At 48.0% G+C, this 57,078-nt stretch overlaps 2 protein-coding genes across 6 annotated transcripts; one reads left to right on the forward strand and one right to left on the reverse strand.

Annotated features, from left to right (window-relative positions):
• Positions 1 to 10,066: 10,066 nt before the first annotated feature.
• On the forward strand, positions 10,067 to 34,919 carry LOC120384551 (plasmolipin). Of its 2 annotated transcripts, none has more exons than XM_039503408.1 (4): positions 10,067 to 10,214; positions 28,565 to 28,738; positions 31,730 to 31,849; positions 34,525 to 34,919. In XM_039503408.1, exons 1-4 carry the CDS (start codon positions 10,071 to 10,073, stop codon positions 34,630 to 34,632), a joined length of 546 nt encoding a protein of 181 aa, XP_039359342.1. In that variant the 5' UTR covers positions 10,067 to 10,070; the 3' UTR covers positions 34,633 to 34,919. The 2 variants fall into 2 exon arrangements, with proteins under 2 accessions (XP_039359342.1, XP_039359344.1); XM_039503410.1 differs by lacking the exon at positions 10,067 to 10,214 and adding an exon at positions 10,814 to 10,903.
• A 1,714-nt stretch (positions 34,920 to 36,633) lies between these two features.
• On the reverse strand, positions 36,634 to 50,850 carry LOC120384809 (ADP ribosylation factor like GTPase 2 binding protein). 4 transcript variants are annotated; one of them, XM_039503870.1, is made up of 7 exons: positions 50,712 to 50,850; positions 48,591 to 48,652; positions 46,049 to 46,110; positions 44,506 to 44,612; positions 42,493 to 42,578; positions 41,138 to 41,234; positions 36,634 to 40,309 (listed from the first exon to the last, which is right to left on the reverse strand). In XM_039503870.1, exons 2-7 carry the CDS (start codon positions 48,629 to 48,631, stop codon positions 40,214 to 40,216), a joined length of 489 nt encoding a protein of 162 aa, XP_039359804.1. In that variant the 5' UTR covers positions 48,632 to 48,652; positions 50,712 to 50,850; the 3' UTR covers positions 36,634 to 40,213. The 4 variants fall into 4 exon arrangements, with proteins under 4 accessions (XP_039359804.1, XP_039359806.1, XP_039359805.1 ...); XM_039503872.1 differs by having other exon boundaries at positions 48,591 to 48,642; positions 50,712 to 50,814; XM_039503871.1 differs by having other exon boundaries at positions 48,591 to 48,659; positions 50,712 to 50,783.
• Between the last annotated feature and the right edge of the window lie 6,228 nt (positions 50,851 to 57,078).

Below are 57,078 nucleotides of genomic sequence, written 5' to 3' on the forward strand. Positions count from 1 at the left end.
GTACCATGTGACTTAGTCACATGTCTCTGCAGCCATAACACAAAGCCTGTTTGCAGAGTCCCCAGGAAGGTTTCCTGGTGGGAGATTAGCATCTTCTAAGACCTATTGTTCTCCTTAATGACCCTTCCCAATGAGCCATCTAGATTAATTGCATTCTTCTAGTGGGTGTTCCCCAGGTGTAAACACATTTGTAATAGATGCATAGACAATATTCCTAACTTCAGATACCAAAATGATACATGCATACAAATAGGATAATCATATTTTGTAAATCATAACCTTTCCAATGACCTCTCACATAAAACACATTGGGACTTCATCAGGCCTGATTCTGCTGTTAGGGCCAGGGAGTTAAACCAGGAGTAACTCCACTGCAATGTGTGCACAGAAGGCTGGGAGGATCAGAGAGTGGAGACTGTAGAAACAAGACAGCCAGCCTGCCCACTTGGGCTCTAGATTATCATACAATAGCAGGGTTGGAAGGGACCTCAGGAGGTCATCTAGTCCAACCCCCTGCTCAAAGCAGGACCAATCCCCAGACAGATTTTTGCCTCAGATCCCTAAATGGCCTCCTCCAGGACTGAACTCACAATGCTAGGTTTAATAGGCCAATGCTATCCCTCCCCCCACATTGCTCATCCCCAAGCAGTCATTTATTTGTTGAGGGGAAGTTAGCAGGGAACATCCCATCCATCCCACTCTCCACCGTCTGATCCCCGACTCTAAACATTCAGCAACACCCCAGCCAAGGGCTATTTTTCCCCCTCCTCCTCTAAGATATGTTCCTGCGCTTTGCAATATCATTGGCTAACTCTAATACCATCTGCTCTTTAGCTGCAGCAGCAAGACCTTTGTGTGGCATCTCTCTTCCTCTAGGGCTTTTACAAGTAAACACCTTTCTCCAAAGGGTGGAAGGAACCTTTTGGGGTGCTCAGTGATTCCGAGACAATTCTAAAGAGGAGGGAAAAGCGTGAACTAAAATGTCCAGAACGTGTCGTCCGTCAGTCTATTAAAGGGCTGCAATTCCACTGTGGGGTCCTGTGGCCAGCATGTCCCCTCTAGAGTGACATGCAAGCCACCAGCACCCCAAGGTGAATTTTAGGGTGCAATCCCATGTGCTGCCTTGGTGAGCTGGAAGGGGAAGAGGGTGAGGGATACTTCTCTCTTCACACAGCAGTAGGACAGCTCCCTGTAGGGCACTAGAGAAAGGGAACAGCTTCTTCCATCTTGGCTGGTGCATCATGGCTACAGTGGATCATGGTCTGCTGGCTAGAGACATGGCCAGCCTGCTCCTCCCAATACAAACACTTCTGCGTGCTGAACCTCCAGTCACCACCTGAACTCCTGCCCCGGGTGACAGGATCCTGGGAACACAAGACACGTGATGCTCCCACAGGACAGAATTTGGCCATTTGCCATAGTTTTGTATAATATTTACTTAAGGCCCAGTCAAGCATCAAACTGACCTGGTGCTTTTTAGGCCTCCTTGTGGCCAAGGATATTAGAAACACGTACAGTGAAGATTTGCTTGTATTTCCACCAGCTTTATCATGTGGGAGAAAATCTAATTAGCCAGAAATATTTTTTTAGGAGTGAACTGAAGAGGGTGAGATTGACTAAGACCATGTCTACACTACCAGTGCTACACCAGCACAGCTACAATGCTGCAGCTATCTATTGACTTCCTACAGTGATGGAAAGGGGGGGGGGTTCCATCACTGTAGATAATCCACCTCCCTGAGCAATGTTAGCTAGGCCGACAGCAGAATTCTGCCACAGACCTCGCCACGTTTACACTGGGGGCGAGGTCGGCATAACTACGACACTCAGCAATGTGAATTTTTCACACCCCGAGTGCCGTAGCTACGTCAATCGAACTTTTAAGCCATAAACCAGTCCTGAGTAAAAGACTGACCCAAAGCCCACTGGTATCTCTGGGGGTCTTTCCATTGACTTCAATATGGTTCAGACCAAGCCCTAAGCGGATGTGTGACGAGCTACTTAGGGGAAGCTATGCTGAAAATGGTCAAGCCTGTGATCGTACTCGTCTCTCACAGGAAGGAATTTCCACAGTCTGGCACACTCATGAGCCTTCGACTCCTGGCTGATACTTTCATTGTTCCAGTAGCAGGGAGCTACTGAGGGAGGTCATGGCTGTGGAGGGGGAGGTGATCTCACAGGCTTCTGGGGTCAGTCCAATGGAAGCTTTTGAATATCAAGACAGAGACCTTGAACTGGGCTCGATACTTAATGGGGAGCCAGCCAGGAGCTGCCGTCACAGATTGATTGGATTTAAGGCCAGAAGCGACCTTTAGACCATCTAGTCTGAGCTCCTGTCTATCACTGACCATTAACTTTCACCCACTTGCCCCTGCATTGAGCTCAGTAACTTGTCTTTAGCTAAAGCAGGTCTTCCAGAAAGGCACCATTCTAGCGCTGAGGTCATCAAGTGCTGGAGAATCCACCACTTCCCAAAGGTAGTGTGTTCCAATGGTTAATCACACTCCCTGTTAAAAATGCATGTCTAATTTCTCATTTTAATTTGGCTGGTTTCGTGGCACAAACAGTCCTACTCATGTGAGTAACATTTGCAAGATAAGATCCTGTATTTACAAGTTGCCAGACTGAAGCAGACTTAGTTGCTCTTTGGACAGTTACACCCTATAGTCTAGGAGTTTTGTGGGTGTGGATATTCATTATCTTCATCGGAAAATGTGTAATCAAAGAAGAAAACAACCATAGCTACAGTTGCCTTGAGGCCTACGGCCCAGTCCTAAGGTCCTTCTTTATATTTTACTCAGTCCTTCTTCAGGCGAACCTCCCCTTGAAGTCATTGGGATGTTTACCTAAGAAAGGACTTCAGGAGTGTGTCTTGCCATTTTATTTCCCATCCAATTTCCCATCGTTGGTGCTTGTCACATGGGTGGTTCTGCAGCTACCCACTGAGCAGCGCTGCCTAGCCTGTTTATATGGTCTCCTACTCACAAACACACACAGTCTCTTTCTTTTTCACCACAGGTACCTTTCACCCTCAGTATCCAAGCAGGGCAGGACACAACACTGATACACAGCAGGAGGAGAAGCCTTCCCCAGCTTTCTCTCCTCCCTTTGCTGCCTGTTCCTAGTCCCAATGACATAACCTCCCAGTTACTGAGCGAATTGCCTCATGAGCCCAGAAGTGGGTTCTAGCCCACGAAAGCTTATGCCCAAATAAATCTGTTAGTCTCTAAGGTGTCTCCTGATGTCCCAGTTGTTTTTACTGATACAGACTAACGTGGCTACCACGCTGAAACCTGTCATCCAGGTGTCAGGAATCCCTCAACAGAAACAGATTAATTAACTTCACTCAAACTTGCAGTCTTCCCGCAGCAACCTCATTGACCTGTGCCCTACAAGGAGCTCACTGTCACAGTGATATTAACAGTGCAGAGCCCCATGGCCGCCCGCCTCGCCCTGCCGTGAGAAAAGAACCGAGTTAGGAATGTAAACACATGAATATCAGGGAGCCAATGTCAATCTCTCAGCTGGGGGATGAGGAGGGAACCTCACCCAGTAAAGCCACGAGAAAGGAAATTGTTTGTTCTGAGCTCGGCTTTATTGGGTGAGGTTCCCTCCCCATCCCCCAGCTTGGCCCCAGGGTGACCTGCCATTGATATCAATTTGGAGGCACTGAAGCTTGGCCCCAGGGTGACCTGCCATTGATATCAATGGAGGCACTGAAGCTTGGCCCCAGGGTGACCTGCCATTGATATCAATGGAGTCGCTGCAGCTTGGCCCCAGGGTGACCTGCCATTGATATCAATGGAGTCACTGCAGCTTGGCCCCAGGGTGACCCACCATTGATATCAATGGAGGCACTGAAGCTTGGCCCCAGGGTGACGTCCCCCTGAGATCAATGGAGTCACTGCAGCTTGGCCCCAGGGTGACGTCCCCCTGAGATCAATGGAGTCACTTCAGCTTGGCCCCAGGGTGACCCACCATTGATATCAATGGAGTCACTGCAGCTTGGCCCCAGGGTGACCTGCCATTGATATCAATGGAGGCACTGAAGCTTGGCCCCAGGGTGACCTCCCCCTGAGATCAATGGAGTCACTGCAGCTTGGCCCCAGGGTGACCCACCATTGATATCAATGGAGTCACTGCAGCTTGGCCCCAGGGTGACCCACCATTGATATCAATGGAGGCACTGCAGCTTGGCCCCAGGGTGACGTCCCCCTGAGATCAATGGAGTCGCTGCAGCTTGGCCCCAGGGTGACCTGCCATTGACATCAATGGAGTCACTGCAGCTTGGCCCCAGGGTGACCCACCATTGATATCAATGGAGTCACTGCAGCTTGGCCCCAGGGTGACGTCCCCCTGAGATCAATGGAGTCACTGCAGCTTGGCCCCAGGGTGACCTGCCATTGATGGAGCCACAGCAGCTTGACCCCAGTGAAAGGGCCCAATCCTGCTCCCTTTGGACTCAAGGGCTAAGTGCCCATTTGTTTCCACAGCAGCAGCATCTAGAGGCTCGAGCCCAGAACCAATATTTCGTTCTGCCTTTTCCTCCCTCCCTTGCTGGGACTGTTCAGCCCTGGTAACAAATGCAAACTGACACTTGACTGAACTCCCTTCTCTAGGAAATGGGGTTTCCGCTATTCCACAGCCCCAGCCTGCTCCCAGTGGGGTAAAGCGCTGGCCCCGGTGCCTGCTTCAGGCCTCATTTACACCGGTTTAACGCTGTGACATCACACTGGCTGCAGTGCAGTAATTCCTGAGTCACACCGGTGTAAATCAGAAGAGATTTGGGCCCACAGGGGCCAATCCTCAGCCATTGTGCCGCCTGCTTTGCACCACGGCAGCAGCACCGGGAGTGGGAAAGCTGCCCTAACCGGGCAGCCAAGGACTCTCCCTCACTCTGAGGAATCCTCAAGTGGTGCAAAACCAGCATAACTGGCTCCACGACACCGGTTTCCCACTCCCTCTGTGCCGGGGAGGCAGGAGGGGTGTGGGCAGAGGGCACCACCACCAGCTTCCTGACCGTTGCAGCCCCTGAAGCTGCTGTAAATTACATCCAGGGTTGAAATGGCTTCCATCCAGCCCAGGATCCCAGGGGCTGGGGGGACTGAGCCCACAGTCCACAGGGCAGTGCGGAGAACAGACGAGTGCTCAGGTCAAACAGCCTTTGGGCTAATGCTTTCTGCCTCTGAACTGGTCACTGGGCTGTGCTAATGGGTATAAATAGTGATAGGTTTGAACAAGAACCCCAGATCAAAATCCCTCCAACTTGGATACAGATCTGAACTTTGCAGCGAGGGTGCAGGTCTCTGTGATTGGAATGCAGGGGTCTGACTCTGAATTCACTTTGCACTTGTCCGTCAGTGACTTCAATGGAGTTATTCCTGATTTACCATCTTGTAAGTGGCAGGGGGGGCCTACCACTGCCTCGTTCGATTTACCCCATCAGATCCCTAGGTGTGGCCACAGAAAGACAATGGACCCAATTGTGCTGTCTCTTGGTGTTAAGGAGTAATGCCACTGCAACCCATGGAATTACACTGGTGTCAAAGCAACGTGAGAGCAGAATCAGACCCAGTGACTTTATTAGGCAGAGAACTGAGAATCATTAATCAGAAAACCCCTTAATGGACAGAAAGGCAGAGAAATCCATTACCTCTCACCTCCTGGGAGCTCACCAGCAAGAGAAACAACAGAGCCATCAGGAAGCTTGATGAAGATAATGCCTGTGCATACAGGCCACACCTTGGCCTACAATGTCGTGAGCATTTGGCTTTAGGGAAGTTTTATCTTTTCTAGATTAGGATCAAATAATCCTCCACATGGAGGGGAAGGGAAGAAAAGCCTTGCGGGGGGAGAAATTGGGGTCAGGCCTGTGAAGAGAAACAACTTAGATAATTGTTTACCTCAAGGTTCCCAAGACACAGACAAGGTTTTCATCTCAAGGCCAAAAGACCAAAAACATCAAGACACTTGATCACGGCCTTGGATAGGCCAAGAGACTACTCACGTTACATCAAAGGGCACCGTGTCTTCCCCATGCAGCAAAGGTTTCCGCTACCCTGGGTTTGTAAGGGCTTGTCTTCACATACAGCGCTAAAGCTTTACCCCCAGTGCAGACACCACCATGTCGGCAGGAGAGTTTCTTGCACTCTTCCATCAGCATCTTCACTAACAATACGGTTACTGTAGGTTTCTCCATGGCTGACTGCAGCGGGAGTTCTGGCTGAGTAAGGCCTTCAGGAGCTGGCTCTCCAGGGTAAGCTCACCGGGGAAATTAAAGACCTTGGGCATCGGGGCTTGAAGCCGGAGTTGGAGATGCAGGTGTGTCCTCCTAAGGAGCCCCTGAGGAATCTAAAGGCATGACGATAACTATAGACCAAACCCCATTGCAAATAATACTCCCATAGGAGTTAGTAGCAGGGCCGGCACAACTGCCGCTAACATTTGGGGGGCGGCGACCGCGGCGGCCGGACCTTCCGCTGCCTCTGTCGGGGGCGGCATTTCAGGGGCGGGACCTTCCGCCGCCTAGAACAGCAAAAAAGCTGGTGGCGCTCCTGGTTAGTAGAAGCGTTGATCACCTCTGGGCTGTGTAAAGAGAGCTGGATTTGGGTCCCAATAATGATAACGAATAGTAGTAATAATAACAATAATATTTTGCACGTCTATAACATATAACACCCTTCTGGCCACAGTAGTTAAAAAAGCTGTAAGGCCTTGTGGACTCCTACCCTGTTGAGATAAGCAACTGGAAGAATAGAAGGATACTGCAAACAGTGCTAACCCCAACCCACTGACCTTTCTGTTGTGAGTTTGTGGCATAGCCTGGCACCAAAGACACTGTCAGCTGCAATTATATCCGCAGAAACGACAGATGGTGATGTGTCTTACGCAGATACCAGGACTGTGTACATTAGAGACGGAGACAGCTAACTAGCTAGCGATAGGTAAGCAATTCAAATAGTCCCATGTAGAAGCAACATGAAGACTTGTAATGATCTTGCCACTCTGAAGTCCCACTGGACCAGATTGTGAGCTGGTGTATATTTGTTGTCATTGATTTACAGGGAGCTACATGGTTTTACAACAACTGAGCATCAGGTATGATGATTTCAATAGGAGACAAACAACTGGCAATTCGTGGATTGTTCCGTACTTTGTAGCACACTTTGGACACCGTATAACTAATTAACTAACTAACAAGGACTGAATTTTTGAACACCACGTGCTCTGTAATTTTGTAGCGATTGCCTGTCGATGTTGCCATTTGTAGCTGGCATCAGCAAACTGCTAATTCGGAGCAAACCTTTTCACAATTTTACAGCAGTCCTGGCGGTAACAAGGGAGGCCAGTGGGAATTTTGCCGTTGACTTTAGTGGAAGTAGTATGGGGCCCTTCAAGAACATCTTGATGACACAGTCCCCGTACACAACTTCCCAGTGCTCCCGGGAAAACGTTTGGAATGAGATGTTTAAATGTACCTGTGCCTCGAGAGCAGAAGGCAAAATGATTTCTTCCTCTCTGATTCGTCTCTGTTGCAGTGCGCAGCTCTATTGCACACTGCTTAGATATGGTGCCAGGGGGCGTTATACAAACACCCTCATTCTGATCTTGCTTAAGTCAGTTGGACACTGGTGTGACTCCACTGATTTACACCAGTGATTCCTGATTTACACCAGCGTGCCTGAAATCAGAAGCAGACCCTCCCCTCCCCCCATATCTGAAAATTGTCATTTCACGTTGACCAGAGAAGGATTTTGATACCCAGGAAAACCTTGTAAATATGGTGTAAACCTCAACTGCCTTGCAGATGCTTTTTTGTTCATAAGTTCTTCACACCACTTGTTAATTACACTATGGGTCTCATCCTGAGCCCATTGAAGTCAGTGGAAAGACTGACAGCCACTTCAGTGTCAGCAGCTCTGGGCTTTAATAAGGATTCCTGCTTTCTCACAGGCCGTTTACTCCTCCTCTGAGTCAGACAGTGGTTCTCAGCCAGGGGTAAGGTGTACCCCTGGGGTACATCGAGATCTTCCAGGGCATACGTCAACTCATCCAGAGAGTGGCCTAGCTTTACAACAGCCTACATGAAAAGCACTAACTACAATTTCATACAATGACTTGTTTATACTGCCCTATAGACTATACACCACAATGTAAGTACAATAGTTATATTCCAATTGATTTATTTTACCATTATATGGTGTCAAGCCTGATTCCCCACTCTGGCACTTTGCATGCAGAAGGTGGGGGCCCGCAAGGATTCTAAAAATTAATACTGGCCACTCCAGGCTTGTGTTAAACTCCCAAGGTTACAGCTTTTCTCTGACCTTCGCTTGGTAAACGCTGCCACCACCCAAATGCAAAAACATCTCTTGGGCCCAGGAAGAAGCACTTGGGAATTTCTCCCTGGGGTGTACCCTCAAGCCCTTTCACCTCCCGCTCTGGGGAAGAGCTGAGAAAGAAAACAAAAGGAAATCAGCTGTTGCCACCAGCTAATTAAACCACATGTGCACAAACCTCCTCAAAAATCCAATCCTGTTCTTAAAAAAGGTAAATTTTATTAAAAACAAAATAAAGAAAATACATCTGGAACTTAGGCTTTTTGCTAGACCTTAAAAGAAACAATGACAAGGATTAAGCATCAAGACTAGCTCTCTTGAGGTTCAGCTTAAAGGTTACCAGCAAAACAAAAGCACCTGGGGTTAGCACAGAGGAGTCCACAAGTCTTACAGAAAATAAAAGAAATAAACCTAATCACGTCTTTCTAGACATTTCCTGGTCTATTTCCATATTTGGGTAGTTCTAGGTATAATCGGATGATTTCCATACCTGGCCAAAAGCTTTTTATGGCACAGTCATAGCCCTGACTTTGCCCTGTCCCCTCTCTCCGGAGAACAACCCCAGAACACATAGGGGAAGCTTTTCTCCCCCATTTTAAAAAGTTCTAGCCTTCCCATTGGCTCTTTTGGTCAGGTGCCCCCTCCCTTTCCTTTACCTGGGGGATTTTTAAACCCTTTACAGGTGAAGCAAGCAGCCACCAAGAGGGACTTTATAGCTAACTGGCTGGGTGTCCATAAAAGGGAGCTACCCCCCCCTTCATTTATCACATAGGGTAACAATGAGAAAGTCAGCAATCTGTCAGTAACGTGTGTTGTGACACTTTCCTATTTTGTCTGATTTTGTAAGTAAGTAGTTTTGAAGCGAGGTGAAACTTGGGGCACACAAGACAAACCAGACTCCTGAAAGGGGCACAGTAGTCGGGAAAGGCTGAGAGCCGCAGCTCCAAGTCAGTCCAGACAGAACAGGAGATGCTGACAAAAACAATCGCCAGGAGCAGGGATTGGAATAAAACGGGATTTGGGTGCAATAGGAGAGAATGGCTGGAAGGAAGGGAGAGAGGGAGGGATAGATAGATAGAGGGGGTGTGGGAATGAATAGATAGATGATGGGGTGTGTGGGGATAGATAGAAAGGGTGTGTGGGGATAGAAAGAAGGGGGGTGTGGGGAGATAGATCGAAGGGGTGTGTGGGGATAGATAGATAGACAGACAGACTAGGGTGACCAGATGTCCTGATTTGATAGGGACAGTCCTGATTTTGGGGTCTTTTTCTTCTATAGGCTCCTATTCCCCCCACACACACACCCCGATTTTTCCCACTTGCTGTCCGGTCACCCCGAGACAGAGGCGCCGCTAGGCTCCCTGCAGCGAGTCCCAGAGGCGGCAGCTCCCGGGGTGGCTGTGGGATACTCTTGGCTCCCCGGCGCTGGCACCCTCCTTCCAGCACAAATTCCCCCCCCCCCCCACCCCCTCGCCGCCCGACAGCCCGGCCCGGCCCGCGAGCTCCGGCTGCGACACCTCCGGGCAGCCCGGCTCCGGCGGCAGCGAAGGGGTTAATCTCCCGGCCGGCCGGCGGGCGGGAGACTGGTTGCCTGGCGCTGCGGGCCCGCGGCTGGCTGGCTCCTGTCACCGGGTCCCCGGGTCCCCGCCCCGCTGGTGCCTGCCCGAGGCCGGCGAGGAGCGCGGCCAGCGCCTGAGCCCGCGGCTGCAGGATCGGGGCCGCCCCAGCGCCATGGCCGAGTTCCCAGCCAAAGTCCGCACCCAGACCAGCACCCCGGCGGGGGCGCACGGCCCGGCCCGCAGCGCGCTCCCCAACCTCGCCCTGGATCGCGGCTTCCTCCGCTCCTTCCTCGGGCTGCTCATGATGGTGGAGCTGGTGAGTACCCGGCACCGGAGGGGCTGGCAAGGGGGCTGCTCCCCCAGGAGGGAGGTGGGGGGGGCTCAGCTTTGACACCCCCCCCCCGCCAGACACAGGTACGAGGCACCTGGTGTGTGGGGCCAACCCCCACCTCATTCCCTCCAGCCCTTTGTGCGAACGCCCTGACCCCCCCCCCTCCTCCAGCCCGACGTGTTGTGCAGGGAGCCGGGGCTGCAAACAGATCCCAGTCCCTGGGGCTGGGAGCCCCCCGCTCTCAGCCCCCTGCCCGCCTGTCTGGTCACTTTCACCGCCTCCCCTCCCCGCCGGCAGCCTTGGTTTCGATGGTGAAATTCACCAGGGAGCTTCTGTGCCTCCCCGGGGTGTAGGAGCTGCAGGAGCGGAGCCGCTGCTGGGGGAGACACGCCTGAGCCTGGGGCTGCTGCAGCCTTTGTGACTCAGGTGCTTCCAGGGGGCACCCAACCACCAGGGTGTCACTTGACCCAGAGTCCCCCTTTTCTGGGGACAACTCTTGACATTCTAAAAATGGGCCATTTCTGCCCTCATTTCAAAACAAAGTTTGAACAAACGCCTAGAGGTGGGGGCACAAATACCCAGCCCTTCCGTGCACTGGAGAGTTTTACAGCTCCATGATTGCATTAGGGAAACGAGCAAACTCAGTGGCCCCAACCTCGACCAGTTACAGCAAGGTAAGTGCACAGGCTGGGCCAGACTGTTGTTTGTTTGTTAAATAGGTAATAGTTAGAGGGCAGCGTACTAGGGGTATTTTTAAAGCTTGACAGAATTAGATGTGTGGTTTGACATGTAATGATGGGAGAAGAGTCTATAAAAGTATGAATGGCTTGATTCCCCGCTCATGGTGTGAATCCGGAGTAAGTCCAGTGAGGTCAGTGGCACTGCACTGTAGTAAAATCGCAGTGAGAACAGCTGAACGCCTTAGAAAAATTGTGGGCCTGATGCTGATCTAATTGGTGCTTGTTTTACACTAATGTAACTCCACCGACTTCAGCAAGTTACTGCTGGTTTACACGAGTTCAAGTGAAAACAGAACCAAGATTTCACTGCTCCAGGCCGGAGTTGCAACAGTGTAACAGAGGAAAACTTGAGCCCAGCATATTATCATGGTGTTACATAATGACCCAGTGTGCTGTGAACTGGTTATTTTCATGCACCACCTCTGGGTTGCATTCTGATTGAGAAGCATGAAAGGTTGTTTAGTCAATCAGGTCAGTTGATTAACTAAAATTAACCACACGTAGCTGGTTGCAAAGCAGTGGAACAGGTACCCTAGTAACACATTCTGCGACCTTTGCCCTTTGGAGCGGAGGAGGGGTTATGGGTAGCAGCAGGGGCGGCTCTAGCAATTTCACCGCCCCAAGCAGGGCGGCACGCCACAGGGGGAGCTCTGGCGGTCGCTGGTCCCGTGGCTCCAGTGGACCTCCTGCAGATGTGCCTGTGGAGGGTCCACTGGTCCCGCGGCTCCGGTGGAGCATCCGCAGGCATGCCTGCGGGAGGTCCACCGGAGCCGCGGGACCAGCGGACCCTCCGCAGGCACGTCCACCGGAGCCGCCTGCCGCCCTCCCAGTGACCAGCAGAGAGCCCCCCGCGGCATGCCGTCCCAAGCACGCACTTGGCGTGCTGGGGCCTGGAGCCGGCCCTGGGTAATAGCACCTCCAACCAGACATTCAGCTGTCTCCTGCTTCAAAGCACGTTTCAGTGTTCAGAGTCTCTACATGAGGAGAGCAGTAGCCGGAATATGGTGGTAGCTGGAGAACCTTGAAACAGAGAATTGCTCCGGTTGGCTTCCCATGGAAAATAGACACTGGAGTCTTTATAAAGTACCAGCCACTGTGACCAAATTAGAGACAAACATGAAGGACCCTTTTTTTTTTAAAGTGTACAGTCTCATAATATGACAAAAGAGCTTGTTTGCTCCCTACATCACCACCAAATCACACGTACATTTTGTACTGAAAGATCAGCAGCCGGAAGAAAAGCATATCATGCGGAATAAGAGATAAAGCTTTAAAGAGATTTCATGCTGATAATATTCACCTCCTATAGTAATGAAGATCACTCTAAATGGCATAAGAAACTCCATTAAACAGGTACTAAATTACACTCGGTTCCTTGACAATCTGACATGGAGTTAGATCAAGAAACACCTTTGGAAGATCTTTGTGAGAGGAAGTATGAGCTTCTCTTAATCTGAAAGAGGGCTGTAGTGTTTAGAGGTCACATCACACCCCCATTCAGTCTAATACCTCTGCCAGTGCCCCTTCCTCCCAGTCTTTCTACCCACTCAGATATGTGAATCAGTTCCCTTTCCTAGGATCTGGGAGCCTAGGACTCTTTAAACGCCAGGGGAAATTGTCAGGATAAAAACCCATCCATTAAAATGATTCCTTGGCCCTGTGACCACCTCAGATGATTTTTTTTATTACTTGCTCACCCACGGAGTCTATTCCACCACGCACCCCCCAGCCCCAAACGGAACTAGATGAGTCACTTTTACTTTCCAATTCCCTGGCACTAGCAGATGCTGCTGGTTTTTATTTTACTAAGCTGGATCCTAGACCATTCAGGGCTTGGAAGATCAAAACTAGCCCCTTTATCGGCACCCAGGAGTGAACAGGTAGCCAGTGTGGAATGCTGAGCAGATTATCAGTGTAACGAAGTATCCATGTGTACCTTCAACAGCAACTTGTGAATGCTCTTCCAAGGTAACACCAAATAGAGGGAGTGGCAATACTCTAGTGAGGAGGGGTAGAGGCCAGGACCGCTGTGACAAGGCCCATCTCCCAGAGGAGGGTCTGCAGATTCCTGGCCAACCTTAGATCATTCCTTGCCCATGCCTGGGAGTGTCTGAGCAATGATGGGCTGAGTAAGTATCTTGGCTGTGGGCTGTATCGGAAACGTGAAGGTAATAGACTTCCAAGAGCGGGTGCAGGCTCAGCCCGCCCACGTTCCCTGCAGTGCTTGCCCCTGCCAATCAGCGTCACTTCCATCCTGAGTGGACTGAGCTGCAGCCACTTTGCTCTCATCCTCACCCCCACCCTGGGGAAAACAGAGCCTGCGGTGCTGGGATTCCGTGAAAAGGGACCCCCCCCACTCCCTGCCCTCCCAGGGGCTGTACATACACATGGAACGGTACTGGGGACTGAGGGGAGGACAGTTCCCACCAGGTCCTCACAGAGAGAACAGTGCAAGCCCTTTGTAAGGCCACTGCTCTCAGACCATGCTGGTGCCAGAGGAGAGGCAAGAAAATGACATGGTCCAGGGCATTGCAGACCTGAGATACCAAGCCTGGACTCCTTACCTGTACCCATAGCTAGGAGAGCCTCTCTCACAGTCAGCCATAGCCACACTGTCTGTGCCATAGCCCCATAAGAACAGCCAGCTTGGGTCAGGCCAAAGGTCCATCTAGCCCAGTATCCTGTCTTCCGACAGTGGCCAAGGCCAGGTGCCCCAGAGGGAATGAACAGAACAGGGAATCCTCAAGTGATCCATCCCCTGTCGCTCATTCCCAGCTTCTGGCAAACAGAGACTAGGGACACCATCCCTGCCCATCCTGGCTAATAGCCATTGACGGACCTGTCCTCCAGGAACTTATCTAGTTCTTTTTTAAACCCTCTTATGGTCTTGGCCTTCACAACATCCTGTGGCAAACAATTCCACAGGTTGACTGTGCGTTGTGTGAAGAAATACTTCCTTTTGTTTGTTTTAAACCGGCTGCCTATCCATTTCATTTGATAACCCCTAGGGTTCTTGTGTTATGAGGAGGAGTAAATAACACTTCCTGATTTACTTTCTCCACACCAGCCAAGATTTTATAGACCTCTATCCTCTTCCCCCATTAGTCATCTCTTTTCTAAGCTGAAAAGTCCCAGTCTTGTTAATCTCTCCTCATACGGAAGCCATTCATAAGAACATAAGAACAGCCATACTGGGTCAGACCAAAGGTCCATCTAGCCCAGTATCCTGTCTACCGACATCCTGTCTGCCATCCATCTCCACTGTTAAAGTCAGACTCAGGACTCACAATTTGTTAGACCACTCTGTTTTATTCAGAGGTGAAAGTAAGCCAGTGCACCGTGCCGGACCGCATCGGCTTCTCTGGCTGGGATTTGAAGGGCTCTGCGGGGAGACCCAAGCCCTTTAAATCCCAGCCCGAAGCTCTGGCAGCCGGGCAGGGGTTGGCATTTAAAGGGCTCCTCCGAGCTTCCCGCTGTGGCAGGGAGCCTGGAGGAGCCCTTTAAATTCTGGCCCCGGCCCTCCACAGCGGCCGGGCAGGGCCGGGAGGCGGGGAACTCGGGCGGGCTGGGGCTGGCATTTAAAGGGCCTGGAGCTCCACGGTGGCTGGAGCCTCGAGCCCTTTAGTTCGCCCCAGGGGCTACCAGCCGCCTCTGCAGCTGGGAGCCCCCTGGGTGATTTAAAGGCCCTGGGACTCCCTGCCTCTTCCGGATGAGGCCACACACCCTCCAGGACTCCAGCCGTACCGGTAAGTCCTGTGAGTTACTTTCACCCCTGGTTTTATTAGCACAGCGCGCTGCTAATACACCCAGATAATGTGACTGCTCTCCAAGACCCACACTACCTTATTTATACAGATAAAAAGGGTGCGAACTTAACAAGAGGACAAAGAAAGCAGAACTGACACGTTTACCTGAGGCTAGACATACATCGTTAATTTCCTTACTAACTTTTACCAATCTCCGCTTAATGTTTCACCATTAGCTTAAGTGGACTCATTGTTTATGCCGTAATGTTTCTTTTCCTGACACCTGTATTTCAACATTTTTTATTTCTGCTTAAAGGTACACACAGCATTTCTTTAATCCATTCTATTTTTACAATATAATTCATTCTACTTTCACACCACCCTCCGACAAACAGAGGCTAGGGACACCATTCCTTACCCATCCTGCTAATAGCCAAACCCCTACTCATTTTTGTTGCCCTTTTCTGAACCTTTTCCAAGTCCAGTATATCTTTTTTGAGTTGGAGTGACCACACCTGCATGCAGTATTCAAGATGTGGGTGTACCATGGATTTATATAGAGGCAATAGGATCTTCTCTGTCCCTTCCCTAATGATTCCCAACATTGTTTGGTTTTTTGAGTGCCGCTGCACATTGAGTGGATGGTTTCAGAGAACTATCCACAATGATGCCGAGATCTCTTTCTTGAGTGGCACCAATGAAACCAGATTGTGAGGGGGTCTGGAATACAGAGCGAACTGGAGCGACCCTGCTTTCTCAGGAACTTGTCAAACAGGAGGATTCCAAAGTGGTTTGCGGGCCCCAGACAAGAACTATTTGCTCACCAACAAAATGCAACCACCTCTGCAGTGGAATGTGGCAGCTGTGCAATAGCGTGCAGTAATTCTACACAGTAGTTGAGGATAGGAAGTAAAGAAGCAGTAGTTATCCAATTGATAGGAGAAGGGCAATTTTAAGCAGGCAAAATGAAATTAGGTAAACTGGAAGTTGGCTAGGACTTCAATCAAATCTAGGTGTTTGTCATTAGCAGGGGCGGCTCCAAGCACCAGCATGCCAAGCACGTGCTTGGGGTGGCAAGCCACTGGGGGCGCTCTGCCGGTCGCAGCGAGGGCGGCAGGCAGGCTGCCTTCGGCGGCATGCCTGCGGAGGGTCCACTGGTCCCACGGCTTCGGCGGACCTCCCGCAACTCGCGGGACCAGCCATTGAAGGCAGCCTGCCAGCCGTGCTTGGGGCAGCAAAATGCCTAGAGCCGCCCCTGGTCATTAGCCCCATTATAGTAACAAAAATGCCATGTGATCTTTAATCCGCACAAGCGGTCAGGGCCTCAGTCTTCTATCTCATTCACAAAACAGCACCTTCAATGGCACACAGCTTTTCACACCAGTTAGGGGCATTGCTCCAGTGCTGCATTAGAAGGGAAAAGATTTGCCTCCCTAGTAACACCTCTCCCTAGTTTCCTTGTCAGCCTCCTATCAAACCACTCACCCGGCCCCATGCTGCTTAGTTTACGATCCCAGCCCAAGGTGGAGGAGTGACCGGTGTAAGACACAAGCTCTTTAGCCAAGGAAAACATTCAAGGGAGGCCCAACCAAAGCCAGAACCGAGATACACAGATTGTACTAAGCACCAACACCCCAAGCAGCACGTGATTAAGAAACAAAGGCCAGATCCTGCCCCAGTGAAGTCAGCGGGAGCATGACTGGGCCATAAGGACCACGAGGCTTAAATCTGGAGTATTTTATTTGTATTGTATCCATGGGGGATTTGTTCTCCTCCCCCCGATCTCAGAGTAAAGTTTGGTCAAAATCAGCAAGAAGGATCACACACAAACCACAGGTTACTCCCGGGTCTAATGTAAACCGTATAACAGCTCCCAGAAAACCTTAAGACCTGGAGGGAGCCTTCAGTAAATTGGAACCAAGTTTTGATTTTGTGATGAAATGCCGATGCAGTTCAAACAATGGGAGTAGCAGGGAGAGAATCTCCCTAGGGCAGCAGTCCAGCACATATGGCGGATGCCCTGAATCTAGGTTTCCAGAAGCATAAAGGGCCTGATTTTCTAACATGTGTCCACAGAATTGTGCATGCAAAAGTGTGCACGCAATGCCGGGCCTGATTTGCGTGTGCAATCACAGAAACTGTGCGTGCCAATGCTCAGTGCGCAAGCCCAGTCCTGGTGCTTCTCTGTTAAATCAGGTGCTTGCTTCGTGCCCAACTTCATCACCATGTTTTAGAACATCAGGTCCCCAAACCATTTTTGGTGCCCACGGAACGTCATCCTGGGCTGACATCACACTGGCACTGTGCCAAGAGGCTGCAACACAAAATGTGCCCATCTGGCATTGCGGTTTGGTCTTAGTGGCCAGCGTTTAAAAGGCAGCAGCCATAGGTAGAGGCCACAGTTCCGAGACGTCGTGAAGAAGGTAGGCTAGAGGTGGAGCTTACACGAAGCTCGACAACTGTTCTGTAGCGTCTCCTGCTTCCTGAACTCTTTGTGAGGGATTTTTTTCTAATGCATATTTTGCAATCACGAGTGTTGGAAATTGATGTGAAAAAAAGAAGGCATTGTCCAGACCGAGGCGAGACCAGGGCCTTTGTACTCCAGAAGGACAATGACTTTTGTGTTCTGGTGTTTCTTTCTGGACAATAAGCAATGAAGACTTACGTAGCATCCGTGGTGATAAATCAAGGCCCCAGCCAGCTGCTTTCAAAGGATCATTCTCCTCTGTGTCAATGGATGTAGAGTCGTCCGTCAGACCCAGTTATCTCAGAACCAGAGACGAGTCTGAATCAGGACCCTGCCGGGCCTAACGCAGGGAAAGTTCCCATCTGGATCCATACTGCACAGCTGCCCCCTATCTCGCATATGGGCTGATCCAATACCCAGGAGCCAAACGTGCCCGAACTTTGGGAATAGTCTGGTCCAAACTTTGCTGCTCAGGCCTGTCTCCGGAATGAATAATGCAGCCCCAGAATGATGTAATAGTCATTGAGTTGAATAATAAACAGTGGATCATGCAATTAAATATTGTTATCACTCAGCAAAGATGGAGCTGTGCAAAGGGATCTGGTGCGGGAAATATCCCCGCTGGGCATTAGGATCCACCCGATTAAATCGGTCAACCTAAGTGAGAAAGTTGAGCCTTCAAATGGTTTGATATTAGGGCCTGGTTTGTGCTGGATGCCATCTCTGAAAGCCAACCTCCTCCCGCCAGCCCAAGATAACACCTGCATGAACCATTTAACTCACAGCCCGGCACCTAGCATTGCTCTCTGGTTTGGCATAGCAGGGATTCTATGTAGGCCTTTAGCATCTTGCCTGGCACTCCCTGCTCCATGGAAATAATCTGCTCCTTCCAGCCATTCTTCGCTAGCTGGATCTGCTGCGCTCATTTAGCCAGTCCTCCAAATGCAACGGACACATGGCCAAGTTCAGATCTCGTGTTCTCACGTGCAGTGGCCGGGAGGCCAGTACTGACCATGCGTTGATACCAAGGTCTGAATTTGGCTCAAAGTACTTTGCCAGATTCTTCTTGGATGCCATGAACAGCTTTATCAATGCGAAGGGATGAAATAGTGAACAGGAAAATTTAGGCTGACTATTAGGCATAATGTCTGAACAAAGAGCCTCCCAAGGAAGAAATGGAAGCCCCTATTCATCTGGGACATTTAAGACCAAGTTGGACAAGGCTCTGGAACCCAAAGTTAGGAACAATCCTGCACTGGCAGGGAGATGGATTGGAGGACCTTTTCCACCTCTAATTTTAGGGCCCAATCCTAAAGACGGAATGCGTGAAAAGTTAAATAAGGATCTCACGATTTGGCATTAGAAAGTTATTATATCGTTCTTCTTGATTGTTCTCCAGCAGCGCCGAACCCTATCAAGATCAGAACCTAATTGTGTTAGGCACTGTACAGTCACACAGCAAGCGAGACTTCCTATCCCAAAGACCTAGACAAGTGGGGGGTGGGGGTGGGAAGGGGTTGCCCAAAAGTGCAAAGTGACTTGCCCAAAGTCACAGAGTAGGTCAGTGGCAGAGTCAGGAACAGAACCCAGGCCTCCCAATTCCAAGGCCAAGTGCCTACCCACTGAACAACCCTGCCTCAATGAGGGCCTCTTCATTCTAGGTGCTAAAAACAAACTGGGTGAGCAAAGGCACTTCCGTTTGCCTCACCTCTGTTAGTTCTGAGATTGCACTGAGTGCCTGGCAGCAGCACAGGCCTGGGTGGAGCATCTGATCACTTTCTGTGCAGTGAATGGCCTAATCAGCTGCTGCTTTATCAGTAGTTTGCTAGGCGCTGCCCCAGGCAAAGCAGGTGTTAAATCATGCTGAACTTTCTGGTGTGACTGGGGTGGGGTAATTATTGTGGGGAACCAGGGCTCTGAATATCAGATAACCGAGAGGCAAGGTGGGTGACGTCATAGGGGGTGGAAAAGATATGGCCTCACCCACCTTGTCTCTCATATCCTGGGACCCACGCTGCAGATAACACAGCGTAAGTAGGTCAAAAGCCTCTTCCGAAGATCAGTTATAAGAACGTGCAGTGGGAAGGAAAGTTAATCCATTACTTTCTGACCGGGGCGGGAGGGAAACAAACTCTGGTATTGGTGAAGGGGTGTGGGGAGGATGGGAAAATGTGCCTTTAAGCACTGAGCCTGGGTGGAGTGTGTGTGTGTGTGCGTGTTATTAAATCAGCCGGAACAAACTCCCCCAGGAGTTTGTCTATAAACACCTCCCAGCTGAGCCTTGGTTGCTGCCGGCCTGCAGCGCCCAGGGCCCTTCCAGACCAGGGAGCTCCCAAGATGCGTTTGTTCTCTGGTACCTGGCTGGCAGACGGGACTCACAGGGCTGCTGAGCGTCCGGGGTACCAAAGGGGAGGAAAACGCGCTGCGGAGGCTGGGGCTACGAGTCCGATAAGGCAGCAGGCCCCGCAGGGAGCCCATCCCCACGTGCAGTGGGGTTTGTTGCTGAGGTCACGTGGGGGGCTAAGGAGCATTGCTCCACGGAGGGGCAGCCTGGGCGTGTGGCACTCCCTGAGGGTTCCCCGAGAGAAGAAAGTTCAGCTGGCGGCACCACCCGTCTCTCAGGCAGAGGAGAAGAATCGGTTGCCCTGACAAATCTGCCAGGGGGATGGGGCAGGTGCTGCACTGAAGGTTGCCAGTTTTGGTTGGACGTATTCCCGGAGGTTTCATCACATGTGATCTTTAAAATTAATCTTTAATTCCGGGAGCCTCCCGGGCACTCCTGGAGGCTCGAGGACAAACCTGGAGGGTTGGCAACCCTAGCTGCCACCAGCGAGGCCTGGAGACAATGGCCAGGCTGGACGCACAACGGCCCAACCACCACCTGGAGCGGAGAGCAGGGGGCGTGCTGGAAATTCCACCGCTTTGCTTTGCGGCACCAGCTGCAGGATTAGCCTCTGGCTAGGAGGGGTCAGAGAAACGGGAAGCTCCACTCCCACCTCTAGCTGCTGGAAGGGAGGAGAAGCGGCTTGTCCCTTCTTCCCCACTCCCACCTCCTGGTCTCAGCTACGCTACATCTCCCTGAGAGCCTCCTGCAAGGAGGAGGGGGAGAAGAAAGCAGGGCCCCCCTACTTTGCTGCTCCCCAGCCTCAGCTTTGTGGGTCCTCCGCCCTCAAAAATAGCTCCAGTGCCTGCCGAGATGGGAGTGGGTGTGGATGCATGTGAACACAGATGTAGGAGTGCCTGCCTGTTGTATGCACGCATGCACATGTATGTAGGAGCTGGGTGTGAGGATAAGCAACGAGCAGACAGCTTCTCCAGTCAGGCAGCGGGGCCTGGGAGCTCTCGCTCTTTAGAGAGCTGAAGGAAGGCACAGTGGAGACCCTGCAGAGACTGAGCCAACTTGGACAAAGGAGCAGGAGGCAGCTGGTGAGCTCCCAGGCCTCGCCAGGTGTGGAGGAGGGGGCAGGGGAAGACAATGGGACCCGGGTCCCCAGAGAGGGCTCCTGTTTCCTGGCGGGGGAGGGGCGGAGCGAGCTGGCGCAGGGATAACAATGGAAACAGGCTGCAGGTCCCCAGGTGGGGTATTGCTCAGGCCGGAGCCCAGCAGGGCAATAAGGACAGAAATCGCTGAGGCTGGGGCTGACGCACGGAGATGCCCCCCAGTGACGAGGCAGATACTGGGGCGTGGCAAACGTCACCATTGTAACAGAGTCGCAGGCCCGATGCAGATGCGGGGGGAGAGGGGGGAGGATTCTTTAGGCAGACGCCTGGGGCTGTAATTAGGGCGAGCGATGGGATGAAATTGTGAAAAGGAACATTTAGCCGGAATATTCGGCATAATGTCTTAACAACGAGCCCCCCCGGGAAGGCCAGAGCCGTCCTAAAGTTTCGGCGAGTTCAGATCTGCGGTTTGGGCTCATCTGTCAGATCTCGCAGCAAAGACCTATAGGGCCTGATTTGGCATTGAAATCAACGGTGCAGAATAGCTCACCCTCACGTTAAGCTAATGACCCAGTAAGTCCTCATCAGTAGCATTTCCTTCAAACATAGTCCTTAGTCCTTCGCTCTCTATCGTGCCCATCCTCCTGAGTGAAGGAATCCCATGTGCTTTACAGATGGTGCAAGTAAGAAATGCAGCTAGTTCTGGGGTGGAAACACAGCAGCTGTTCTAGTCAGTGACAGTGGGTTTTTATAAGTTTAAAGGAAGGAGAAGGGCTAAATAATGTCTCTCTGTGAAACAGCGGGGGTAGGGGAGAGTTGGAATTCAGACAGCGGGCCGGGAACATCATTGATTTACTCACCCTGTGACATAGCTAGGGCACATGATTGGCACCCCCAACTCTTGCAAAAAGAGTGCTGTGGGCCGCTTGTGCTCACTGAAGATCCAGGACCTTGGTTTGGCATTTCCCCTGAAGACTGGTTGGTACAGAACCAATGCCCCAGCACGGTGGGTAGTGCACGCCAGCAGCAGTGCCCTGCCGCCCAGCGCTGGGGCACTGGTTCAGTCCTGGCTCAGAGGGAAGTATGCCATCGCTAGGGCGGTCTCCGCATCCCCCGGGAGGGCTCCTGGCCCAGTACTGGCTGGCACAACCCTGTTTGGTTTTACAAATTTGGAGTTTTAATTAAGAAATTGAGTTTAAAAAAAAAATCAACCAGAATTTCCTCTGTCAACACAAAGCCTGATTCTCCTGCATTGGTGTAAACCGAGAGTAATTCCGCTGAAGCTGAATGGTGTAAACTGGTGTAAGAGAGGAGAATCAGGTCTCTAATTCTCTTACTGCTTCGATGTGGACTGAGCTCTCAGCAAGGCCAGAAAGCAAATGTCCAGAGTGACTCGCTTTCAGCCTTGAGAGCTGGGGTTGCTCACACTACAGAGGGGGCTGAGCAGGGCCAGCTCGAGGTTTTTTGCTGCCTCAAGCTCAGGTGGGGCTGGAAGTGATGTCACCTTCTCCCAGCGCCTGCAGGGGCTTTACCCCCTCCCCTGCCCGGCCGCGCGGAGAGACCCCGCTATAAGGGGTGGCACAAGGCAGCGCAGCAGCCAGTGCACAGATGAGGCGGCGCAGCGCCAGCTCCCCGGCAGGACTCACCCTCTCCTCCCCAGGTAGCACTGGGCGCTGGCAGCTCAGTATCCCGGGGCTGGGGCTCCCCGCTGCAGCCAGGGGCATGGCGCCTTCACCCCGTCTAAGTGGCGCAGCTCCGAGAGCGCAACTGCCCCGAAAAAAAAGCATGGCTGGAATGTGGCCCCTGGAAATGTGCCGCAACAAGCACCGTGCTTGCTTTGCTGGTGCCTAGAGCCAGTCCTGGGGCGGAGAGCAGAGGGAGTGAGTACAAACTCACAGTGCTCAGAGAAAGGCAGTGCTCAGAGAGGCCATGATCAATAAATGAATTAGGAGACTGTCATCACCCTGCCCAACAGGCAGCAGCGCTCAGCTGTGTCGATTACGTGAGGGAGGTCAAGGAGAGCTCGCCAAAGCATGGCAAAGGCGGATAAGTAGAAGCTATTATTTGTGTTACAGTAATGCCTAGAACAAAAAACAGTGGATTCTCTGTTTGTACAGCACCTCGCACAATGGGCTCTTGGGCCATGCTTAGGGCTCTTAGGCACTGTGGTAATACAGAGCATAATAATAGTGCAAGGTGCTGTACATGCCCTGTCCCTGTCCCAAAGAGGTTGACATCTAAATAAAAAAAAAAGTGGAAGGGGAAACTGAGGCACAGAGCGGGGCTGTGACTCACCCAAGGTCCCTCAGCAGGTCGGTGGCAGAGCCAGGAAGAGACCCCAGGAAGTACGGCGACTGCTGACAGAATCATAACTCACCGGCAAGTAGATTCAAAATCCTGCATGAACGATTGGATCAGGCCCGTCAGTGAAACAGCTTGTCAGGCAGGTGTGTCTAGATTAAAAGCTAATGAAGAGCTTTTCATTGTGCATGGAGGGCTCCTCCTCTACAGCGTATGTTTTACTCACCCCTTCTTCAACCCAGGTCTTACGGTCCCCCCTTCTGTTCCTCCTCCTCTATTATTCAGTGAGTGACGAGCGTGACTAATGTTTGACTGGCTATTATAGCGCCTGTGTGTTCCACCGGCCTTTCATTGCTTCATGACTATATTTACTGAGGTCTCAAGAGTGTCATTTAAACAAAAGTGGGGCAAGGTGTTAGTTTAGCGTATAAAGCCCTAAATCAAACTGAGCCAAGCGACCAGGGGGAAACCAGCTTCAGCTGAGCTCAGTGACAGGACACAGGGCAGGAGCAGAGCTGCTGCCTTCCCCCCAGATAGAAGAGCTCAGCTGGTGGGGAGGCAGGGCCTTTGGAATTCTCCCCCTGGGGCTGTACTGAAATCGAAACAATTCTGAGCGCTCGGCACCCATAGATCTCAGCGTGGCCAAGCACTGCTAGCTCCATTTTACGGGGGGAAACTGAGGCACAGAGAAGTGAAGTGACTGACTTGTTAGGGTCCCATTGAGTCAGTGGCAGAGATGGGAGAAGAACTCTAGTCTCCTGAGGCCTAGTCTGATGCCCTCACCACTAGACAACACTATCTCCCTATCCTGGGCACACTCTCCAGCCCCCCGTTACACCTCTGGCTTCCAACAGGCTGTTTGATTGTCAGGGGCTTTGCTATATGTATTGTTCATTCCTGCTCTGGTTACTCATCAAGGCAGGCCTGGGTCGAGTGCAGCCTGTAGTGACTCCTGCATGTAGGGTGACCAAGCGTCTGGTTTTCGACCGGAGCACCGCTGACCAGGCCATTCAAAGTCTGGTCAGCAGTGCTGCGGAGCTAAGGCAGGCTAGTTCCTACCTGCTCTGGCTCTGCGCTGCGCCCTGGAAGTGGTCAGCAGGTCCAGTTCCTAGGTGGAGGGTGGGGAGGGCCCCATGGGGCTCCGTGCGCTGCCCCTGCCCTGAGCACCGGCTCCGCACTCCCATTGGCTGCAGGGGCAGTGGCTGTGGGTGAGAGCAGCGCGCAGAGCTGCCTGCTGCGCCTCCGCCTAGGAGCTGGACCTGCTGCTGGCTGCTTCCGGGGTACAGCGCGGACTCGGGACCTGATTCTGGTACATCTTTCCAAACAAAGAGTGGCAAAGGAACTGTAGGGACCTTGGGGGGGGCGGGGCTGGCAAAGGAAAGCAGCCGCCATGAAGACAGAAGTTCTAGAAGGGAACCGGGCTGCAATAAGCGAAAGCTGCAGGAAGAGACAAAACGACAAATACAATGTTCCCAGTGGTGTGACGGAAACACTGTCATGGGGCTGCAGCATCACTGGGTTTCTCCCGAGACGTAACTACACACAGGGGTGTTTTCTCAGCCAGCGGCACCCTCAGCCCCTCACCCCACCCCCAGCTTTCTGCCAAGGACCCCCATTTCGTCCCTTCTTCTGCATTTCTAACGTGCCTTTCACCGCGGCATCTAGGCAGGAGACATCGCTGAGCTGAGATCTCCCGGCCCCTTCCTCATTTTACGCCAATTCCCAAGCAGAAAAAGTTGTCCCAGTTTTAACTAAATTGACTTGAGAACCAGCTCTAGTTAGAGAGGTGTGGCCCCTGGCCATAGTCACATTTAAGCCAGTTCACCCTTTGCTTATAAACAATGCAGATTCAGTCAGTAAATTACTGCCTGGCATAGGTACGGTCTCAACCCTCTCCGCCCCAGGGGAATGATCCTGGCCTGCTCCCTTGGTGTGGGGAGGCCCATGTGAAGAGTGATTTGTTTGAGGGCCTGTCATGGGGTGCTCCACTCACTGCTGGTCTGGCGCCTCCTCCTGGTCACTCAGGGGATTAGTTCTCAAGGCAGACGCCCCCTTCCCTCTGCCTCGCCCTCTGGTCTGCAGCTCCTCTCTCACTCCAGGACCCTCAGCGTCTCCTCCATGATTTAGCCCTCCAGCCAGGTCGCTCGGTTTGCCCCCTTCGGGGTACAGTCCGTCAGTGGTCCTAGGCAGTCTTCCCATTCGCTGCCTCGCCCTCGGTCGCTGGTAGGGGAAACCGGCTCTGCCCTCGTCTCCGGGTTCCAGTCCAGGGACCCTCTGCTCAGCGGTTCTGGGCTTTCCTCGCTCAGCCCTCACGGCCCCTTCTCTGCGCTGCGTCCTACCCTCTGGTTCCCCTTCTCTCTCTGGGGTGCACCAGCTCCTCCAGACTAGCTCCCTGCAGCCCCCAAACACCATCCCTCTTCCCAAGGACCAGCAGCCCTGCCTGCGGCCTGTTCCTGGCTTTATAGGCCGGGCCTAGTCCTGCACAGGTGAGCCCCTCTCCAGCCAAGCTACCTCTGGTCCAAAGCTCCTGTTTGCTGATTAGCCATGCAAGGGCTGGGTGGGCCCAGTGGGTGGAGCTCACCCCACCACGGGGCCCTTTCCTTATACAGCCCGTGTTTTCATAGTCTTCCCCTCCTGCCGAGCTCCACACCGTTTACTGTGCAAACCTCTCGGACAAGCTCCTGCCTGCCTCCCGGCACTTCAGAGGGGATTCCTGCAGTGCCTTAGGCTCACCCTTCCCCTCCCCAGAGCCGATGCACCTGTGTTTACATGGTACGCTCGGGTAAGATACCCCCACTGCCCCAAGGAGCTTCCAAGCCAAGTCAGACAAGCCACACGCACAAGACAGCAGGTCAAGGAGAGGGAGGAGGTGAGGATTCCTCGTGCTGAGAGAAAAGCAGGATGGGAGATGGAGAAGACGCTGGCGTTAAGGAGGAATTTGGAGGAGGAGAGAGAGGGTTGTTGAGGGGAGAGGGACTGACTGTTCTAAGTCCTATGGGACGGTATGAAGCTGAGACTGGGGAAAAGAACCAGGACGGAGGCTTGAGAAGAATAGAGGGATTGAGAGGGGTGTGACGGGTTGGATCACAGAAACCCCCCTGGGAGCTGCCAACTGATGTGCTAAGACTACCTCTGCTCCTGCCTTCGCTGCCAGCTCAGGACTCCAGCACCCTGTCTTGCTGAGCCAGACACTCCCGTCTGCTCCAGCACAGACCCAGGGTCTGAATTACTTGCCCCAGAGCTGCAGGTTTACCTGAAAACAGCTCACAGAAGCGTGCTTGTCTTTAGCACTCAGATGCCCAACTCCCAATGGGGTCTAAACCCAAATAAATCCGTTTTACCCTGTATAAAGCTTGTGCAGGGTAAACTCATCAATTGTTCGCCCTCTATAACACTGATAGAGAGAGATGCACAGCTGTTTTACCCCCCCTCCTCCCCCCGCCCCAGGTATTAATACAGACTCTGGGTTAATTAATAAGTAAAAAGTGATTTTATTAAATACAGAAACTAGGATTTAAGTGGTTCCAAGTAGTAACAGACAGAACAAAGTAAGTCACCAAGCAAAATAAAATAAGATGTGCAAATCGATATCTAATCAAACTAAATACAGATAGGATCCTCACCAGTTCCAGAATGCTCCCCAGACTAATCTCCTTTTAGCCTGGGTCCAGCAATCACTCACACTTCCTGTAGTTACTGTCCTTTGTTCCAGTTTCCTTCAAGTATCTTGGGGAGGTGGAGAGGCTCCTTCTTTAGCCAGCTGAAGACCAAATGGAGGGGTCTCCCAGGGGTTTAAATAGACTTTCTCTTGTGGGTGGAGACCCCCTCCTCACCCTGTGTAGAATCCAGTCGCAAAATGGAGATTCCGAATCACATGGGCAAGTCACATGCCCATGCATGACTCAGGACTTGCAGGTAGCAGCCATTACCCACATGCTACCTTGAACATCCTCAGGTAGACTTCTTATGTGGATTGGAGTCTTCCAAGCTCTTTTGTCTGTTAAGTGCTTCCTGATTGAGCACTTAACTTGCACATTCCTTTCCCAGGAAGTGACCAAATGTTCTAACTAAGGCTATTTAGAAATCAAGCAATTATACAGCCAATGTTCATACCTTTGAATACGCAAATGGTGTCTGCATACAACTAGCATGAACATAACCAGTAGATCATAACCTTTACACAGATACGTACATGGCATATGTAGCAAAACCCTATTCCAGTTATATCATACATACATTTATGAGCACACCCCCCCATAAAGCCTTAGGGGTACACTGTCAGAAGAGGAAAATGAGAGCAGGTGGGGCATGGGACCAGCTTGGTGAGGGTAGGTTAAGATCACTGGCTATGAAGTGTTATGTCAGGGATAGGCAACCTATGGCACATGTGCCGAAGGCGGCACGCGAGCTGATTTTCAGTGGCACTCACACTGCCTGGGTCCTGGCCACCGGTTCAGGGGGGCTCTGTGTTTTAATTTAATTTTAAATGAAGCTTCTTAAACATTTTAAAAACCTTATTTACTTTACATGCAACAATAGTTCAGTTATATATTATAGAAAGAGCCCTTCTAAGAATGTTAAAATGTATTACCAGCACGCAAAACCTTAAATTAGAGTGAATGAATGAAGACTCGGCACACCACTTCTGAAAGGTTGCTGATCCCTGTGTTATGTCAATATCAGCCGTTATGACTAGTCATTATTCTGATGAGTAACACTGATCAATAACACGAGGGAATCTCAAGGTCATTGACAGAAAAAAAGCAAGGAGGCCAACCGTACAGGGCTGGAGGGAACTCCTTTCATTAAAGCACCCAGCCAACCCCTGCACGTTTAAGTAATCACTGTCACTGTCTATAAATAGTTATGAGAAACCCAAGTGGGGAAGAGACCGTGGGAAAGTGCCATGCCCATTGCAGGGCTTGATTTCACACAGTGATCATGCCACCTACCTTCCCTGGGGTCAGATCAACCCAACACACCTCACTAGAGATTCCAGCCTCTAAAACGAGCCACAGGATTGACAACAGATTCCATCCCCCTGAAAGAAATGTTAACAGTAACCTGGAAAGGAGGAGAAATTGAGAGTTTTGTGCCATTTTAGCTTCATTGTGATATCTGAATAAGGGCTCAAATGGTTTTCTTTCATGCTTGATTTTTACATTAGATATTGAGGTCTTCCTGAAAAACTCTATGGACAACTTGTATGATTATATCACATCACAGTTACCGGGCAATTAAACCTGATTAATTGAGAGGGGAAGGGATTTACATGCAGACTGCTGAAAGCCATTTGTCTAGTTTGTTTTTTGTTAATACATCATTTAACTCAAATGCTTAAACAAACAGTTGGGAGAAAAGATCTCTTTGTTAAGGAGTCAACATCCCCATCCCATTAAATAAACCAGATCTGAGGTCTCAAAAGAATTTTCCAGCTAAAGCCAGGGAAAGTGTAGGCTTGACATTCCAGATATATATCTACAAAGCTTAAGCAGGAAGCACTTGCAAACAATGAATGCTCATTAACTGAGGGCTGGATCCTGCTCCCCTTCATATCAATGGCAAATCTCCCTGAAAGAAGAATTGTAAAGATTTCTTTGTTTCCTTCCTATTAACCACTTTTTCCTTTCTGTTCCACAGGTGCTTGGCTTGCTGGTGTGGGCTCTCATTGCCAGTACATATTACCAACCCATTCCCGCATATGGCTGGGTGATGTTTGTAGCCGTCTTTTTCTGGCTGGTAACAGTCATTCTGTTTGTGATGTATCTACTGCAGCTTCAGATGAAGCTCTACATGATCCCCTGGTCTGTTGTGGTAAGTCCCTGTAGCTGCAGATAAATGGTGTATTTCACAGGGGAAATCATTCCACATTAAATGTTTCATGGGGCTGACAATTAGATGTACCCTGTCAGAATCAAACTTAGAACGTTTTCTGCATCCAACATACCTGTATCTCATAATGTTATTTGATTTTAACTGGACCCATCAATTACTGAGACATTGCTTTTAAAAAGCCATATGAAAAGTGTCCCTCTAGCCCTTCACTAGAGAGATGGGAGGAGTTCTCCCATCTGTGTAATTAATAATCCAGCTCCCCAAGAGGTGGTCGCTAGGTTGATGGGCGACTTCTTCTATCAACCTATGGCTGCCTACACTGAGGGTCAGCTTAACTACCTCACTCACCATGTGGACTTTTCACACCCCTGAGCGACGTGGCTGGGTTGACTTACATTTTGAGTATAAACCTCCATGCACTCTAACTTGCATTGAAATTAACGCTAAATTCAGCTTCCTTCAAAACACAATGGGCCTCACTGTCCTCTCCGGTGCCAGTTTCACACTCGTGTAATGCCATTAATACAAACCAGGTGCAGCTGCACTGAACTCACACCTGCTTTATATCACTGTATACCACTGAGGGGGATCCGGCACAAGGTTACCAAACAGGGGCTTGTGTGTATTAGAAAACGTGCACAAGTTAATCAGTTTAGTCACACCAATCCCACCTCTAATGGTGCTGCACGTACAAAGGTTTAAGCCACATGTGTAGCAGTTTAGCTTAAGCTAAACTCACATAAATGCATCGTTGTTAATGGTCTGTACTGGTGAAACTATAGCAATTGAATGACACCAGTGCAAATGTTCTAGTTTTAAACCAGGCCTAGGAAAGGATAAAGTTTTGCAGGGAATAGGCACATTTCACTAGGCTTCTAAAAAGCCTTTTGCAGTGGAAAGTAAAGGGCACATTGTGATTGGTGAGGCTTCAATAAACATTAAATAACTCAGCTGGTTTTAATGAGATGGCTGTGAGTTTACACCAGCGTTACTGGAGTTCTTTGAATTTTGGCCCGAACAGGCTGTGGGTTAGGCCTCAGAGCAATATTAGGGATTAACCTTCAACCTCTGCATCCAGCTTTCATGTCAGGAATCTGGTAGGTGCTGGAACGATTTGTACAGTGGGGGAGGCTGAGAGTCATTGACCCAAACTGTAAACCCTGCATATGATGGAGACACCTTCAAGCCAGGGGGTGCAGCAGCCCCCCCACAGCAGCACCTGTAGAATCTAGGCAAAAGCAACTCTTTGTGTTGCAACCCTCTTAGTTGTGGGAGTTGATGGACTGTTCACAATCAAGGCAAATATAGCAGTGGAACTAGACCACTGTAGAGACCAGCATGGAGGCACAGACGGTGCCCTGACAAAGGAGAGGCCTGACTCCACTTTTTATATGTCTGGACGGGCTTTTTAAACAAAGGCAGTAACCCACTAACAGCTCACGTCTACATTCTTGGCATCATGAAAACGCCCTGGAATTGGAGTGGGAGTGTTGATGATGCAAGGAATGCAGGATTGGGCCCCAGAATTAACAAAGGCAGAATAACACGTCCTTGCAGTAGTTAAAAAAAAGGGCTGCAGAGCCCAGGAGTGAATTGGACTGGCCCATATCAGGCACGGAGCGAGTGCTCCTCTCTGCAGAACGCCAGGCGGGTTCCCTGGGCAACGCCATAAGCGAAATGGGAAAGATATGCTGTCCGGTTAATTACCTGCAGAGGCGCTGCTTACTCCACAGTGGTTCTGTTAGTACCAGTGATGCAGTGTCTTCGTCATGTTCGCCAACCTCATGCACAAATTCTCTCTTCGCTAGCTGTTTAGTTTTCTTCTGTCCGTGTCACTGAGTCATGGGGCTTTTAAGAACCCCCCCAAAGCTGCAATATGTCTATGGGATTCCACAGATCACACTGCAGAAGTCCAGATGCAATTATAAATATGACTTTAACCCTACAGCCAGATTTTTCAAACACTTCCGGCATGATTTAGTGCAGGGGCTCTCAACCTTTTTCTTTCTGAGGCCCCTCCAACATGCTATAAAAACTCCATGGCCCGCCTGTGCCACAACAACAGTTTCTCTGCATATAAAAGCCAGGGCCTGTACTGGGGGGTAGCAAGCAGGGCAGTTGCCCAGGGCCCACCTCACAGGGAGCCCCATGAAGCTAAGCTGCTCAGGCTTTGGCTTCAGATCCAGGTGGTGGTGCTCGGGGTGTCATGGCTTTGGCTTTCTGTCCTGGGCCCAGTGAGTCTAATGCCGGCCCCGCTTGGTGGACCCCCCAGCCGCCCTGCTTGAGAACTGCTGATGTAGTGCATGCTTTGTTTGCTATTGCAAATCAGCAGGGTGAGCACAAGTGCTGGATGCATTTGCATAACCTGAGTGTGCACACAACCCACCTGACACCTGTTGTTCAAAGAAAACAGCACCCTTCAGCTATTTGTGTCATCAGGAGAACATCTACTGCATATTCTATGGACCTACTCAAAACGTCATGCTTCTTCCTCACCTTTTCAAAGGGAAAGGCAGCATGTTTCTGGTATGGCCATCAGAAGTGAAGCAGTCAGCAGTGCTCACTTTTAAGGGGTGTTAATTAAGTCATAGGCATCCAACTGTGCTATAACACAATGCTCCTTGTGCTGGGCCTGGGCTTTCTGATACCATTTGCAAACTCACAGGAGAGAGGTGGGGAAACCAGGTCTTGCCTGTCTGCATGAGAATGGGTTTGTCCAACCCGAGATCTTTGCTAAACTCCTCTCTGCCAGGGGGTACTGCTAGGGGTGGAGCCCAATGAATTAATATTGTGTGTGTGTGTCACATTTTCAGAAGGGACCAGTCATTTTGGGTGCCCCATTTGAGACATCTGAAAGGGGCCTGGTTTTCAGACACGTCTGAGCAAATCAGAGTGACAGATAAACAAGTAACAGGAAGAAAAGGAAACAGATTGGTCCCTTTGTCATAAAACAGCCCTTTCTTTCCCTAGTTAGTGATATTCAACGCGGCTGCGACTGTCCTGTACGTGACTGCGTTTATTACGTGCTCCGCTGCCGTTCAGTCTCGAATCCGGCTGCCTGGAGACTACAATAAAAGAGCAGCTGCATCAGTAAGTATCGAATGCGGCCCCTGCTTTTCCTGTGTGTCTCTGCCCTGGGACCCTTCTGGATGGGGCTGTGTTCACCTAGGCCTTGTCCATGCTACACAATTAAGTCATCCTACATTAGGGTCGACTTGCAGCCACCGCAGTAATTACTGTGTTTTTTCATGTCCACCCTGCCCTCCTTCGCGGGTGGAGTGCATCACACCGACTGAACAGGGGCATTATGGGGGAGCTCCCACCCGGAACCCCGACTGCCCGGTGCTGGGGACACTGCGTCGCCCTAACTACATTGACCTAAGCGCTAGGTGTCCCTAGCCTCTGTTTGCCAGAAGCTGGGAATGGGCGACAGGGGATGGATCACTCGATGATTCTGTTCTGTTCATTCCCTCTGGGGCACCTGGCCCTGGCCACTGTCGGAAGACAGGACAGTGGGCTAGATGGACCCTTGGTCTGACCCAGCAGGGCCGTTCGTCTGTACCTCTCATGGAGGTGGAGTCATTAGGTCGGTGTAGGGTGCGACTGACATCGGCAGGAACGACGCTGATATGTAGACACAGAGCTAGGTGGACGTGAGCTGCCGTTCGTAACCAAACTCTGGCCGTAGAGACCAAATGACTTTTACCAGTGACCCAGCTCGACAGGACTGTTGGTTCAGAGACGTGTTACCTGGCTGGTGCGTTCCCTCCACAGTCTGTTGCCAGCACGCTCGGCTCTCCAGTGAGAGGCTGTTTTCAAGGTACAGGAGAGCAGTCACTGTAAAATCCCCTCTCCACAAGCCAGGGAAACTGCTAGCACCTTTCTAGCAAGACCTGCTTCCTCAGAGCGATTTTAGTGTCAACACAGGGTCTGTGCAGTGCGGGTGGGGACATAAGGCCCCACCCATGCTGCTGGTGTCACCAATGAGTTAATGAACCCGGTGAAACCTTTAGTTCCATTTTAGTGGCGTCTCAGAATCAGCTCAAAGAACAACGGCTTTCAGTTTCCCCCCGAGCACACAGAGATGACCCTCTACCCCAGCTCTGCAGCATCTCCTCCTGCTGGCCAATCCTCTACTCTGCTGGCAAAACACAGCTCCCCCCTACTGCACTATTCCCCACCCATTCCCCTGCAAAATGCCAGCCTTCTTGCTCTGTCCAATTCTCCCACAGCTGTTTCTGTGCTGTCCTGCATTCTGCTGCCTACCCACAGCCCCCTCTCCCCAGGCTGATACACCAGGTCACTAGCCTCTCCTGAAAATTCCTGCTCAAGCCCAACTTCTGCTGTGATGCCTACAAGAAATCGGTCAGCTAATATTGCTTCACTAGGAGAGCAGCTGAGGAAAAGTTCATGCAAAAACTATAAAAAAATAAATCCAAACAAGACCATCCCACCCCCCCAATCATGCTGCGATGGGTTTTACTTTCCCTCAATGCTTCATCTGTTGTCTTAAAGACTAAGCTCTTCAGGGCAATGAGCAGGTTGTCTCATGGGCTTGGACCATGCCTAGCTCACTAGGCAGGTACTACAGCTACATAACTAACCGTGAGACATGCCTGCCAGGCCCTCGCCTGTTTGGCTGGGTTACCCAGCTGCAGCCATGCAGCGCAGCTGGCCTCTCGCTCCCGAGTCCTCCTGCACCCAGCTCTCCTCTCCCAAGGCTCAGCCTCACGTCCTCCTGCTTCTCCCACAGCTGCCACTTTCTCCTGCCCCATTTTACTCTTGGAAAAAAAATGGGTTGCTCAGCATGCGGGGGCCAAAACATGATCGAAAATCATGCTGCAGCCTAAGAGCCTAGGCAACACTATTGTCTAGCTTACGTCCCCACCTTGGGAAAGACCATCCGCCTCCTAACTCTGATAGGTTTCATTGCCATGGCCAGCCAAACGCTGGTAGAACCCTGCTTGGCCATCGTGCATGAGATTATTAAAGGCTTTAAACCACTCTGTTATAGCTAGTTAGAGGGGCATCCTGATGGACTCTTCAGAAGGGCCTTTCAGCCCCACCCAGCCAGTAATCTCAGCTCCAGGAATGGCCATTTCTCAAGGGGTCTCACTTGTGTTTGAGAACTTTGGCCCAGACCCTCAAAGGTATTTAGGTGCCTAATTCTCATTGATGGGCCCTTTGTGGATCTGGTATCAAAATAAGCAGCTTTCAGTCACGCTCAGTAGCTCCTGTTTCTTACCTGTGCCACGCATGTAGGCAGTACCACTAGATGAAGTCTGGTAGAGGGACACAGGTTCCTGCTCTTTAAAAGGATCTTTGCATTGTAAGATTGACTCTTAAAAATTCTTTGCATGTTTAAATTGGATGGTATCCCTGCATTTTATGGATAGGAATGGATGGAGCCCCACCGACTCCTTTAGGTGAAATATTGAAACACACGATTCCCCTTTCACAGCAGGGGGAAGTTGACACTGTGTTAAGTAACTTGCCTGGGCTCCTACAGTGAGTCAGTGGCAGAGGCAGGAATAGGACCCACTGATAGAGCCCATCCCTGCCTTTTGTGCCGAGGCAAGATGCCTGTCTGGATTTGCCCTAAACCAAGCATCCATCAGACCAGGCATTTATTGGGCAGCTGCTGCTCTGCTAGAATCCATGGCACTCACTTAGCTAAGCCCTGTGCTGGGCAGCGTTAGCATCAAGCGTTAATACTCTGCTGCAGAAAAACTAACCGAGCTTTGTCGTGTTGCTCTCTCTTTCAGTTCTTTGCCTGCGTTGTGATGATAGCCTACGGGGCGAGCACTTTCTTCAGCTTCCAGGCATGGAAAGGATTTGGCAGCAATGCAGCAACCAGTCAAGTGACTGACTAACCACCCCTAAGGCCTGGGTCTCCTGAAGACAGTTTACAGTTGATGGGGTAGGGGTGGGAGGGCTCACTGGATTTGCATTGAGCGAGGAAGCCTCTCATCACTAGGCCTCTCATTCAGATTGACCTAGGTCAGTAGTGGCTGAAAGCCATGACCAGCCAATAGCTGCTTGGTGGCCTACGTGAGGACTGACACGTGGTCTTTTAATGCAGCTTACAGTGGATAAGTGTCCATGGCCCAAAACCCACCACAATTGGCATCCCTGGTGTGGTGAAAGACTGACTTGGGAGACTGGAGTCCCTGGAATTGGTCTCTTCATGTCAAAGTAGCTTAGGGCTGGGGTCCTCAACCTTCTTCTTGCTGAGCCCTCCCCTGCCTTCCCCCCAACATGCTATAAAAACTCCACGGCCCACCAGTGCCCCAACAACTGTTTTTCTGCATATAAAAGCCAGGGCTGGCGTTAGGGGGATAGCAAGCAGGGGCCAGGGCGCCACGCCACAGGGGCCCTGCAAAGCTAAGCTGCTCAGGTTTCGGTTTCAGCCCCGGGTGGCAGGGCTCAGGGCCGCGGGCTTCAGCCCTTCACAGCAGGACTTCGGCTTTCTGTCCTGGACCCCAGAGAATCTAACATTGGCCCTGCTTGGCAAAGCGCCTGAAATCTGCTCACAGCCCCCCGGGGGCTCCGGACCCCTGGTTGAGAACCACTGGCTTACGGGAAGCGTATCCGTGGCCTCCCTAGGGTGCAGCAGTTCTGCCATCCAGAAGACTTCAGTCACCCAGGCCGGCCAATCCAGCACATTTCACTGGCACTAAATTCACTAAAAAACAAACCAAGACTCCTCCCCCAGCCACTTGCAGCTCTACTGTAAATAATGTAAAATTAACTCTTCGGTCGGAGCAAGGGTGGAGTTGTGGGAATGGAAGTTAGGCAATGGTACGAGATTGCAACCGTTATTTTATTGATTTCTAAAATTTGAAGTACAAGTTGTATATTATAAATAAAAATCTTTCTAAACCCAACAGTTGATCAAGGAAGTTTTTAGTAGAAATTTGCTTCCTTCCTGAAAAAACCATTGTAAGGTAAAACTTTGTGCCAAATGGAAAGCAGAGAGATTCACTTGCATAGTATTGTAGTACTCACCACGAGTAAGGGCATCTTAGCGTTGAAGGCCAGAGGAGCCCACTAGATCATCTTGTTGACCTCCTGTATATTGCAGGCCACCAAGACTGCCCCACACCCACAGAATCTGGTCCCAAGTGTATGGCTATCAAATGCATTGGGTTTGCCCAATGCTGCTTTAATATTTAAATTTAGAGTTAAGGCACAGGTTTGTCACGCTTCCTACCTTAGACAGAGAAGGTGAAAGCCTGGCCCCACTGAAGTTTTGCCACGGATGTCAATATTTTGGGTGAAATCTGGTCCCACGGAACTGGGGAGAAGATTCAGATCATTAAGCTGCAGCCCCCCAGCTGGAGGTGATCTCCAAAAAAGGTAACATGGTGGGTGATCTGGCAATGAAGACATGAGACCAGAGCTCCAGATGGGGAAACTGCAGTAGTTCCATTGACTTAAATGGAGCTTTGCCAATTCACACCAGCAGGGGATGTGGCCAGTCTTTAAGGGATTTGTGGAAGTGGGAGAGAAGGAAATCCTGAAAATGGCATTGGTAGCCAATCAGATACCGACATCATCCTGGCTTTCCTTTGATATGCTTTGCTTGTGCAAGGTTTTTTAAAAGCTTAAATATAGTTTGGGCTACTCTCTCACTTACAGGGAAAAGAGCTAAACATTATTTTCCTACCTGTTTAGACCAAGCTCTGTCATTCTTCTATATGCAGTTGACTCCAGCGCTAAACTGATTCCAAGTTTCAGGATAAAAATACCAAAAAAAACCAACCCTCAAAAGAAGTTAAGATAAAATCACTTTAGAAACAAATAACTCTATGCATTTGTTTGAGGAAAGAAATACTAAACTCTGAAAAGTAAATCAGACTTGCACAAAGATATTGCATTTGTATGTAGAAATTTAATTTAATTGTTTTTAAAAAAGCTGCATGAGAGAGAAGATCAGAGACTCTAGTTACATGAATGGTGTAGAGATGGACAGTAATGAAGATACTAGAGTATAGGAAACATGCAGGGCAGAAACGGGCAACAACACTGGGCAGAAACTCTACTCATGGCAACAGGGAGTAAAAATAAAAAATATTAGGTCCCAGTAGTGCCCCACTGAAGTCTGTCGGGTTTTCCCATTGAAACACATGACAATAGGGTTGGGAATTTAACAGCTGAACTATAAAAAAGGCTTGGATTACAAACATGCTAAACTTTAACATAGGTTTAGCTCAGCCTTTATACATGGAGTACCACGTGAAGACTGTTTAAATCAACAGATGTATACCTTGCACACATGTAATATGTACAGACTAATCAACTCTCATAACTACAACCACAGTTCTCTGCATACAACCAAACCAGCAACCCGCCGTTATAAACACAAGTTAGTTTTCTATCGCCCTTTTACACAATACACTAATTACAAAGGCTAGCTGAAAAATGGATTGGTGAGATTACAGCGTAAAGTTCACAGTACAGATATACCAGAAAAGAGGAGGGAAAGAGATCCCACACAAGTCGTGTTACAGACAGTGAATTTAACTATTCTGGCATTCAGTGAACACTTCAAAAATTCCACATCCAGATAAAAACCACCCTAAGCTGTACCTTATAGGCTCTGACATTACAAGTCACCAAGCTATAAAATCACTACATTTGGAAGAGAATTGGATGCTCATTTCCATCATTGCAAATGAGGAATAATCTGAGCAGTGGTAACAATAAAGGAATAAATACTTTGCCCTTCATCCCCAGTTCAACTACAAGAGCATTCACATTTGTAACTTTAATCAATTATTTCAAGTCAACACTGAACAACAAATTGTTAAAAATGTTTCAGTAGGATTTTCTTTTAAAATCTGAAACAATCTATTCCCAATACAAAAACAATTTCAATATAATACACATGTAAAAAGATGATACTGACAAAAGAATTCTAGCCCATACACTGAAATGAAAAGAATAGTCCGATTCAAATCTTCTACAAGCACTGTCTTTAAACCATGAGTATTTTCTTTAGTGACTGTACAGCAGCTCCTCCAATAGATTCTTGTGAAAGCTGGGGGAACTGCATTCAGCCTGGACCAGACATCTAATCTAACAGAATCTCTCTCATCTCCTCGTCCCAAAGTACCTGTGTGGTCTTGACTGGCAGATTACATACCCCTGGGAAATACTGATCTTTATGGCAGAGATGGTAGGCAAAGCCTTGTAGCAAAATGGGAAATGCAGACATCTTCTGGAGGCAGAGCATAGGCTGGTGTAAGCTGTCATTGTTATCAATGGAGCTATCACATTTTACACCAGATGATGCTCTGCCCTCACATCTTTAGACTCTGATCCTGCAATTGGATCTATGTGGGCAGACACCAAGCCTACACGCGGTCCCACTGACTTCCTTATATCGAGCTTCACCACAGGGCTCTGTCTGCAGGATTAGGAACTTACCTTTAAAACTATTATACTGTAACTAATATATTTAACAAATGTCCACGTTACACTAGCACAGTATAAAAAAGTGATTCAGTTTAGCCTTTCATTGCAAAGAGAATTAAGTTTAGCTTGTTTGATGTTCAATAAGGTAGAAAGCCAAGAGAATTACTTTTAATCAAAAAGCATTCAAAAGAAGCATTTGGGATAATGCAGTTCCTTCTCTACAGCACATTCATGAGATTTCTAAGTAAAAACTACTGACTTGTGAAAACAACAAAGGATTCCTCTTGTGATTTTAAGTTGCTTCAGGGTGTGGATTTTCCAAATCAAATCTGAGATCAGTAAATAATTTATTGGAAGAATTACAAAACCCTGAAGGGGAAGGTTTTTAAAAAGTGAACGTGTGGGAGGTTTCTAACAGAAATACTAGGACACTTTCAACAGCTGAGCTGCAGAGTTATAACACTACACTGGAAATTTAAGCTCAATGAAGTTATTTGCTACTGTATTTTTAGGGTTAGGACAGGCTAAGAAACTACAGTTGTTCCATAATACTGAAAGTTTGTGTCTACTCTGCAAAAGTAGAGGAGTTTGAAAAGGTTTGTGGCCAGACTGTATTATAATATAAACATGGTTTCTGCTTGCCTATGTGGATAGGAATTTTTTTGTAACCATGTTAGAAAACTGCATTTTAACTTCAGGGTGAAATCCCAGCCCTTTTGTAATTAATGGCAAAGCTCCCATTCACTTTAATACAGCCAGGATTTCACACGTAAACAGGTGAACAAGTTTTCCATCTGCACAGCCAACACACTAGCACGTTATAACAACATTGATCTGCCATAGCTTTGGTCTGTCTACACTAGGCTCTTGTTAGAAGTCTCCTAGTGGTATGGCTGCACTGGTGCCAACAATGGGATTTTTCCTGCTGCTCACAGAAGATAGATGACACGGTGCTAAGAACACTCAGCTCTGTCTACATTAGCACTCCCCTTGTCACTACTGCCTGGTGCAGCAGCATCCAGAGTGTTGCAGCAGTGGGAGGTTTCATAAAGAAGTCTATTGCAGACAGTTGTTGAGTACATCTCTACTAGCAAATTTCTAATGTGTTTTTCAGTATCAGTGCAGCGGCTAGCAATGCTGATATCTCTAGTATACACTGGGCACAAGCACTTTAATCAACATACCACCTAGGTAGTTAGATGATGTGGTGGTAAAAATTCCTGTGCTTGATCTACACAACACCTTCTACCCTGGTAGCACCCATGCTGCATCGCTGTGGAAAAACGAACTAAGAAAGTTCCTAGTGTAGGCAAAGCTTATGGTTTACAGACATATTTGATCTGGTTAATTCTCTAGTTTAGCTGGTGCCTACATGCAAAGCTGAACATCAGAGCTCTGCAAGTTCATCAGAGTGAGTCTGGGTATCTGCCCATTGGTGGATCCTCTCCTGTCCCCACAACAATTACCACAGAACTGAGAAAGAAATTCTCAAGCTAAGATATGTGCAAAATATATTCTGCATGTGTCACAACATGTTCTTCCCCACAGACGAGCTGCAGCACTTCCAATCATACTGAAAAGATATTTTTCAAAAAATGAAAGGTATTGTGAGCATGGGAAGTCAGCTGTCACCATCCTACCCAGGAAAAGTTAAATGATCATCCAGGTTATTACAGTCTTGTGGTTTTTTTTTTTCTTTGAGTTTACATTTCTGGAGAGTGACATATCTGGGTTGTAATTTTAACCAATAGGAAACACATATACAGTCCCATTTAGTGAACTCCTTAGTGCAGAGTCCAAATTGGTTGGTGCGTATATCTTCTCAGGGTATTGAAATCAGTTATTCTGGAGTTGCTGGAGTTATTTTCTTTTATGATCACTCAATGCTAACAGTAATTCAGAAGAGCAGTTTAGAGGATCAGGCCTAGTGAGATGTAGTGAGGCAATCAGCTTTCATTACCACTGTAATCCTCCACTGCCGGTAGTGTTTGGAATGTCCAAATGAAAGAAGCACCACTCATCTGCAGCTGTGAACTAGTGTCGTAAACTGTTCTGAGAAGATATTGAGGACTTGCTTAAAGATGTCACCACTAACCCGCTGCTTAAATCCAGACCTCGACCTTCTTTTTCCTAAAAAGTTGGAGGGAAAAACAATCCTCAGCTCAGTAAGGTTTCGAAACAAACAGATTTTCAATCTTAACAGATTAAGCAGGCACATTATAATTGGTATTATTAGCATTCTGCTTACTAAACCAAATACAATACCGCACCTTGCAGCATAATTCCACAAGTGCACATAATTGGTTTCTGGGAGCTGTAAAATCTACAGCTGAGCCTCTTCTTTCTCCCACTCTTATTTGTGGATGAATCCAGAAACTAACAAGGGACTGTGGTGGCTGCTGCTGAGTAAGTATCTTGGCTAATGTTCTCCCAGCTGTGGGTAGACTTAGGCACAGCTACAATCAGTGTGCTCTCTGCTGGTCTGGCCTAGGAAAGAAACCCAGTCAGGATGCCTTCTCCCTCCTAGTTACCAATTTGGGGATGGGAAGGTGGGTAAGAATGTAGAAAAGGGTAAGAAACCCCCCAGACCTAGCCAGCCCAGAGAGAAAGGGAAACTGCAGTACAACCACTGCAAGAAGCAATGGATGGGACTTTAAATAAAACCCCAAACAATGAAAGGGTACTGGAAAGATTCTGTATTCAACAATGCAGAAATGTACAACACAGGAATTTCACCAGGTAGCTGTTTTGTGCAGATTTTCTGCAAGAGTTATCAGATCTGCTTTTCAAGCCTATTAAACAGCTACACCATGAAGGCTATTTGCCTTTTGATCCTATATCTCTTGAATGAATGCTGTCACCTCACGAGCTAACACTGCCTTCAGCGCTGTAATGCAGGAGCCATACAAAAGCAGCTACAACTGTGCTAGTTAAAACAGAACAACCCAAAATACTTACAGCTCTGTAATCCAAGAACATTTCTTTGAATGCCAGAAAATCAGTAAATGTGAGAAGCATGTCAAATATATCACCTGCCATCTCGTCTTTGTGTTGTCTGTAAAGTGGGAGATTTATAGGTTTAACATAATTGTAATACATGACATCAGATTTTGAAGGCACTCAGAGGTCAAATTTAGTACACAATATAAGTTGTGCAAAATCAAGATTTAAACAAGACCAATAGGAAGGTATTTAAAATTCTAATGTTAACAGCTTTATTAAACAAATAAATAATCCCTTGTAGTGTCTCCAATCCAAACATGGCAACGTTTTATCTACCTAAGGTTTTTAATATAGTTACGTCTCGCCCCTTGATATCTAAATCCAGAGATCTGAGTATTGTGCCAGTCGACAGAAACCAGACAGTGAAAGATCGGTCACTTAAGAGGAGTAAAACGTGACTAGTCCACATTTTCATTGTCTGAAATAAGAGAAATGCTAAAAGAAAATCAAGTGAAAAATCTTAGGGTTTTAGTGCTTTTGCTTTTAATTATTTCAGACATCACTAGTAACAAAGGAGTTATCCACTTTAATTGAACTTTAAGTAGATTGTCAGTACACATCCACTTTCGTAGAACTTATTCTAAGCAATTCAAATTTTCCTAGTATTATTGAAAAGCCCTGTAGCTTACACTGATGGATGGTCTAACCATTCTATTGTACTTTCATGCAAATTTCTTGACGCTTTATTCAAATATCTCAAGCAGTTTTATTCTTTTCATGAGAGTCCATTTCTAATAGCATTGATTTTCTTATTCAGCAGAAGAAAATATGTTCCTTAACAATGTCATTCTCCACATAATTAATTACGCTAAAGCTGAACAACAGAAATTACTTTGAGAGTAACCCTCCAACAATGTCAAACAGACTCTTCACCAAAACTGAATTACTCATTGCATTCTTTTATAAAATAGGGATTGGGGTAAAGCCATTTACTTAGGCTGTTTCTGGAAGCTTAAGTACAGAAAACCTACTGGGCTTAATGCAAGTGGCCATTTCACCCCAGGCTTCGGGTCCTGAACTGGGGAATAATAGAAAGCAATGGCCTCATTCTGGTCTCCATTTCTGCCTATCACAAACCTTCCATACATTTTGGCACAACATTTCAAGTCAGAGGCCTAGAATAGCAGGGGATGGTGGACGTGAGGATGGAGGTGAATTAGCGGAGTTGTATAGATGAACTCACATTTCCTTTTTTAAACAAGAATCTCTTCCACAAAGGGGAAAAAAAATTAAATCCTAATTTGGTCCCAGGTACAAAATGGTTAATACAGAGAAAAGCACAAGAAAAATACCCCAGACCAAAGACTTACTGTAATGACATGGTGAAGGCAGCCATATTAAAACCAGGAATCCTGTCAAGTAGTTTTTCTTCTATGTATTTCTCCACTAAGCAGATCTAAAAGAAAGGACATAATCATAAATTCCACGTGCTGACTTTATAAAGGAGTGTGATGTTCTCACATTCCTACATCTTATTCTCCACAGGCTTGTCTTCATTAGGCAAAATGCATCAAAAATCCCATTGGATGGAACTTTCTGAACTTTTGATGACAGTCCAATGCTTTGCAATACTACCAAAGAGCCATCCTTAAGCATGTTTGCATGCACAGGTTATAGCAGTAAACACCCTCTACTTGAAACCAGTACCTGAAACTAATTTTAAGGAACTGACAACTGAGCTCCTCCAAACAATTTTTGTGGTCTTACAACCACTTTTTCTGACCCTTTTATAGACGTTTTGTTTCTCCTGTTTGTACAAAACCCATACAAGGAGGAAACTAACTATACAGAGGAAATTGAGAAACCGATTTTACACTGTGCTGTCAAATATATTAAGCAAACAGAAAAAAACCCCAGAAGCATTATTTTCCGTTAAGATCAGTTATAGTAATCTTGTGTGTTATTTACAATAGTAAGTAAAAAATTACAGACAGAAGTGTGATTTTCAATTTGACAGCATCTCTTTAATTATGATTGGTTCGGATTATACTGTACAGTACCAGAAAAAATACTACACAAGTCTATTAATTTTGTATAGAGTTTTGTCCCATTTCCTTTACTGGCCTCTATGCAATAGAACTTCTACCAATTCATCAGAGAAGAATGCAGAATGTATCAAATAATTTCCCCCTTAAATGCTAGCTAATGTATCAGCAGGGCCGTCCCTAGACATTGTGGTACCCTACGAACCTCCCGGCCTCTGCGGGTGCACGTGTGTGTCTGCGTCCAAGGTCTGTGGGGGGCAGGAGCAGGCTTGAGGGATGGGGGGAAAATGGCCCCCAGCACTCACCAGCAGAGCGGAGCGGGTTGGGGCTGGGTCGCGCCACTTCCTGACACCCAGTGATTGCAGAGTGGGCCTGAGCCTGCACTCACAGGGCAGTGGGAAGTGGAGTGACCCGGCCCCATCCCACTCCACTCTGCTCCCCTGGCTCCCAGCCTTGGGACTTTGGGGGCAGGAGGGAACTGCCCCCCAGCACTCACCGGCGGCGTGGCTGAGAGCCAGCAGAGCGGGCTGGGGCCAGGTCGCTTCACTTCCCGCCGCCCAGTGAGTGCAGGACGTGCCTGACCCCTGCTGCAGTCCCCCAGGACGTAGCTCAGGGGAAGGGGTGGAGTGGGGACGGGGCTGGGGCGGAGCAGGGCTGGAGGCTTTGGGGAAGAGGTGGGGCGGGGGCGGAGCGGGGCAGTTTTCCTGGCTGGCTCAGCCGGCCGTGGGACCAGGCTGGCCACTGGAGTAGCACGCAGCTGCGTAGTTTGCGTATGGGTAAGGACAGCCCTGTGTATCAGTCTAACTACAACCAGACCCTAAATGAGGGGGATAAAAAGTCTCATGCAAGTTCAGAGTCACTATCAGAGATTAGGATGAGACCTTCATGGGGGACAGCTATTCCCAAATCTGCCTACTGGTGGGCTGCTTGCACTTTTCTCTGAAGCATCTATGGCTGGGCACTGCCAGACACACGAGACAGGCCTAGATGTTGAATCCAGTATGACAATTCCTGTGTTCCTATTGTACTAATCTAAATACAACTATACCCCACACAGTGGCTGCCTAAACCAACCTTCCATTCAAAAGGCTTTAGCAGTTCTCAAACACTTGTAGAAGATTACTTGAAAAAAGTAATTTAGAACTCCAGAATATTTTTTGTTTGCAGGCTACTGCTATAGTTCAAGACACCATAGCTAATAATTTAGATTTACTTGACTCTGATCGAACTCATATTTTAAAAACAGAGGGGAGAAAAGAACCTAACAATGGCCTTAAAAGAAAAGCTAAGCATTCTGAGAAAAACCATCACGACCACCAAAAAAAAAAAAATTCTTACATATTCATTAAAAATAGAAGTGTAGATGAGCTTGTTTTCTTCTGTATCTTCAAATTCCCGGTAGTGTTTATCCATAAAGCTTCTTTGTATTAACTGGAAATCGTCATCTGAGCCACAATAAGTAAATTGCATACAGTTACATACAATTTATCCACTCATTGCAAGACAGTAACCACATTCACTAATGTTCTGTTCTAAAAGCTCCTACTGCCGTAGCATGGAACCCCACACATACGCACTTAGTCACAATAACAGCACAGCTGTTGTTAGCTGGGCCAGCTTTAATTTCTGACCAATCTATGAGACTATATGGAGGCTGCTAGCAGAGTAGGTGTTGGTGCAGAAAAGAATGCTGCAGATTCAAATTCTGTTTCAGCCAAGTCAGCTGGGATGACCAGGATAGCAGCATGTTGATCTATGTTGCGAGTGCGGTACATTTAATGATGGAAAGAGACAGAATTTGCAAAAGGCAGCAAAACTGCGAGGGCACCTACTTGAACAATCCACTTTTCTAGTAAAGTTTTTCACATGTTCTCAATATTAAGACAGTTCTTTAAAATTTACTTTTAATAAAGAGGCTGTTAGTTTTCAAACAATCAGGTTCTTTGTTCAGGTATGTGAGTTATTAGTGAACAAAAACTTTTGTCTTTAAAAAAAAAGTGTATTTTTCTTCCCTCCGTTAGTTAAAAAAAGACAATGGATTTTTCTTCAATTTAGGAAGAATATCATCTCTGAAAATGAGTGCAGAAAGCTACAATCCTTAGAGGCCAATTTTTCAGTTATCAATGAGTGAAACTGGAGGAAGGCAAAGGGGCAGAGAGTGGCACTTAATATATCATAACAGGTGCAAATATATATTACACACTTATACATGGTGTTAAAATAAATCTTCACAAATCTCTAATCTTTTTTACAAATTAACTCACTCAAAACTGGTGAATTTGTTACCATTTCTCCAGATTCTGCTACACATATCACAAAGAGAGCAGCTGAGAGTGAAGAGAACACAAATTTTTATGATTTCTCAGAAAGGTGTATGAATAAGGAGGGAGATGTTAACTTAAAGAGGTTGATGACTAGTTAACACAATGAGCTCTCTCTTTCTCTTGGCATCTTGTAAATCCTCTTTATTCAACCTTGACCTCTTACTTCAAATTTCTGATTTGAGGATCTAGAATCTTTTATCCTCCCAAACCCATGGGGCAAAATGGCTGACTGCTCATGGCATTCTTTGCACCAATAGATCCTGTCACCTGAGGTTGTATGTGAATAAGTTACTTACAACACAAAAAGCAAAACCAATTCATTTACCCAGAGAATAACTGGGATGTCATATGACACTGAGGAACAGACAGCAGAGAGGATGGAAAGCCTCGGTTTTCAAGTGAGATTTTATCAGGATTTTTATTTACCACAACTTTATCAATGAAGAGAGGGTTTCTAGTCTCCTCCACACACCTCTGTCAGTGAAGTTCAATCCTTATTTTGCCTTTCAATATTTTTACTGCTCATTTTTTAGGCATATCTAAATGCAGGAGCTTACCCATTATAATATCTTCTAAATACCCAACAACCGCATCAAATTCTGCATCTGAAGGAGAGGAGCTGAAAACAAAGAAAGGAAAGATTAATTTTTTTAATGAAAGCCTAAAGACAAATTAGCACAATAACCCAGCCTGCAGATCAGAGAAGGGAATTATCTCTCAACTTCACATTATGAAAAGCTCATTGCACAGAAAACTTTACTTAATAATAAAAAGTTTATTCCTGTAACAGACGTTAATCTCACTAGGTCTCCACTGTATACTAAAGAGGGTAGTTACTTATTGGAAAGAACTGTTTTACTGGGTATCTTTGTTGGTGTAATTAACCTCTTGGTGCAGAAGATGTTTAAAAGGTTTGTTCAGAGCAATGGTTCTCCATCTTTTCCATACCGTGACCCTGTATCACAATGAAATTTCAGTACCCACCTCTCATCTAGCCATAAAAGGTGGTTGTAACTCTCCTGGAACTGTTCAAGACCCACCCACAGAGGATCCTTTGGAGCACTCAGTCATATATTACCAGACTGCGTATATTTTTCATAGTGTAGCAAAGGTACATGATGTAATTTATAGGAATTGTTAAATATTTCTCTAATGCAGTACACCACACTGGGGATTTAGAACTAAATTTCGTAATCCCATAATCTAAAAACATGGTGCTGCTGTCATTTTACAACAAAAAACATTTGCTCGCTTTCAAATGGACTCCTTTAAATGGAGAAGCATATTAGCAGCACTTCAAAAGTCTGGGTCCCTCTGGCAATGTTATATTCTGCAATTTGTTCATAGATACTAAACTCTCCCTGACCATGGCATTTTAGGGATGAACTTTACTTAAATACATTCTCTAATGTATTAAGTACACAACAGGCTTTTTTCCCATATTGGGAATGCAAGTCTTGTTGCACATTTTTCTTGAACATATTTATCTTCAGCCATTCAATGAAGGCCCCACTTAATGAATATACAAATTCCTCTCTCTCTCTCTCATGGGATGAAGGATATTGCTTTAGACTGTCTATTTACAAAAAATCTTTTACAATGATATTGCTGTTATCACCATTAGCCCATCCATTATGCCTTTGCAGCTCAGACAGAGATAACACAAAGGAATGGCAGAGTACATGATACAACACCAGAGGGCAGAGTGCCACAACAAGAGTAGCTTACAAACACCATAGCTAAAGCATTAGCATCACATTTGTGGTTCAAGACAATGGGGTAATTGTTTCTCACTTATGCACAAAAGCAGGAGACGTTCATACCTAACTCCCAGTCTTTTTTTTAAATGAGAGTGATGGGCTACACCAATGAAAGAAGAAATATCTCTGTCATTTTTGTATAGCTTGTTCTAACATAGTTTAAACATTAGTTTTAGATTTGGTGTGGCAGTGAGTAGGGGAATTCTAATTATATTTTGTCCAGAAAAAACATCTCTATTTTCTACTCATTCCAACCACAGCACTCATCAATTAAGAATACCAGAGCCCATAGTGCTGTGTAAGAATACATCTCTACATTCATCACGCTCTGCGAGGAACACATTCAAATACAACTTCCAACCGCAGTAAACAGGGTAATAGAGAAAGTGTGAAATTATATGGTGGCGGGGGAGAGAAATTTTGAAGATACAGACATCCCTATAACTAAAGGGTCAGATCCTCAAAGTTATTAGGCTTCTAACTTCCATTGAAATCAATGGGGAGTTAGGTACCCAAATGCCTTTATGGATCTGGGCCACAATACTTATTTTGGTCCTTCGGTGAGGGGAATGTGTGGGAGAACAGCATGATCAAGGAGGAGTTATCATCCTTCTGGGTATCAAGGGAAGGTTCATGCAATTTTGAGTTCAATATTGCCTAAACTCTCACCTGTTATTAATACCTCTCTGGTGTATCACATTGTTTTAAAGTTCTTATTGTTCTTACATGAGTCTCTGTCTTCTCATCTATATCATCTAACATCATTCTTGTTTTTTTTCCTTTTCTATTTTTATTTATTTAGGAAGATTTTACAAGTTTACAAATCCTTACCATGTAAATATCAGAAACAAAACAATCATTATAACAGTTAGCTTTTGTTTAAAGAAAGATTATACAGGAATTTAGTCATCAGATCTTTCTATTTAACAAGGTGGTACACGATTACAAAGTGAAAATCTTTACAACCCCTCTGTCGTTTATAGTGATTTTATTAAACTGAATTAAATCTTTATGTACACAAGTTTAACTCAGCAGGCTTGTCTATCACATTTTAATATTAAAAAAAATGAACAAGTATGTGGCTGGGTTTTTTTGCAGGTGAATACACGTTGAATTTTGAATAAAAGGTAACCAAATATATAAGTATTTGTCCTCTCTCTATTTTGCCAGGTATATAATTGGCATGTTAATTTTTCCATAATCACAACCTCCCATATTTTTTGAACCATTCCTCTAAAGTTGGGCTGTTATTCTTTGTCCAAAAAGAGGCTACAGTGGAGCTATTTTTAACTAGTAAAATGTTATTCAAATGCTGATATGGAATCTGGATTATACTTACATGGACACACCAAAGTTTTCTTCTTCTAAAGTCTCCATCATTTCTGCATCACCTGTTGCAAACTTTTAGATAAGAATTAAAATGTTTTCTATATCAGCAATGTGTTTACTTTTTAAACAATATATTACTTTTAGCACACATACAGCTTAAATCTTCAAAGTTATCTATGAACATTGACTAGTTAGCCATAAGACAATCATGAAATACAAGACCTGCATCTTGTAGGATTTTGTGATCTCATTTAGGCATATTCTTCCATGGCTACTGAGTTCTCTGCTTCTCCTCTAATACTCTGAATCCTTTAGTAACCTTCACTGACTATAGGAGAACAGGCCTACAGAAATTTGCGTAACCCAGGAAAGTGGTTTCAGTTGATACCTGGCACTTCCACCCAAAGCATATACCATTGGCCACTGTCAGAGCCAGGATATGGGAACTGGATGGATCTTCATTATGATCCAGTTGGGAAATTTCAATGTTCTCATGTATCATGTATTCTGTTCAATAAATCCAGTGCATTGAGGTCTGGGCAGACACCCCAGGCCTAGTGTATCCCAGAGCACACAGCGAACCCTACCCTGGGCCATCACCTGGGAGCTGAATGGACGAGGTCTTTTCAAACCAATTACTGGCCCTTGCTGGCATGGCAAACAGAGGGGGACCCAGCCCTTCCAGGTTCGCTGTGCTGGGGGCCCTGGAGTTGTGCAGGGCAGGGGCTGAGCCTGGGCTCGCCGTGCTAGGGTCTCTCAGAGGTGTGCAGGCCGGGGAGACTCAAGTGAGCCCACGCTCACTGTGGGCTCAGTGCTATGTAAGGAGACGAAGGAGCCCTGCTGTGCCCGGGCTCGGCTCTGTGCACCCAGGACAGGCTGCAGCACAGTCTGCTGGGCACTGCATGAACCAGACGGGCAGGGGAATGGGGAGCTCCTCTGGGGGCCAGGCGGGGCCCATGATCCTGGCGCCCCATTAGAAACACACCCGCTGCTATCAATCTGGAGGGAGGGGCAGGACCAGGCCCCATCCTGCTCTGCTCGCACTGTGCCCTGAGATCCCACCAGTCAGCTAGCTCCCTCCCCACCGCCCACCATTTGCTCCTCTCGGCCTGCCCGCTGGTCGGCCGAGGGCTCCGCTCCACCTCCTGGCCTCATCCTCCAGCTTCTCTCTTCCTCCTGGATGGACCCCAGTGCACCTCCAGCTCCGGCCAGTCTCTGCTTCCCACCACCCGGGGGGGCCTGTCTGTCTCCCCAGAGCTGAGCCGCCTGGCACTGGTGCAGAAGCCTGGCCAGTCTCAGACAGTTTTGGGGAGACAGTGTGTGGGGGGGGGGGTTTGGCTGGGTCCCTCCAAGGAAGAGGGTCCGGAGGGAGCCTGTCCGGGGCAGGTCCTGGCCTGGCTGATCGCGCCACTCCCGAGGGGCTGGAGCGATTCCCCACCCCAGGACCAGCCCTGGCTGCGCCCGCGGCTCAGCCCAGCAGACAGTCGCCTCCCAGCAGGGCTGGTGAGTGCGGCCTGGAGACAGGGCGTGGGGGAGTAGGTCTGTGGGGCATATGGGGGGTGCTGGGCTGTGAAGGGGCGGGGAGGAGCTGTGTGTGTTGGGGCACTAGGGAGTGGGGGTTCTGTGGGGGGTGCTGGGCAGCTGTGGTGGGGCTGTGGGCGGGGTGTTGTGCAAGGCGCTGTGCATCTGTGGGTGGGTCAGTGTGGGGGGCTCTGGCCATAGGGAGTCAGGGGGCGTTGGGGGGGCTGTGGGCGGGGGGTGTTGTGCAAGGCGCTGTGCATCTGTGGGTGGGTCAGTGGGGGGGGCTCTGGCCATAGGGAGTCAGGGGACGTTGGGCAGGGGGGTGTTGTACAAGGCGCGGTGCATTTGTGGGTGGGTCAGTGGGGGGGCTCCGGCCATAGGGGGTCTGGGGGCGCTGGGGGGGGCTGTGTGGCGCGGCACGGCACGGGCCCACCCCCGCGGGGAAGGGACAGGCTGGGGGCCCAGGGCCCGGGGCACCGTTGTGCATCTGGCGGCGGCTGCCGGGCTGTGACTACTGCCCTCGCGCTGGGGGAGCGGAGCGTGGCCCCCATGGGGACCCACAAAAGGTGAACGCGGCCCCGGCCCGGGCTAGCGGCCCCTCCCCCCGTACCTGGCTGCCAGGGGCCGCCGCGCTCGCTCGGCCTGGGGAGGCCTCCCCATAGAGTCCGTTACACACGCCCCGCCCTTCCGTCGCCTAGGCAACACTCCCTTCCTCCACGCGCCGCCCCGAGCCAATGAGCGCGCGAGGCTGGGGCTGCGCAGCGCGTGACGCCCGGCCCGGCCCGGCCGGGGAGGGGGCGCGCGCGTCCCTGGACCCGCCCCGAGCCGGGGAGCAGGCTCTCGGGGAGAGCGGGCACGTGCGGGGCTGGGCTCCTGGCGCCCCCTCCCGGCCCGGCCCGGCCCGCGGAGCACCCAGGCCAAGGCCAGGAGCAGGGAGCGGCTGGCACCATGGAAGCAAAGGGGCCCCGCTGGTGTTCCTGCCCCCAGCCGCTCAAAAGCCCTGAACCTGCCTCCGCTAACAATCAGGGGGGCGTTACAAGAATAAAGACGGTGCTGTTCGTTTTTTCCTGGGCCAGGAACGGGGCTACTAACCAGGGCCGGCTTTAGGAAGTGCGGGGCCCAATTCGAACATTTTTGGCGGGGCCCCGGCAGGGATGACTAAAAAAAAAAACAAAAAAAAAATTTTTCATTTCTAACCGGTTCCCTGTAAAAGTTCTGCTTTAAGGGGGAGGTGCACAGTTATGTATTTTGTACCCATAGGCCACCATACCATCGTTTTTTAAAAAAAAATTCCTGGATCCTGGAGAAGAAAAAAAGAGCTGGAAAAAGCTGGAAAATACAGATGAAAATTAACCAGACCTAGTTCTTTTTTAAAAAGATGAGATACTGCCCTGGGAACTGCAGGGCAGCAGTGGACATGGGGGGCTGGAGGCAGGGCAGGGGGCTGACTGGGTAGGGGGGCTGAAGGGCTGGCTTCAGGCAGGGGCGCGGCAGGGGTGGTTGGGAGGAGACAGGGAGGTGCGGGGGCTGGCTGGGGGCGGGGCTGCAGGCAGCTACTAACTAAACAAAAAAAAAAATCAGATCCTCGCCTAATCCCGTTACTCCAGGAGCTCAGGCTTTAAGGAAAAAACACACCCGACTCAGTAAAATTGCACTTCTGCTGGCCCCATAGCTACTGCCTCTCATGGCGGTGGATTATTTATTATGATGCTGCCAGGAGAGTTGTACCGATGTAACCCTTCTAGTGTAGACTAGCCGTTAGCAACACTGGTGATGACAGGGACACTGTGTTAGTAGGTTTGTTGCAAACCCAAGACAAGCAGCGTGCCATAGCAGGATACAAAGGAAAAATCAAAATAGATATTTTAAAAAATAATCTATTTTTTAAGCAGAACACAAAGTATCCTGCTATTCGCCTGATTTGACATAAGATACAATTCTCAAGCTGTCCCTTTTTCTTGGGAGCACAGTTTCCGCCATCCTTAGGAAGCAGTTTAAGTAATTTTACTGTGGTGAACCAGTACTAAATATTCACCCATGAAAGCTCACGCTCCAAAACGTTTGTTAGTCTATAAGGTGCCACAGAACTCTTTGCTGCTAATACTAAATAAGTACATGTAAAATGTAATTAAACAAGTTGAACAGATGAAGTGTCACAAAGTTGGGTGTAATCATTTTAGAATGAATCTTTCCTACTAGTTCTGGCAAGTGGGTCCCAGAATCTTAATCAGTATTTTAATTAGCAGATGATATCAACTGACACGTGAAATTTCTCTTGTACAGAGGAGATATGGGAGGGTTGGTTCCTGTTCAAAAATGGAATGCAGGCTATTTAGCATTCCTCAAAAGTTTTAATAAAGCCAGGAGCTGCAATTCCATTGACATACTGCCAGGATGCTTTCAGGAGGGACTAGGCCTGGCCTGGCCAACCTGAGCCTGAGAAGGAGCCAGAATTTACCAATGTACATTGCCAAAGAGCCACAGTAATAGGTCAGGTAAAAGGAAGGAGGGGTGGGGGGGAGAGGAGCGAGGGCATGGCAGGTTCAGGGGAGGGAAGGGTGGAATGAGGGCAGGACCAGTGGCAGAGCCAGGGGTTGAGCAGTGAGCTCCCCCCTGGCACATTGGAAAGTTGGCACCTGTAGCTCCAGCCCTGAGTCGGTGCCTATACAAGGAGCTGCATGTGGCTCCGGAGCCACAGGTTGGCCACCCCTGGACTAGGCAATAGAACTGGTGCATTGGACAACATTCCCACTCGCACCGTCTCACATTCAAGGCTGTGAAACTTGTCAATACATAGATAATGTTGCATATTGTCAGCATTTAGTGAAATAGTGTTGAATAATTTGAAAAAAATCCATTTTCTGATAGAGAATCCTTTCAATAGTATGTCCCATCTTTTTTAATACAAATTTTCTGTTCCCCTGTTAATGTTTATAAAGCTCTTCACAAGAAAAATTAACTATGGGAAAATAATAAAACTAACTGTACAAAGTGCTATCAGATGCACAATATGAATGAGAAAAAAAAAATCTAATTTCTTCCTGTTACAGTGATCGTAGAAGGGTACCTAACTATGAAGTAACAATGTCAAATCTGATTTTCAATAGATATGGTCTAATTAACCAATTAAGATTAACCGTGACTGCTGAGTTTGCCTGTAGCTGTTTCACAGTATAAAACTTGCTGGTCTGTAAAGTTAAATCCCATTCCATTTATTTTGGCTATTGAACTCCAAGCCTGGCCACTGTTCCACACATTAGTGACCTCCGGCCTCACTTGCTGACATTTACCTAGAAATGAACGAAACCACTAAAAGCAGCTTAAGATGGTGCAGAACATGGCAGCCTACCTGCTGTATAACCAGTTGATGCAAATACAGCATGCTGGTCCTGGACAAACTTCCCAGAGAATTCTGGATTGAATTCAAAATCTTGGTCCTGCTCTTCAAAGCCTTCTACAGACTGGGGCTCCCCTTGGAGCTGCCTTTTTGTCATCCCTCCAGGTGAAAATCAGCACGATTTTAGCCAAAAGCTGCTCTATGACAAGAAAGGTTTTTACTTTGTATTCCACTTGGAAGGCAAAACCACATATACACAAGGTCAGCTGTTCAAAAACACTATTAACTGAACAGCCTTTGCTGCTGCATCAAATTTCATAGAAACCTTACAGCACATTTTAGAATGAATCGATGTAACCCTTGAGTGAATGACCGTGTAAACATCTTTTCATAATTGTTTAAAAAAAAGACAATAGCACATGCTAGATTATCCAAATAACTCAAAGACCATTCTATTTTTTGTATATTTAAAGCTTAAGCACCTTCCCCACCATGGACCTTCCGTTCTACTTGATGCAACACTGCCTGATAGACCTATCCAGTAACTGGTTCTCTTTTCTCCACCCCCACCTGTAAGAGAAAGATCCTTCACCCCAATCATCTCACTGCCTTAATACTCAAATATTTAATCTATAGGCAAGAGAAAGGGCTCGATCACTGGAGACCCATGAATATCGTCATGACGTGCAGAGGATAGGTTAAGAACAACTGTCCAAGCCAGATTGGACCAGCTCTTTAGTGGGATGTCTGGTTAAGATGAGCAGGGAACTAATTAACTCTTAGCAAAAGGAGGTTGTTATTTGGATTTAAAGAACCACTCATGATTGATAACCTTTATGGGTGGGGGAAATGTTTTTGTTCTTCTTGATTCTTTATAATGTGTACACAGGAATGAAAGCTTTTCTTTGGTTTTCTGCTTCTTTTTCACCTTAGAAATATGACAGCTGCCAGGCTGACCTTCCAGTTGTGGCTAAAGGTTTCCTTGGAGGACTAGAGAAATGGGGGAGGGGGGCCCAAGAAGGGGGACGGTCAGCTCTAGATTGTGGGGGTGGGCCATTAAATTTTTGAGCTCTTATCTCAGCTGTTTAACCCCTTAACAAACAAACCACCAAAGCTTTGAAACAATTTCACTACAAATTGCTTTCCCCACAGGTTTCGCTTCCTTGATACCTGTGAAGCCACAACCTTTCGTAGCTTGTCCTTAAGGGTATGTCTACACTTCAAGGTAAGCCCAGAGTTAGTGGGATTCAAGTCAGCTAGCTGACCCATGTTAGAGAACCCTGGGCTTTAGCATCTACACTCTATTGTGATTCTAGGTTAAGAATTTTCTGACTCAGGCTCAAACCTAGTGCTCTGATGTCCACATTATAGTGCACAGACCTGAGTCAAAGTAACCATATCACAAAGTCCCTAGCAATGCTGCCCCCACCCCACAAATGGGGCTGCTCTAGCTTATGGTGCAGTGGGAAAACTTTACTGCCCACCTTGCAAATTACCAGGAAGCCACTCACTTTGCAAAAGCCTTGATCAGTTCGCTTGCCCTTGCAAACCCAGGAGGCTCTGTGATAGTGTGCTTGCAGATCAGTGGTCGGAACAGAATAGATTAATGCTGACCTGAGCTGCTGCCGTTTGCCAAGCGTGGGAGCTTCCATTTTCATTGCAGATTGCTAGGATATAGAGGACTAAGGAAGTTGGCCCATGGAATTGTGGAACACTTCCAGACGATTCCTGTAACCCGAGTCAAGCAGGGCTGCAGCTACACTACAAAGCAATAGGACTTGGACTCTGGGTCCTGGCTTGACTCTAGCTCGGACCCTCCAGAGTCCTGGGACCCTGGGTTTGAGCCCTGGGTTAGTGCAATTGCAGTGTAGATGCAAGTGGGGAGGAGGGAATTAAGCTCAAACATGGGCTTACATTGCAGTGTAGATACCCTACAGGTCTTCCAGAAACAAACAGTAGACAGAGCTGAATGTGTAGTGTAAGAGTCAAGCTGAACTGCGCCACCCAAAACTTAAAAAAAGTTTATATATATATATATATATATATTTATTCATTCATTCAGGCCTTCTTTACATACACCTCATGAAGTTTAATATGGAACAAACAGTTGCATGGGCTACCTTAAGGTAAACAGTGGTTCCTATTCTTAAGCTCTTGTGCGCTGTACAGAAAGAGGAGAAAACCAATAAAATACTGCTGGTAACATATAAAGTGGCACGGGGAAAAGTTTCCAAACGCATCTATTTTCAAAAGCAACTTAGGCACTTGGGAGCCCAAGTCTCCTTGAAAGTCAATGGGAGGCAGGAGCCTAAGTCACTTAGGTTTTGAAAATTCTACCCCAATCTACCCTGACCAGGGAAAAAACATAGAAACTAGCAGCACCTTTCTATGAAGGCAGATGTATACGGTTCTGGCTCACACATGTTCCTTGCAGCATCCAACAGTGCCTTGAAACTTCTAGAACCTCTATTTTTGCAATCAGAAGCAATTATAAACTTAATTTTGATGCGTCTGACGAAGTGGGTATTCACCCATGAAAGCTTACGCTCCAATACGTCTATTAGTCTAGTGCCACAGGACTCTGTCGCTTTTTACAGATCCAGACTAATCCGGCTACCCCTCTGATACTTAATTTTGAAACTAAATCTTAAATTCTAGGCTTTTTGGGGCAACGACTGGGTCTACTTCTGTGTTTGCAGAGCATTCAGCACAAGGAGGCTCAGCTCTGGCTGGGACCTCTCAGTACTAGCATAAAAATACATTTTGGAAATTACAAGAAAATCCATGGTGAAGAATGTAAATCCTCCGAATACATAGATCTTCCCTTGTGACTGTTCCAACCTATACATCAGGACACAGAGCTCTGAAGGAGGTGGAAGAAAAGTCACGTCACTGTAACTTTAATAAGACGACTAAGTTACGCTAGTCTGTATTCAGTCTAGTAAGAAATAACTATTTGGAAAATTCAGGAGGAAGAATGGTTTATAACAGATTTCTTAATTTGTGCGAGTGAGAGAGTCTTGGAATATCTGCATTTTAGGGATGGAAGTCACCCTTGGGCAAAGAACCAGCACAAAGAGCTACACAGTACTGAAGTCCAAGCCCTCAAGTGGTGAACAGGCCATTTGCTGGCCATCTGCACAGGGGTGACTTTCATCACCCTTTGCATTACTGAAGGCATCAAGTGAAAGAATAAGTTCAAAGGTCTGATTCTGTGAGGTGCTCAAGGCTCTCTGCTCCCATTGACAAACAGGAGTTTAAGGTGCTCAGCCCGTACAGTCAGGCCCCAATTATACTTTGTATTAAATATAATTTACTAGTACACTAAATGTATATACATTTTTATTTAAATAAAATACATCTTGCAGCACAAGAGCTTACTACAGCAATCTCCGCTATTAAATCTTAGCCAAGAAGTGGGAATTTTTTTGGTCTACGTTATTGTGTGTGGATTAGCATGGCTATTGTACCTCGAAAGAAAAGTGTAAAAACTTGGGAGATTCTGGGTCAGGTTCTCAAACTGGCACAAGCTGGTAAAGTACCATTGACTTCTATGGTGTTACACCAATTTGCACCAGCTGAGGATCTGGCTCTGTTTTACTAAATTTATACTTGGACATTGAAACAACCCATCTATCCA

This window comes from Mauremys reevesii, linkage group 16 (assembly GCF_016161935.1).
Source record: "Mauremys reevesii isolate NIE-2019 linkage group 16, ASM1616193v1, whole genome shotgun sequence".
Taxonomy (NCBI): Eukaryota; Metazoa; Chordata; order Testudines; family Geoemydidae; genus Mauremys; species Mauremys reevesii.

Bases quoted from the DNA above. Each gene is read 5' to 3' on its own strand.
- LOC120384551 (XM_039503408.1), top strand. From the start codon at position 10,071: ATGGCCGAGTTCCCAGCCAAAGTCCGCACCCAGACCAGCACCCCGGCG. The intron at 10,215-28,564 runs GTGAGTACCCGG...TCTGTTCCACAG, and splicing joins TGCTCATGATGGTGGAGCTG to GTGCTTGGCTTGCTGGTGTG. The intron at 28,739-31,729 runs GTAAGTCCCTGT...TTCTTTCCCTAG, and splicing joins TGATCCCCTGGTCTGTTGTG to TTAGTGATATTCAACGCGGC.
- LOC120384809 (XM_039503869.1), bottom strand. From the start codon at position 49,735: ATGAGGCCAGGAGGTGGAGCGGAGCCCTCGGCCGACCAGCGGGCAGGC. The intron at 46,111-48,590 runs GTAAGTATAATC...CTTTGTTTTCAG, and splicing joins GAAAACTTTGGTGTGTCCAT to CTCCTCTCCTTCAGATGCAG. The intron at 42,579-44,505 runs GTAAGAATTTTT...CCTTTCTTTTAG, and splicing joins CTTCTATTTTTAATGAATAT to ATCTGCTTAGTGGAGAAATA.